General features: G+C 36.5%; 1 protein-coding gene across 4 annotated transcripts; it reads left to right on the top strand.

Annotated features, from left to right (window-relative positions):
- The first annotated feature begins 45,824 nt into the window (after positions 1–45,824).
- Positions 45,825–70,064, top strand: C9orf72 (C9orf72-SMCR8 complex subunit). Of its 4 annotated transcripts, none has more exons than XM_063080824.1 (12): positions 45,825–45,886; positions 47,861–48,060; positions 50,620–51,107; positions 54,784–54,843; positions 57,415–57,510; positions 58,253–58,317; positions 59,590–59,662; positions 61,643–61,759; positions 63,757–63,992; positions 66,850–66,907; positions 68,005–68,114; positions 68,227–70,064. In XM_063080824.1, exons 3-12 carry the CDS (start codon positions 50,664–50,666, stop codon positions 68,411–68,413), a joined length of 1,446 nt encoding a protein of 481 aa, XP_062936894.1. In that variant the 5' UTR covers positions 45,825–45,886; positions 47,861–48,060; positions 50,620–50,663; the 3' UTR covers positions 68,414–70,064. The 4 variants fall into 4 exon arrangements, with proteins under 4 accessions (XP_062936894.1, XP_062936896.1, XP_062936897.1 ...); XM_063080826.1 differs by having other exon boundaries at positions 68,037–68,114; positions 68,227–68,316; XM_063080825.1 differs by lacking the exons at positions 45,825–45,886; positions 47,861–48,060 and adding an exon at positions 48,136–48,201.
- The last annotated feature ends 2,025 nt before the right edge of the window (positions 70,065–72,089 follow it).

The following is a 72,089-nucleotide window of genomic DNA, read 5'->3' as shown; positions in this document are numbered from 1 at the left end:
AGCCAGCAATACCCTGACATCAAAACCAGGCAAGAACACAACAACAAAAAAAAAAACTACAGGCCAATATCCCTGATGAATATAGATGCAAAAATCCTCAATAGAATACTAGCAAACTGAATCCAATGGCACATCAAAAAGAGTACACACCATGATCAAGTGGGATTTATCCTAGGAAAGCAAGGATGGTTCAACATATGCAAATCAATAAACATAATATATCACATCAACATAGTGAAAGAAAAAACCATATGATCATCTTGATAGACACAGGAAAAGCATTTGATAAAATTCAACATCCCTTCATGATAAAAACACTCAGCAAATTAGGTATAGAAGGAAAGAATCTAAATACAGTAAAGGCATTATATGACAAACCCACAGCTAACATCATACTCAATGGGGGAAAGCTTTCAGCCAGAACAAGACAACAATGCCCACTCTTACCACTTTTATTCAACCTAGTGCATTAGAAGTCCTAGCTAGAGCAATTAGGCAAGAGAAAGAAATAAAGGGTATGCAAATTGGAAAGGAGCAAGTCAAATTGTCCCTATTTTCAGATGACGTGATTTTATATAGACAGAAACTTAAAGATTCTACAAAAAGTCTCCTAGACATGATACACAGATTCAGTAAAGTTTCAGGATACAAAATCAACATACAAAAATCAATACCATTTCTACTTATGAACAGCAAACTAGCAGAAAAAGAAATGAAGAAAGCAATCCCATTTATAATAGCAATGGCAACAACAAAAATACCTAGGAATAAATGTAACCAAGGAGATGAAAAATCTCTTCAAGGAAAACTATAAAACACTGATTAAAGAAATTAAAGAAGACACAAAAAAATACAGAGGCATCCCATGTTCATGGATTGGAACAATCAATATTGTCAAAATGACCATACTACCCAATGTGACCTACAGATTCAATGCAATCTCTAAACTACCAATGATATCCTTCAAAGAAATAGAAAAAACAATGCAAAAATTTATATGGAACAACAAAAGACCCTGAATAGCAAAGCAATCCTGAGCAAAAAGAATAAGATGGGAGGCATCACACTCCCTGACTTCATAATATAATACAAAGCTATAGTTTATCAAAACAGCATGGTAATGGAACAAAACAGGCACATAGACCAATGGAACCAGAGAATTCAGAAATAAATCCATGTGCCTACAGCCAACTGATTTTCAACAAAGGAGCCAATAACATATATTGGGAAAATGACAGTCTCTTCAATAAATGGTGTTGGGAAAACTGGATATCCATATGCAGAAGAATGAAACTAGACCTCTATGTCTTGCCATATATAAAATTCAACTTAAAATGGATTAAAGGCTTAAATGTAAGACCCAAATTCATAAAACTTCTAGAAGAAAACACAGGGAAAACACTTCAGGACATAGGACTGAGCAAAGATTTTATGAATAAGACTTCTAAAACACAGGCAACAAAAACAAAAATAAACAAATGGGATCATATCAAACTAGAAACCTTCTGCAAAGCAAATGAAACAATCAACAGAGTTTAAAAAAAAAAAACAGCAGATTGGAAGAAAATATTTGTAAACTGTTCATCTGATAAAGAATTAATATCCAGAGTATACAAAGAATTCAAACAACTTAATAGTAAAAAATCAAATATTCCATAAAAAATGGGCAAAGGAGCTGAATAGACATTTTTCAAAAGAACACATACAAATGGCAACAGGTATATGAAAAAATGCTCAACATCGCTAGTTATCAGAGAAATACAAATCAAAACCACAATGTGATATCATCTCATCCCAGTTAGGATGGCTATTATCACAAAGACAGCAAATAACAAATGCTGATGAGGGTGTAGAGAAAAGTGAACTCTTTTATATTGTTGCTGAGAATGTAAATTAGTACAGCCATTATGAAAGACAGTATTGAGTTTCCTCAAAAAACTACTGATAGAACTACCATATGATCCAGCAATCCCACTACTGCGTAAATATCCAAAGGGAAGGAAATCAACAAGTGAAAGGGACACCTGCACCCCCATGTTTGTCATGGCTCTATTCACAACAGCCAAGAGTTGGAACCAACCTAAATGTCCATCAATGGATGATTGGATAAAGAAAATGTGGTATATGTACACAATGGAATGCCACTCAGCCATTAAAAAGAGTGAAATTCTGTGATTTGGAGCAACATGGATGAGCTTGGAGAAAATCATGTTAAGTGAAATAAGCCAGATACAGAAACAGAAATACCACATATTCTCCCTCATATGTGGAAGCTAAAAAGTTGATCTCATAGAAGTAGGGTAGAATAGTGGTTACTAGAGACTGGTAAGGGGAGAAGGGGAATGGAGAGAGATGGTCAATGTATACAAAATTGTAGCAAGACAGGAAGAATAAGATCCAGTGTGATTTAGCAATATAGGGAGACTACAGTCAACAACTAATTACTGTATAACTTCAAGTAACTAGTTGAGAGGATGTTGAATATACAAAGAGGTGACAAATGTTTGAGGTGATAAATATGCTAAATATCCTAACATGAACACTGCACCCAGTATAAATGTACCTATATACCACATTGTACTCCATAAATATATACAATTATCATGGGCCAATTAAAAAAAAAGAATTTCAGAGACAGAAGTAGATTAGAGGGTATCAGAAACTGGGGGCAAAGAGTAATGAGAAGCTATTGCTTTATGGGTATAGAGTGTATGTTTTAGGATGTTGAAAATTTTGGAAATAGATAGAGGTAGTGGTTGCACAGCATTGTGAATGTAATTAATTCCAGCAATTGTCTGTTTAAAAATGCTTAAAATGGCAATATGTTTTACCACAATTTAAAAGATTTTTTAAAAAAAGAATGGTGTCATAAAGAGAAAGGATATGAAGGTCATAAAATGGTTACTTGAGCATGAGATTTGAGATAGCCTCTGGGTACTGCTCCTTCCGTTGACTCTGTTTAAATCAGTGTTAGGTAATAAATCGTGTACTTGCAGTTCCATGTTATCCCATTTAGTCTACTCATCATTTCTACCTGGAAGGAAATCTCAGGTTAGGGTTGCCAGACAAGAGACAAGATGCCCAGTTAAACTCAAATTTCAGGTAAACAACAATTTTTTTAATAAAATAAGTCCTATGCAATATTTGTGATATGCTTGAAGTTATACAATCCTAAGAAATATATGTTGTTTATCTGAAATTCAAATGTAAGTGGGTGCCCTGTATTTGTATTTGCTAAATCTGGCAACCCTACTCCACATCAGAAACCAAGAAAGATGGTCTTTGGCTTTTTTGGTGCCCTGGGGTTCAGAGCAATCAGAGAAGTCCCACCATTTGGATGGCTCTCCAGGCTGTCTTCATCACACCAAAGGGCCGGATCCTCCCAGGAAAGAGTGCTACACTAAAGTTTATGGGTCATCCTGTATTCACATTTGCCCATCTATCTCCAAGCCTGCAAGAAGCTGCTATTCATCCATTCTTCCCTTCCCTGAGTTTTCTCTTATTTCGACTTATTCTAATTCTAAAAGCAATCTGCTCAGAGGTCTCCTGAGAAGGCAACAGCATGGTTGTCTTATTCATTTATAAACGTCCTGCTAGCGTGCATTTTCATTATTACAATCGTGTTACAGAAGAATTTTTCTTGCAAATGCTGGCCAATTTTTCCCTGAATTCTAGGTGGTTTCCAATCAGCAAATCAACAAATAAAGCCATACAGAGAGTTTTGTTTTGTTTTTTTGGGTTTTTGTTTCTTGGTTGACTGTTTTTGCCATTAGTTACTAATGTAACCACAGGAAGGCAAAAACAAAAAAACAAACAAACAAACAAAAACACCAGAATGAAAATTCCAGGATTGAGAACTCTGTAAAAAGGGTAACAGTTCCCAACAGCCAGTCTGAGAGGTGGTTAACATTTGTGTTTCAACAAGAGGCAGAGCACAGTTATGGGCAATTGGAGCAGTAGTTCTTCAGCTGCCTGCACTGAAGCAAGGTAGTCAGCCTTTTGGAGATCTTTCATTCTTTTAATAAATATCAAGGCTTGTTGGAATTGAGGCTTATGATGAATCCAGATGTTACACCTGGAATATACTATTAGAATCTCAATAGCATCAGCTCGAGGGTAACTTGACACAGAGTCTTGGTGTTAGTCTAAATCAGAGTTTCTAAACCTTAATGTTATTGACATTTTGGGCCAGATAACTCCATTGTAGGGACTGCTCTATGCATTGTGGGATGTTTAGCAGCAGCCCTGACCTCTATTTACTAGATGCCAGTGGCACCCTCCCAGTTGTGACAACCAAAGGTGTCTCCAGACATTGCTGAATATCCTCTGGAGGGCAAAAATTACCCCGAGTTGAAAGCCATTGGTGTAGAACAGAAGAGTGGCATTTAATCCTGGTGGAACATTGGAAGAACCTGGGAGTCTTTTAAAAATACCAATTCCCTGGCCCCACCCCCAAAGATTCTGATTAATGGCTCTGGGATGGAGCTCAGGCACTGGTATTTTGTAAAACCTCCTTGGGTGTTTTTCATTTGCAGCTAGAGTTGAGAACCATTGGGCTAGATCTAAAAAGAAAAAAGTCCTGTTTTCAAAAGGATCACTCTTGGAAACTGGGGCAGAGCTGAGTGCACGAGTGTGGATCAAATGGCTGCAGATGTTGAACAGAAAAGGCGGCAAGGGAAACTTGTGGACCTTCCGCTTGCCGTCTCTTAAGGGAGGACCGCTGCTGGTGGCCAGTCGTGGCGGCTGACCGCCACTTTGCCCTTGGCAGGAGAGGCTGCCTCCATTTACAAGCAACAGCTTTGAAGTATGGAGCAGGAAAAGAACTGTTTCTTAGCTGCAAAAGTGAGTCTCTAAACAGGGAACACGGCGCCGGGGCTGCGGTTGATGCAGCCAAGATCCCAGAGGCTGGGGCCGCACTGAAGGCAGCCAGCTGCCCTATTCAGAATTCGAGGTTTCAGGCCGGCATAAAAGAAGATTCCTGGGAGCGATCGAGCCGTGCCAGGGGACCAACTGAGCAGCCCGAGGTGGCGATGGCCGAGAACGGGGATGGCGACAAAGCAGAGGAAGAGAGGGAGCTGCCCGACCCGGCACAGCCCTGTGAGTGACCTCCGGCCCGGCCCTGCTGGGGGGTGGACGCCCGCCCGGCTTCCACCTGCCCCACCGGGCCACTCACCGTCCCTGGGGCTGCCTCCATTTTCTCAGGTGGTGGCAGCACTGGCCCAGCTCAGCCAAGCCTGTCCTCCTCGCCTGGCTCGGCTCCTCACTGAGCCTTCCCACTAGCTTGCCCCGGCGCGGGGCTTCCTGGGGCCTGCAGGCTGGGCTGGCCTCCCCTCTCACTCCCTCCAGGATTCTCTGGCAGGGCTGGTGGCATGGGGCATCCCCGGCCAGAGTCAGGAGGGCAAGGAAGTACAGGCTGGGCTGACTGTCACTCCACCACACCCTGGGCTCCGGCCCCCAGTAAACTTCCTGTTACTGGGAGGCAGATACCATCTATGCGGCCACCAGCTCGGAAAAACGCCTAACCGATTTCTGGTTAGGAATAGTGTGGTTGGAGAGTTCCCAAGTTTGCTTGAACCTGCCCGAGAGCTGACTGCGGGCGGGCAGCGGACTCGGTCTGCGCCGGGGGGATACAAAGGTGAACCGTGTGCTGTGGGCTACACCCCCAAGGAGCTCACGCTCTGGTGTGGGAGATAAGACAAGTACACAAATAACTGCGATACCAGGAGGAAGGTGATAAATCCCGAGAAAGATCTACACAGTGCTACAAAGGCACCCAGAGCAACCAGTCATCTGCGCCTAGCAGAAACCTGGTAGACTTCCTGGGCGAGGTGGTGCCGAGCAGGGTCTTGAAGGCCCAGCTGATAGACAAGGGTGGCAGAAGACACCTCCCAGCCCAGCCCAGTGCGCACAGAGCGGGGAGTCATCCAGCTAGGGAGGCGGAGACTCGGCAGAAACCACACACCCTGTGGGGTCGCCACTGCACGATCCAAGAGCCCGGGCCAGAGCACACAGAACAGGGAGAAGTCCTGCACGGGAAGTGAAAGCTCAGCAGAGATCACACACCCTGCGGTACTGCCCCATGATCCAGCAGCCCAGCAGAGTCCAAGCTGACCAGAGAGGTGGCTCCCCGGAGAGGCCCAAGACCCGATGCAACCATACACATGAGACACTAGAGGCCAACTGAGCAGTCACGGAGGTAGCCATACCAAATTGGCAACCACAGCAACATCTTAGTTAGTCAATAGTCTCAAACAGGTGGACTGTGAAACCCCCTGCCACAATGAATAAATATCAAAAAAAAGATACCAGAAATACAAAAAATCAAGAAAGTACACCACCAAAAGTTAATAAATCTCAAACTCTACATCCTATAGAACAAGAAGCCCTTGAAATGACTGACAAGGAATTTTGAGTGATAGTTCTAAGGAAACTGAATGAGATACAAGAAAACTCAGCTAGACATCATGATGAAATGAGGAAAAGTATACAGGATCTGAAAGAGGAAATGTACAAGGAAATCAATGTCCTGAAAAAAAATGTAGCAGAACTTGCTGAACTGAAGAATTTATTCAGCGAAATAAAAAACACAACAAAGAGTTTAACCAGCAGCCTTGCAGAAGTTGAAGAGAGAACCTCTGAACTTGAAGATTGGCTGTTTGAAATAACACAAGCAGACAAAAAGAAATGAAAAAGAATCAAAGACATTCAAGAAAATCTGAGAGAGATATCAGACAACCTTAAGCGCTCAAATATCCGAGTCATGGGTATTCCAGAAGGGGAGGAAAACGGAGATTACATTGAAAACATATTCAACAAAATAGTGGCAGAAAACTTCCCAGGTATAGGAAAAATCACAGATCTTCAGATCCAGAAAGCTCAATGATTTCCAAACGTATTCAACCCAAAAAGACCTTCTCCAAGACATGTCATAGTCAAATTGGCAAAACTCAGAGACAAAGAGAGAATCTTAAAAGCTGCAAGAGAGAAGCATCAAATCACCTATAAGGGAGCCCCAATCAGGCTAACATCAGACTTTTCATCACAAACCCTAAAAGCTAGAAAGGAATGGGATGATATATTCAAAATACTAAAAGACAAAGATTGCCAGCCAAGAATAATCTACCCTGCAAGGCTATCCTTCCGAAATGAAGGGCAAGTAGTATATTTCTCAGACAAACAAAAACTGCGGGAGTTCACTACCACACGACCACCCTTACAAGAAATCCTCAAGGGAGTACTGGGTTTGGTTCCTGAAAAATAGCTACCACTGCCATAAAAACCCAAGAAAAATAAAAACCCACTAGTATAATAAAAATGGCATTCATGAAGAGAAAACAAACAAACAAAAATGCTATCTACAACCTAAGGAACCAACAAACACAGAAACCAAAGAGTAAATCATAAAGCAAGGAACAAAAGACACCTAAGACAACCAAACAACCAATAAAACGCTAGGAATAAATCAACACCTTTCAATAACAACTCTTAATGTAAAAGGCTTAAATTCCCCAATCAAAAGACACAGACTGGCTGACTGGATCAAAAAGGAGGACCCAACTATATGATGCCTACAAGAGACCCACCTCACCCATAAAGATTCACATAGACTAAGAGTGAAAGGATGGAAAAAGAATTACCATGCAAACAGAAAAGAAAAACGAGCTGGAGTAACTATTCTTATATCTGACAAAATAGACTTTAAACTAAAAACCATAAAAAGAGACAATGAGGGTCACTACTTAGTGATAAAATGACTGATCCATCAAGAAGACATAACAATCATAAATATGTATGCACCCAATGTCGGAGCAGCCAGATTTATAAAACAAACTCTATTAGACCTAAAGAAGGAAATAGACACTAATACCATAATAGCAGGGGACCTGAAAACCCCACTGTCAATATTAGACAGATCATCTAGGCAAAGAATCAGTAGAGAAACACAAGATCTAAACAAGACTCTAGACCAATTGGAATTGGCAGATATCTACAGAACATTCCATCCAACAACCTCAGAATATTCATTCTTCTCATCAGCACATGGATCATTCTCCAGGATAGATCACATATTAGGTCACAAATCAAGTCTCAATAAATTCAAAACAATGGAATTATCCCATGTATTTTCTCAGACCACAATGGATTAAAACTAGAAATTAATAACAAACGAAACTCTGGAAACTATACAAACACATGGAAATTAAACAGCATTCTACTCAATGACATATGGGTCCAAGAAGAAATCAAGCAGGAAATCAAAAAATTTATTGAAACTAATGAAAACAATGATACATCATACCAAAACCTGTGGGATACTGCAAAAGCAGTATTAAGGGGGAAATTTATTGCATTAAATGCTCAACTCAGAAGAATGGAAAGATGGCAAGCGAACAACCTAACACTTCACCTTAAAGAACTAGAAAAACAAGAACAATCCAAACCTAAAGTTAGCAGACGGAAAGAAATCATTAAGATCAGAGCAGAAGTCAATAAAATTGAAACCCAAAAAACAATACAAAAGATCAATAAATCAAAAACTTGGTTTTTTTTAAAAGATAAATAAAATTGACAAACCATTAGCATGGCTAACAAAAAAAAGAAGAGAGAAGATTCAAATAACAAAAATTAGAAATGTAAAAGGTGATATTCCAACTGATTCATCTGTAATATAAGGAATCATTCGAGACTACTATAAACAACGACATGCCAACAAATTTGAAAATCTGGAGGTAATGGATAAATTTCTGGACACACACAAGCTCCCAAAACTGAACCATGAAGACGTAGACAATTTGAACAGACCAATAACAATAAAGGAGATTGAAGCTGTTATCAGAAGGCTCCCAACAAAGAAAAGCCCAGGACCAGATGGATTCACAGCAGAATTTTACCAAACATTCAAAGAGGAATTGATACCAATTCTTTACAAACTATTCCAAAAGATTGAAACGGACACAAATCTCCCAAACTCATTCTATGAAGCAAACATCATCCTGATACCAAAACCAGGTAAAGATATAACCAAAAAAGAAAACTACAGGCCGATATCCTTGATGAATATAGATGCAAAAATCCTCACTAAAATACTAGCAAACAGAATACAGCAACACATACGTAAAATTATTCACCACGATCAAGAGGGATTCATCCCAGGGATGCAAGGTTGGTTCAACATACGCAAATCAATAAATGTGATACACCATATTAATAAACTCAAACACAAGGACCATATGATCATCTCTATAGATGCTGAAAAAGCATTTGATAAAGTTCAGCACTCATTCTTGACAAAGACCCTCTATAAGTTAGGTATAGAGGGAAAGTATCTCAACATAATTAAAGCCGTATATGGCAAACCCACTGCCAATATCATCCTGAATGGGGAAAAGCTGAAAGCTTTTCCTTTAAGAACAGGAACTAGACAAGGATGCCCACTCTCACCACTCCTATTCAACATAGTGTTGGAAGTACTAGCCAGAGCAATCAGAGAAGAGAAGGAAATAAAGGGCATCCAGATTGGAAAAGATGAAGTCAAACTGTCCCTGTTTGCAGATGACATGATCCTATATATCGAACAGCCTGAAACCTCTACAAAAAAACTGTTGGAATTGATAAATGATTTCAGCACAGTAGCAGGATACAAAATCAACACACAAAAATCAGTAGTATTTCTTTTCTCCAATAGTGAACATGCAGAACGAGAAATCAAGAAAGCCTGCCCATTTACAATAGCCACCAAAAAAATAAAATGCTTAGGAATTCAGTTAACCAAGGAGGTGAAAAATCTGTGTAATGAGAACTACAAACCACTGCTGAGAGAAATTAGAGAGGATACAAGAAGATGGAAAGATATCTCATGCTCTTGGATTGGAAGTATCAACATAGTGAAAATGTCCATACTACCCAAAGTGATATACAAGTTCAATGCAATCCCCATCAAAATTCCAAAGACATTTTTCTCAGAAATGGAAAGAACTATCCAGACATTTATATGGAATAATAAAAGACCACGCGTAGCCAAAGCAATGCTGAGCAAAAAAAATAAAGCTGGAGGCATAACACTACCTGACTTTAAGCTATACTACAAAGCTATAATAACCAAAACAGTATGGTACTGGCATAAAAACAGACACACTGATCAATGGAATAGAATAGAGAATCCAGAAATCAACCCACACACTTACTGCCATCTGATCTTTGACAAAGGCACCAAGCCTATACACTGGGGAAAGGACTGCCTCTTCAGCAAATGGTGCTGGAATAACTGGATATCCATATGCAGGAGAATGAAACTAGACCCATACCTCTCACCATATACTAAAATCAACTCAAAATGGATTAAGGATTTAAATATATACCCTGAAACAATAAAACTTCTTAAAGAAAACATAGGAGAAACACTTCAGGAAAAAGGACTGGACACAGACTTCATGAATATGACCCCAAAAGCATGGGAAACCATAGGAAAAATAAACAAATGGGATTATATCAAACTAAAAAGCTTCTGCACAGCAAAAGAAACAATTAACAGAGTGGGAGAAAATATTTACAAAATGTACATCTGACAAAGGATTAATATCCAGAATATATAAGGAACTCAAACTACTTTACAAGAAAAAAACAAGCAACCTAATTAAAAAATGGGCAAAAGAGCTAAGTAGGCATTTCTCTAAGGAAGATATACAAATGGCCAACAGACATATGAAAAAAATGCTCAACATCACTCAGCATCCGGGAAATGCAAATCAAAACCACACTGAGATACCATGTAACCCCAGTTAGGATGGCTAAAATCCAAAAGACTATCAACGATAAATGCTGGCGAGGTTGCGGAGAAAAAGGAACTCTCGGTGGGACTGCAAAATGGTGCAGCCTCTATGGAAAATGGTATGGAGGTTCCTCAAACAATTGCAGATAGATCTACCATACGACCCAGCTATCCCACTGTTGGGAATATACCCAGAAGAATGGAAATCATCAAGTCGAAGGTATACCTGTTCCCCAGTGTTCATCGCAGCACTCTTTACAATAGCCAAGAGTTGGAACCAGCCCAAATGTCCATCATCAGATGAGTGGATACGGAAAATGTGGTACATCTACACAATGGAATACTACTCAGCTATAAAAACGAATGAAATACTGCCATTTGCAACAACATGGATGGACCTTGAGAGAATTATATTAAGTGAAACGAGTCTGGCACAGAAAGAGAAATACCACATGTTCTCACTTATTGGTGGGAGATAAAAATTAATATATAAATTCATACACACACACACACACAAAAAAAAAAAAAAAAAAAACGGGTTGTGGGGGGAAGAAGATATAACAACCACAATTACTTGAAGTTGATACAACAAGCAAACAGAGGGGACATTGGTGGCGGGGAGGGGGGGAGGGAGGAGGGAGGGAGGTTTTGGTGAGGGGCAACTATAATCAGCCACAATGTATATCGACAAAATAAAATTTAAAAATAAATAAATAAATAAATAGAAAATAAAATTTAAATTTAAATTTAAATTTAAAAAAATAAAAATAAAAAATAATTTCCAGATACACCAAAAAAAAAAAAAAAAAAAGAAAAAGAAAAGGCTGCAAGACTGGGGAAAGCCTGGCCCTAGCAAATCCCATCCACTTACTCCATTTTACTTGTTTTTAACTGCAATTTTTTTTAACAATCTTAGAATTTTAGGCTATAGTTGTATCAATAAGGTTGCAGGACAGGAAAACGAACAGAAAAAGAATTGAGAAATTGTAGATCCCTAATTTTTTTTTAACTTTTTTTGTTAAAAAAAAAAAAGAAGTTTTCATTTACTGTTTCCTTTTTCGTTTTTTAAAGGCCTTCTAATAAGTTTACCTCATGAGATTGCCAGTTATTGCTTGGGAACATTCGTAGTCAAATATCTGAAGATAGTTACCATGTGCACCTTTCCTAAATCCTACACAGAGTGGACAGTAAAGCATTAAAGTACAGCCTGCTGCTCAGCCAGGGGCCAGGGGGCGGGGATTGTTCTAAGGCAGGCAAGCAGCCTTTGCTTCTGCTGGACTCAGCTAACAGAGGCAACTTAGAGGTATTCTAGAGTACAGGTTTATATTGCTTATCAAAAATGGTCTTCCTAGAAGCATTCCGCAAGGCATAAAATATCCCTCTTATGTGCAGAGAAGACCTGTGGCCAGAGGATGAAAATTTAGTGCAGACACCAACACAGGTCATAAACGAATTCTCTGACCTACCTACCCTGCAAATAGAGCATTAGTCACTTATTCCCTTATTATCCCTCTTGTGGCACCAAGAGGGTCTTTAAAAATAGTGATACTTACTAATGGCTGAGCTGCCATCACAATCTATCTTACAATATTTAAACAATATCGTGTTTTTATGTCACTAAGTCCTGTTTAAATAAATGCTAGCTAAAAACGTATGAGTTTATAATGAGTAATTGGTAATATGCTCACTGTTCTTGGAGCAGCAAGGTTAGTGAGTACCTTGCTTGATGTATTAGTCCATTTTGTGTTGTTATAACAGAATACCTGAGACTGGGTAATTTATAAAGGAAAGAGGTTTTCTGGCTTAGGATTCTGGGACAGCTGAATCTGGCGTGGACGTCAGGCGGCTTCTGCTCATGGCGGAAAGCGGCAGGCAGCTGGCGGTAGGAGCAGATCACATGGCAAGAGGAAGAAAGAGAGGGAGAGGGGAGGTGCCAGGGTCTATTAAACAACCAGCTCTCAGGGGAACTAATAGAGCGAAAACTCACTCACTGCCCCAATCCCCCACAAAGAGCATTAATCCATTCATGACGATCTGCCCCCATGACCCAAACTGGCTGCCAACATTGCCAAGTTGGGGATCAGATTTCCACATAAGTTTTGTGGGGTCAACACATCCAAACTCTATCATTTGATCATCGTATCTAAGATTCTCAGATGGACCATATGCTTCTTGCACATGGGTAATGCTTTGCTTTCTCTTCTGCAATAAAAACCCTTAACATCCACTTTAGTTCTCCCACTGGGGAATAACTCTAGAATAAAAACTTTGATCTCAAGGATTTTCTTGGGACTCCCCTGTTTCTCAGCACAGTGAAAATAAATGCAACACAAAAAGCAAGTGAATCTGATGAGGTGTGAGCCACCTGGCACTGAGCGAAATCAGCCCAAAGCACAGGGAGGAGTGTTGGGGAAAGCCTGAGCAGCAGAGAGGATACCACAGCAGCTGCAGCAGACCACCTCAAATGCCCAATGTGCAGCTGCAGGCGAGGGAATATGGCCATGAGAGAGCAATCAGAGAAGAGAAAGAATAAGTGTGTTATGAAAGTTGGGGGGAAAGAAAAATCTAATCATAAGAATTTGGGGACTGGCCAATTAGCTCAGTTGGTAGATCACAGCTTTGCAACACCAAGGCCAAAAATTAAAAATAAAATAAAGAATTGGGAACCAACAGGGCAAGTAATACATGTAATGCCCAGGTAATACAATACCCAAGTAAAACAATAAAAAACTATCACTAAAGTGAGTGATACTCACTGATATGAGGGAATGGGTTTCTTAAATACTTCTCACCCTTTCTGGTGCTGACACTTCTGGTACTAAGGTTATTAAATGCGGACCATTTCTTATATAACTCAACTCTGAAGAAAACAAACATTCTTTTAGCACAATAAGCTGGAGATTAACTCTTCACAACCTGGAAAATCTGAAGATTTGTTAGATATGTCAGTACTGCCCTGAAACCCAGGCAAGAGGCAACACTTATGTTTAGAAGGCCTGGTATTAAGAGACTCACACAAATAAATGTATGAAAGAATACAAAGATGCATCTGTCCCTCGGGATCTGATGCTCAGTACTGGCACCTCATGATCCACAACTGTCAACATCTGCTTTTACACGTCACACCATTCAGGCCCCAGAGAAATGCTTCTTGCCCTATGACTCTAAAACAAAAGGCAAGTGCATCTGAATTCTGTGAAGATTTATGGGCTGTGCCACCACTGAAGTCAGAGACAGACACTGCTTTAGGTGGTGGGGAGTGTTTAAATGGCAGAAGTGCTTAGGTAAGAGAAAAGACAAATTAATTAACTTGTCAGATCCTTCCTCTCAGATAATGTGAAAGCAATAGATTCTTGCATAATCAAGTATAGTTTCCCAGAAATATCGTGCATCTATTTTCTTGCTTGTCTTCATGTTCCAATTCATAGTTCTGGAGATACTTCTGAATTAAATTCGTTTTTTTTAATTAAATGTGGTTGTTTAAGAATATTTTGCAATGTGAAACATTTCATAGTAGCCTTAAATTTGAATATATTTAGGCTCAGATGTAATATGATTGAAGTATAAGCAATTAGATAGACATAAAACATAAGTGCAAATAACTTTTATTATCATGAAATATTTAATAAGATTTTAAAAATTAGAAGTCAACTTTATTTAAATAATTTTATTTAAAATTTTTATACTTATTCACCATAATTTGTATGTTTTCATTATGTTGGATAAGTTTGATAATATTATCAAATATTTAATAAATGTAAGATTAGAAGAAAACTTTTTGAAAAGATATATGAAAAATAATTTCCTTTATAAATCTTTTATACTTATTTTAACTCAAATTTTTTCGGAAAATGTATCTGTTTTGTACACTTTAAATATAATTCTCTTTGATTGTTCAATCCTTTAGTATAGTTTTCTATTGCTGCCATAACATATTACCACAGTTTAGTAGCTTAAACAACGCGAATTTATTATCTTACCATTCTGCAGGTCAGATGTCCAAATAGGTCTCACTGGGCTAAAATCAAGGACTGCATACATTGCTGGAGGCTCTAGGGCAGAATCCATTCCCAGCCATTTCCATCTTCTAGAGGCTGCCCATATTCCTTGGCTCATGGTGTCCTTCCTCTATCTCCAAAGCCCGCAGCTACAGGTCGAGTCCTCATGTCACATCTTTCTGCCCTTCATCCGTCCTCTCATCTCTTTCTGACTGCAGCTGGGAAATATTGTCTACTTTCAAGGACTCATATGATCAGACTGTGCCCACTAGGATAACACAAAATAGTTTCCCCATCTTAAGGTTCTTAACCTTAATTACCTTTGCAAAGTCCCTTTTGCCATACAAAAGGGTCCGAGGTTTAGAGATAGAAATCTTTGAGGGAGTGGGGAGGAATTAATCTGCCTATCACTGAGAATGAGTACAAGTCAAGATTATAATAGCAACAGAACATACAAAGGCGAAGCTCAAAAAGAAAGAAAAGTGAATAGAAAAAACAAACAAAATCTTTAAAGAGGCGGTCTGCCTAAATCTATCAAAACTGGAGAAAATGGGAGTGAATAAATATCTGTTAGGTATGACACACCTAAAAATCTGTGAATAGAACACTACAAATTTTTTATAGAATTTTAATTACTTATCAAAACAATTTTAAAAAGCAAGAGGATTATTCTCATCAAATTCACAACATGAAAAGGTCAGACAAAATTCCAACAACCTTGCATTCTTAACTAAGTGAGGACTAATTATTAAGGCAAACAGTGAGACTATATGAGTGTCTCCATTTGCACTCTTGCTAGGGATCTAAAAATGTTAGGGTTAGGTAAGCTGCACCCCAGGGCTAGACCACAGAAATGGCCACTTTTTCCTCCCCTCTCCACCCACAAGTCATAGGCCCACACCTCTCCAGCATCAGAACTGTACTCAAAAAAGACAAAATTTAAAGGAGGAAGTAAATATTTGAATAGGATGAAAAAGCTGGGGGGTGGGGAGAAAAAGGGAAAGGATACAAGAGAGTGGGTTTCATGGATAACTCTCCTCTTGGAAGGGTAGCCACAAGGTATGTGGGCTCCAAGAGTTAGAGATGAAGAAAGATGGTACTTTCTGGACTCTATGTTGGTTAAGAAATATCGTCCTCCAGAAGTTCCTCTGAAACATTCTCACTGATTCCATGTAGGCACTTGACCAGTGAATGGTAATACCATTGTGTATTAGACCATACCACCCTCTGTTCCAAAATAAAGGGTGCAATGATAGATTTATACTTTAATTTCCTACTTTACCAAACACAGGGGAAGTGGAAAGCTTAGCAAAAAGAAACTGAGACTTTACTAATCATCCTTGTCCACAGAATGTTTACTAAAATCTCTTGTCAAGAAGGGAATGACAAAGCTAGGTAACATGTTGTGTAGGATGTTTCTATTTGAACATACTTTAAAATATGTGTTTATGAATTCAGTTAATTATTTATTTGTAGTGAAAAACGAGACATTCTCAAGCAAATCACTTTTTATTACAAATTCCAGAGAAGAACCATAAAAGGACATTTATTATAACAAAAATAACCACATCTGGATGGGACTCTAATCACCAGCTATTTACTAAATAAATACCCAGAGAAAGATAGTTCATCGTTAATTCAGCCATAATTAAATAAAGTAGCTAAAGTGCCTGTTCAAATATTTTGGTCATTTCCTTCTGGGTTGTTTTCCTTTTATTGAGATGTAAAACTCCTTATATATTTTGGATACAAAGCCTTTAGCAGATTGGCATTTTCAAATATTTTCTCCCAGTCTGTGGTTTATCTTTTCACTTTCTCAATAGTATCTTTCAAAGAGCAGAAAATTTGTAATTCTTATAAAGTCCAATTTACAATGTTTTTCTTTTACTGTTTTGTGAGATTTTTGTCATCCTAAGAAATCTTCACTTAGCTAAAGATAAAAAAGATTAGTTGCTATAATTTTTCCTAGAAATATTATAGTTTTAGGTTTTGAATTTAGGTCTTTGATCCATTTCAGACTGCAAATAAGCACGTAAAAAGATGTTCATCATCATTAGTCATTAGGGAAATACATATTAAAACCATAAGGAAATACCACTTCATATATGTTAGAAAGGATGAAGAGCAACTGGAAAAAAGTGGCACAACCACTTTGCAAAACACTTTCAAAGTCCTGTCCTTTCAAAGCTGTCCTGACATGGAATTTCGAGCCAGAAGAATCTTAGAAAAAAGATATTGCACCCCTCCCCCATTCTCTCCACCCCGTGGGAACTGTCAAATGAGGAAAAATGTGGCTCCTGGAGGAACTTGCCTGTATCTTCTTACAATTTTCTCACAGTAATTATTATCCTGATGATATAATATTGCTCCTTATTATCAGCTGTCTTTCTTGCTTTCCTCTTTATTTTTCTCTATTGCTTTTTCTTATTATACACTTATTACATATATTCTCACTATAAAGATTTAAACAACACAAAGATTATAGAACAAATCATGAAAGTACCCCTTCATTTTTACCCTAACTTCCATCTCCTTGCAAGACTAATTCACCATTGTACGTGTATTTCTAACTCTTTTTCAATGTTTTTACCTATATGCATGAATGTATGTACATACATATGTAGACAGATGCATATATATATATATATAATATGTGTAATTTTTTAATATAAATGGAATTGCCCTGTGGATATTATTTGGTGACTTTTCAACCAAATTACATATCTTGGAGATATATATATATAAAAAATATATATGTAACATATTATATTTGTAATATATATTACACATTTTATAATGTATATATGAGGAGTCTTCAAAAGGTTCATGGAAAGATTTGTATTATCTTGTAATTCAATTTTTTCATGAACTTTTTAAAGTACCATCGTGTGTGTGTGTGTTTGTGTGTGTAAAATGAGGCCTAAGGAAAAACTTGTCTGCAACCTCTAGTATACCTTTCTCTCTAAACTTATATGTATAATTCATTCTTTATAAAAGTTGCAGAATATTCTAAAATATGAAGGGGCTATACTTACTCATTTCCCTATTGAAAGGCATTTAGGTTTTTTCTAATTTTTCATAATTAAAAGTTATGCTACAATTAACATACATGCATTCTTGTACATCTTTGTGCAACATGTATGCATATTTCTTTAATAGGGGTTTCCAGAAGTGGAACTGCAAAGAAGTCAGAGAGTATAAATATTTGTATTTTGAAAAATACAGTTATAATTTAATAACCTACCAAAAGGCTAGAACAGTTTACATTCACATCAACAGTATAAGAGCATGTCTGTTTTATTGTACCCTTACCTTCACTGGTTATAATCCATACTTTTAGTTAATGTCAATTTTATGGATGAAAAATAATATCACATTGTTTTATTTGCATTTTCCCAGTTACTCATGAGGTTGAACATTCATTCTTTTGTTTTATGGATTATTGGCTTTTCTTATTCTATGAATTGCCTGTTCATATTGTATGCTTTTCTGCTCTTCAGCTGTTATCTTTTTCTTATTGATTTATATGAGCTCTTTATATATACTGGATATTATTCATTTGTCTTTTAAATATGTGGCAAATACTTTCTCCCAGACCAATTCTTGTCTTTTCATCTTTGTTTATGGTATCTTTCATCCTAGGGATATTTTTATTTTGTGTTTATTTTTATGCTCTTCACTCTTTAATTATGTACATCCTAATTACACCTAAGTGACTTTAATAGCCTTAAAGCCAAGTTCTTCTACACATGTATTTCATTTGCACTCTCAGTAGCTCCCTGAGAAACACATTTAAAAAAAAAAAAACTCTAAAACTTTGTTTAGTCTTTTTTAGGGGATAATCATTTGGGAAGTTTCATATAATCATTTCAAAGGAATTCTTCAGCTTAATAACTTAAAGATCTTTGTTAGGTCAGAGCATTGATTGGTTAACATTCAGGATCAGTGGATTGAGTGGGCAGGCACCAGGTGGATGCAGAACTACAGGTATTGGAAGAGAGTGAAGTTGAATACATAGTTTCCAAAGATCAACAAGGCAGACAACTGTAGGCAAAGCAGGAGAAACACAAGCTTTGGGCCATCTGAGAGGAGATGAAAAAGTTTGGAAAGAGTTGAGCCCAGTACAGCAATGGCCATTCTTGGAGCAGGTGGTACTGACAAGACCAAACAAGCCGGTGGACTGGCAGCCAGCAGCCACCATCAGGGAAGCACGTACTTCAGGGATGGGTTTGAGACTACAGGTAGTCACCAGGGTGGGAAGAGTAGGAACTGGGTTCTAGACCAGTGCTCCTCAAAAGTTAATGTGCATACGAATCACATGGGAATCTTATAAAAATGCAAATTCTGATTCAAGGAGGCTGAGGTGGAGCTTAAGAGTCTACATTCCTAACAAGATCCCAGCTGATGCTGACGCTGCTGGTCCCTGAACCACACTTCGAGTAGCAGGTTGCTAGAAGGTTTGTGTCACTAGGCACAGAGAAGTACTGCTTAGATCCACAGCAAAACAGAGTAAGAATCTGAAGAGTAATGTGATCCCAATGTCAGAGTGCGAGGCTGCGGAGGTCCTTCCTGGCTATGCTCAGGATGGCTCCCGAAGATGGGGATAGAGCTGATGCTGGGCATGGGAGTCCAGGAAGCTTAGACTATGGAAGGGGTAGGACTGCAGAGGCTGGAAGATGGGCAGAGACAGAGCAGTGGCATCCCACTGCTTTTGAATTTGCACATTCTGTAGAATAATAACAGCAATAAACTGCTATACAATGTCTGTGTTCTCAGCATCTTGAAGCCTTTTCACATACTGCTACTTCTATTAATGGAGGCCTATTGCTGCTTCTATTAATAGGTGCCTTTTGCTGCTATTTCTACTTTTTCTTTCAGCTATCCACAATTTGGCTTTTCACACTTTCATCAGAAGGTAGCCAGAGGAAATAAATATGCTGGAATGAAAACTTGCTCATTTATCTACCTGTTGCCAAGACTGGACAGGGAGGAAATTGAATGTGTTTTAAGATTTTCAAACTTTTTTCCCCTGTGGCTCATTTAGGTAATCTAAAAGATCTAAGACCCACCTACAACTTGTGCTCCCACTTTTCTATAGAGAAAATACTTGGTGCTTTAAACATTAATAAATAAAACAATAAAAAAGAGAGACAAAAATAGTAAAGAGGTAGTACGTGATGCCAAATTTTGTATCCCATAATAACACATGAGTAGATCACTACTAGGTAGTTTTAAGTGACATATAGGGAAGATTAAAATCAACAGAAATTTGTATTATTTTCCTGTGAAAATGATCACTTCACAGCCCAACAGGAGGAAGCCACGGCCTACAGGGACTCATGGGTTACATGCTTTGAGGATCACTGGTCTGACATAGAGCCTTCAGAACTTTGTTCCAAGAAGCCTTGAGGTTCCTTGGAGGTTCCAGCCTCCAACCCTTGTTTTAATCAGAGCAGCTCTACTTTCATCTGTTTCCTATATTGGGCTGATGCACAACACTGGGCTTGAAGAAAAGTTTCCAGGGCTAAAACAGAGTTTGAAAATCTCTAAGTCAGAGTTAAATTTCTGTGCATTATGTCTAGATTTGACTTATTCACACTATTCCATCACCCATAAATATTAGATAATACAGAGTTAACTAAGTTCACAGAGATTACTTGACGAGGTAAAACTTGTGCTGCAAGTTACTTGGATCAAAAGCTGATTCACAAATGCTGAGAGCAATGTAATTGGGAAAATAAATAGACACTAATGAAGCATCTTGAAAGGGAAGCACCTCAGGTATTCTGAGAGGTTCGTCATTCAAGTGTAACATTCCTGGCTTTATTCATTGTTTTTAAACACAATTTCATTGTAGTGCAAATCAGTGTCCAGGATTACGAAGTGGTTCTATAGTAAGAATGAGATGCTGTAGATAATGGAGCTAAATGAGACACTGTAGGTAATGACATAGACTCTCAAGTCTTATTGTTGATTGGAAGAGGTCAATAGTGGGTGGCATAATGTACTAGAGCATTGAGAATTATTGAATGTTTTTCAGACTTACTTGTATAATCAACCATGTTATCAAACAAAGGATAGGTTCTAATAGTAAAATGGTTAAAGTGCAGAATGTGTCATTCATGTCTCCTCCTCCCTCCCAAGTTTGTTTGAGGTCAGGACCCCTTTCTTTCTCATGTGTCAGTCTAAGCTTCATAGTACCTAAGAGGATACTTTGCACATGATAGAAGCTCAATACATATTTATTAAATAAATGAATGAAATCAGTAGGTTTTCTAAGATTGAAGATATTTAACACATAATTTAATAATAAAACTATGGTTTATTATGGAATCCTGTGTAGAAATTGTTTTAATCTGTTATTTTCATCAGTATAAGCATGTATGTGTATTATGAGCATACATGATTTGTGGTATGAACCTGTTTTGCTTCCCTGTATGTAGACCATGCAGATCTTGAGAAACAAACTTCCACTCCAGAGCTAGTGCCTAACTCAGGCATTTCTAATCCTTGAGGTTTTTCTATAGCTAAGCAATGTTTTTTTCAATAACACTGATATGCAGTCATATTTATTGTCCACTCACAAAGCCATTCCTTAGTATGATTACAATATGCCTCCCTGAATATCATTAAAAATCAAAGTCTCATCTTTCTAGGATGGGCTAGCTGAATTTCTGCATGCAAGATAATGGAAAATATGATTCCACAAGCCACCTATGGACTTTTGATTCTGTGTTACAACCTTGCCAGTCCACTTTGAAAGTCAAAGTATGCTTCTTACAAAACCATGACATCTTTTGAGTAACTCATTTTGTTCTTAACACAAATTCCCAGGAGCTTAATAAATATTATTTTTGCAACTTGTTAAATGGCAAAATAATGAGTCCTTTGTGTATGCTTATTCTCTGCTTTCTGCTTTGCTATTAGAGAAGCTATATTCAGACTATTTTAAACAAAACTCAATTCAAGGGCAGGGAACTGTCCTAAAAACTGTTAAAATTCAAATATTTAGTAACAGCATGAGCAGCGTGTGCATTCTAGAAAGGGCTATTATTTTAAAAGATAAATTGCACCTTGTTGAGGAATTTCACATATCATCTGAATATACATTAATAACTGAAATGCTCCCAAGTTCACAAAAAGCTCTCATTGAAATTGTGACCTTGTATAGACAGGGGCCTATGGAGGGACAGTTTTAAAACCATCTCTTTTTTTATTTCCTCATGGGATCTACAGCAATGCAAGTACACTAAAGCTGATGAATTGTTGCACTGAAGCTTTTCCTGCCTCTCTTGCCTTTCATGTGTCCATATTTCAAGCTTCACTGAAATACAAGATTTTATGCTTTTCCTCATTGTCCTCCAATGGCTTCTCCTGGTTCCTCCTTTTTCTAGTGAATATTTGTTTCACTGGTGGGAAAGTCCACATCTTTGTATCCTATATTTTAATTTCATATTGTATTAAAGACTTTATTTCAAATTGCTATAAAGTCTTCAATTATTATTTTAGCCATTATTATTTTTAACAATTAGATCACTTGTTAATCTATCATTTGGGTGCATGAATTATTTAACCATTCCTCTCTTATTGGACATTGGGTTGTTTTTAAAATGTTGCTGTTTTGAATAATGGTTCAATAAACAATTTGTACATATAACTTTGTTTCTGTTGAGTTATTTCCTAGAGGTACATACCAGAAGTATAATTACTCAGAGGGGTAGTTACTGAGCACACAATCCTAATAGGAAAAAATAATTGTAAGTGGCTAATCTCCTACTCCAATAAAAAGTTTGTATTTATGCTTGGATTTAGAGACCATTTGATGGTTATATCTTCACTTAAATTTTACAGATCCTATTTTTAACCAGCTGAGTGACTGCTTATATTTCCTTTTTTTTTTTTTTTTTTTTTTTTTTTTTTTTGTCTTTTTTCGTGACCGGCAAGGGGATCGCAACCCTTGGCATGGCGTTGCCCGCACCACGCTCAGCCAGTAGCGCACCGGCCAGCCCTATATAGGATCCGAACCTGCGTGGCGGGAGCGTCGCTGCGCTCCCAGCACTGCACTCCCCCGAGTGCGCCACGCGGTCGGCCCTGTATTACCTAATTTTACTGAGCTTTAAGTTCCTTTTTATTTACAAGACTGGATCGTGTGTTTCAGTTCCTCACATTTAGATACCAACTACCGTACTAGAAAAGTGAATTCACATGAAGCCTATTATTATTATGTCCAAAAGGTCAATCTTTCTTCAAGTGTCCAAATGCATGCAGTGACCAGAGACCAATCTTGAATAATTGACAGAAGTATAACATATGCTGGAAGTGCTGGTGAAAGATAGAAATCATCTGGTGCTGGACAAGAATATTAATGGGGAAAAAGTTAAAGAAAGCATATTCAAGCAGCCAGTTACTTGGTGTCTATTCAAATAAGGAATCAGTGAGATAGATCTGTTACCAGTCGACATTTGTAAAAGAGATGATGGCCATGGAGGAGCTACCCTACTGCACCTTTCAGTAGCTGGAATCAAATGGCTCCAGCCAGAACCCTTCAGTAGGATACAACTAGGATCCAGGTTTTGGGTCCAAAAGTAAATAATAACTCACAGGAATAACTAAAAATGGGGGAGCATTAATGAGAACTAATATTTTGTAAGCCTGAGGAAAACTAATATTTCAGAAGCTTTACAGAAGGCTAATATTTACACCGAATTCAAGGGTGATGTGCTATAAGGCAAAACATTCTGGTCCTGCCTCTCTCCCTTCTTCCTGTTTTTTGTTTCTTTGTTCCTCAAGGTTCAATGTTATTCTTAAACTATGGAGCACCTGGAAAACAAAAATAGTTGAAGATATTCAAATTCTACTGAATATACTAGCAGTATTACATATCATGGAATATAACATAAAAGCAAGGATACTCCCCCCAGCCAAACTTTCATGAAGACTTATTATAGGAGGTGGAATGTATTGATAATGAGAAAGGATAGAACTTTGGAGGAGACTGTGGAAGATAATGTGTGATATCATCTGGAAAAGCTTTGCATAAGTTACTTTCACTGAGGCTTAAAATAAAATCTAGCTTGCTTCTGCACTGTCACTAAGCATCAAGAAAGTCAATAAAACCTTCAAAGATTCTATAAGCCAGAATAGACCTGTGTCTTTTCTATGCTATCCTGCAATCTTAAACTCTTGGCATTTACTACGTATAATGTTTCCACATTTCATACTAGTATTTTATCATACACAATATTACACTCAACATTTCAGGCATGGATGACTCATCTCCCAAAGATACTGCATAATTCATGAGTTCGGATTTAGGGATTTTAGTTTTACATAGTTTCATCAGATTTTACAGAGTTAGACTCCTTGATTTCTCTAACAATACAGTTTTCTCTTTTGTATATTAAGGAATCTTTCTCTAGCGAAGAAATTATGAGATAGACCAGAAGAGAACTTGATTCAAAATATCTGGAATATAGAATGGCCACAGTACTATTTGGAGACCTCATAGAGGATGGCCAATATAAACCTATTCTTAGAGGTAATGATGATATAAGTTACAATACAAAATCAAGTAGACTCCATTACCATATATTCTTTGGAGTGGCCAATTTTAGGAACAGAACACCCTTTGTAAATCCCTTTATAAAATCTACTGAAATAAACTTGTACTTGCTTAAGCTGTGTTTCTTCAGTGGTTTTATTTACTGCTACCTTGAGGGAAATGAGTCTGCTTAAAACAGTAACAGAGACTACACTGTACATTTCTGGGGCAGAGACAACACTATGCATTCATTCAATCACTTCCTCTTTTTCCTGGATACTCGGGAAGTTCTCATTTCCTTGCCCCCCTTCATCCAACTGAGGTGCTGTGACTACTTCTGGACAAGCAGTGTGGCCAGAAGGAATACACACCACTTGTAGGCCTTGTCTTTGAAAATCCCTTGGGCATGATCTTCTTTCTTCCCCTTTATGAGTGACTTGGAGACCATGTAATAGGAATAGAGGGGTTCCAAGCTGAAAGAGCCTGGAACTGACTCACTGTTTTGAGGAGAGCTCACCACAGGAACCGTCTGACCAGAAAAATCTGCACTGGCCCCTGTATGAGCAAGGAATAAAGCTCTATTATATTGAGTCTTTAAGGTGTGAGTGTTGTGGTTATAGCATCTAGTATTAATTACCCTGACTGGTATAACTTCTTTGTATCTACATGTGGAAAAGTAGTGTACTTAATAAATGATTATTGAATTGATTATGTGTTTCATATTCCAGTGATTGCTAATTTTACTTCACCTCACTTTAAAGGGTGACCAAGAGCTAAAGTAGTGCTGCCCAAACAAAGCCAGGCATCAGAATCACCCAAAACTTTTTGCAAATATAGCTTCAGAGACACCACCCACAGAGCTATTCATTCAGCAGCCAGGTTTGGGAACCACTGGACTAAAGATTTAGCAAAAAGAAAATAAAGACTACCCCTACCCTTTCAACACAAGGACAATGCCTTGAACATAGAATACATTCAATGCAGAATGGTAGATTTGTTAATGGGTGCAGGAACTAGCTTTAGGTAAAATAATGAGGGTGGCCATGTTTTTCATTGAAACAATTATTCCCTCTTGTGGCCAGGGCTCTGTGTTTCCTTCCTCCTATCAAAATCTACTCTGAGGCAAGGGAATTCCTTGTTTATTCTATGTACCAGAGAATAAAGTTAGTGCTTCTCAAACTATCTATGACAAAAGACCCATTGAAAGCCAGTACTTTTGTAAAGTGCAATTAAAATGAATTACTAGAAACTGAAATTTAAAAATCAAACGCATTCAAAATACAAATCCCCAATTTTTTTATGATTAGCTTTAAGAGACTTAAAAATTAATAAAATCAAGATGAACACAACATAGGAAAAAATAAGCATCATGGGCTGTCCCAGTAGTCTGTAGACTACTTACACTTTGCCAAACACTGGCAAAATTACTAAGAGGCAAAATCTTCCACCTGTGGACATTTTCATTTCCATAAAGAAAATATGAAAGAAAAGAAGAGATGCTTTTGTTTTAAATTGCCAGGCATCAACTTGCAAGTGCTTAGTGTGTACTGAGATGGGGATCTCCCAGGCCCTTCAGAAGTCAGCATATACATGTCCAGGCCTGTTTTCAGGACTAAAATGTTGGCCAGGTCATGGGCAACAAGTATAGTCCCAAAAGAAAAAAATAGCAGCAGCAGAAGTTGGACAGAATTTTCACACCTAGGTCACTGTATCTCCTAAGCCCCTCATTTGAAGTAACGTGGGTTCTCCCTTCTATCTTTTCTTTCACTGAATTGGCAGTGATATTAAGACCTTGTTGTCAAAATTCCACTAGCATGTAAAGGCAACAAAGATTTAAAATGTAGAAATTTTTAAATGTAAATTAACCCAAGTTAAGCAATTCTGTTCAGTAGCAGATATATTTGCTATCACATGAGGAGAAAGTTAACAAGGAACTCAGATTGATATTACCAATAAGAAATAAAAACGAGACTTTAAAATTAAATAAATGGGTTGTTTATTTTATTTGACCAATTGACAGATTCTTAAAGATTGTAAGAAGTCAAACATTACACTGTATGAAGATAACATTTGTAACTTAAATATGATAATTTATATGATGAGAAAATTATGGATGTTGATTTATTGTTTATTGGCACAGTTCTAGAAATATAGTTCCAACATTCCATTTTGGAGACTTTGGCTTTGAGGTAATTTGATGAGAGGGCTAGAAATAGTACACATCAGCATTTTGTTTACAATACTGTGGAAAAGGTAAGGTTTGTATGTCCTTCCTCCTTCCTCCCATTTTAGCATCCCTGACACAGGTTGGTAACCTCCTCATCTTGTCCTCTACTTCAGGTCCCTCATCTGTCCCTGTCCTCTCTAGGGTTTCCTTCCCTTCCCCACAGCCCTCCCTCCCTGCAATTTTATAACTGATTTGGTTCCAGCTTATACAACTGTGTCTTTGCTATTGTAATCAAATAGGAGAGCCTCTGCTTCACGGTTGGATCCTGTGACCAGGAGACTCTTGCGAGTCTTTGGCCACATCTCTATTAGAAAAGTAAAAAAAAAAAAGACAATGGAGGCAATTATTCCATTGATTTAAGCTATAAATTCTACTTTGCCTGAGTTGTCCGGATGATGAGTATTCTGTGAAAATGCTGCTCTCTAGTGCAATAGAACTGCAAATAAAGAACAGTCTCTTATAATTTCATCCAACATACCCACAAAGGTTCAAATCGAACAAAACAGAGGTAATATGGTTATTGAATTATAAGTGTGAGAAAGAGGAGGGAAATTTCAAGCATGAGGACACTGCAGTGGGAGTAGGTGTGCTGCATGTAAGAGGCCACAGATAAGATTAATATTACTAATCTGTCAATAAGCAATTGCTAAGAGCTTATTACACACTCAGGAACGAACTGTGAAGATAGAGGAAGCATAAAACATAGCTTCCGACTCCAAGTTGTTTGTAATTTGGTCCAGGTGAAAAGATATAACATAAGAAAGTGCACGTTTGAGAACTAGAGAATGTGGTACAGACTCTAAACTTGCACAGTTCAATACAGTGGTCACTGGCCACATTGAGCACTTGAAATGTAGCCAGTTCAAATTGAGATATGCTGTAAGTACAAAATATAAATGAGATTTCTAAGAGAAAAAAATGAAAATGTCTCATTACTAATTTTAAATTGATTACATGTAGAAATGATAATGCTTTGAATATATCGGATTAAATAAACTATGTTATCAAAATTTACCTTAACCTGTTTCTAAAAAATATAAATTTACATCTGTGACTTTTATATCTATTGGGTAACATATTTTTAAAATCTGTATTTCCAAGGAATGTGAGCTTAGCAGAGAATGAAGTAATCTAGGTCCTCCGGAAGAAATGAAACTTGAATAAGTCTTGCTGACTTGGAGAGGCAGAGAGAGAAAAAGGAAAGTCAAATATGGGGAGTAGGTAGACAAAATGAAAGTTGGGGGAAAAGGTAATAGAGGAACAGAGGAAGAAGATGCAGTTTGAGGGAGATTACAGAGAACAGCCTGATGAGGGTGAAAAAGGACAGAGGTAAAGGAGTGCAAGGAAACTGAGCCTTTAAAGCCAGGCAGAAGTTTTGGGGTTCTTCAGCTGCCAGAAAGGATGCCCTTGAAAAGGCTCGAGTAAGGGAGACTTTGGATGAAAGCTGAAGTTAAGGAAGAAAAGTCTAGAAGTGAGTTATTTAAAACCCTCATCATATTAGAATGTTCTTACATAATCCCTAAATTCAGATTCCCAGATAATACCACAAGAACTGTACAGCTCTGCCACTCAATTCAACGCTAAAAAATAAAAGCGGAGTCTCACACACATCCAGTCAACCTTGGCCTTTAGCCAAATTTTGGAGCTTTTTTGTCATTTCCAAATGCTATTGCCCCAAAGTTCTGTGATTTATAATGGGGAGGGGAATAAGAGAAAGGAAAATAAAGTAAGTAGGAGATATGGAAAAGCTTTCAGATGGTGCCATCTGAATTCATAGTTCCCTTTATTTGTCTATAAAAGAAGATGCCTTTATTTAAAGCTCTTTGAAATGATAAAGTGCTGGTTGATAAACATCAATTCCTTTTAAATCATATTGCTTGCCAGTTTGTCTTCCTCTGTCTCACTCTTTATATTGGTCCAGAAAGTGATTGTCACAAATATCTGGGTGAGCGAGATTATGAAATGGGGTCATAAAATAAGTGATTGTTTCTAAACTCATCTTTATCATATTGTAATGCTTCACAAAGCACCTTTCCCTCGGCTGCAATTCATTTTAATTGATCCCATCAGCACAATATCTGTATCCTGAGTAACTTCACAATACCCTCTATTTTAAGAGAAGCCAATCAGGTTATGGGTTTGCTAGTAATAAAAATTACCAAGGAGCAGTTTGTGGATGATAAGAGCAATGCAAATTCTAAAGAGAAGTAATAAGAGAAATAATGAGCATCCTCCTCTCTTCTTGGAAGTGGACAATTCCAAGCTCCCTGAAGCAACACTTAACCTATCGTATTCAACAGTAATGGACAAATATTAGAAATGTTGATGTCAGCTTTTAGAATAATGTTCATTTAAAAGTTAAGGTCTCCAAGGTATTCTTTTGCAAAGTTTCCTTCTACAGTATTCTTTTCCTACTAGGATAGAATCATAAACCCCAGAAAAATAATTTTTCTTTTGTGTTAATGATTTGTTTACTGGTTCATTCCAGAATATGAAAAAAGGGAAGTGTCATAAACAGTCTTTAATGCCCCATGATTTTTTTTTACTATGTCACTATTCGTAGCACTTCCCATTGCTGAAACTATTTGCAGAGCCTAGTAAAATAGCCTTGAGGAAGCTGCTAGGGAGACCTCAACACTGACTAGAGCAAGGGCCTCACACATCTCTCCTTCACCCCAGCCTCCTCAGGAAGGGATGTGCTAAACCTTTGTGATGCATAAGAGAGCAAGGAAAGTGACGGAATGACAGCCCCAATTACACAGGTAGCTCTTCTTCCCTTTTCCTCTCTCTAAAGAAGAATCAATTGGACTGGAAGGCGGGTTCTTTTTGGGGAGTGAGAAACTAATGATAGAATGAGAAGAGCCTAAAAAGGCTTCATTGAAGGAGACTTAATGGGTATGATTTACATGAGGTGACTTCAGGAAGCTCTTTTGGGGAGGAAGTACATGCTGAATGGGAGGTGGCTTCAAAAATATAGATTCTGAGGGGCTAAGAGGACTTGGTGAAGAGGAAGCAGGAGTTAAGTACTGTCAGATATGCAGTAGTAGCCTTCTGCCCTCCCATGCTTGGAACAGGCATCATTAATCAACCATAGCATTGCCTTCACAGCCCTTCTCAATAAGAGGATCCAGGAACCACTACCAATGAATCGCCATTTGCATTTGATGAACTGAACCCCATTTGCCATACCTGCCCTGACTTTAGGCTTAAAAATAAAGGAATCACCCATTTTCCTTGTAGCTTGATTTATCCAATGTCACTTGGAGAAAGAAAGAAAGCAAAGATTCAGAGGAGAGAAAAGATGAACAAGTTGATACACTAACACAAAGGTCATAATCATAGAAAGTTACCAATCTCTGAGTCCCTATTCTTACTATGTGCCAGGATTATAAATGTCATCTTTAATTCCCAGGGTCCCATGGTAACCCTTTGCAGTAGGCATTATCATCGTTTCCTTTTCTTTTCTTTTCTTTTTTTTTTGTTGAGGGGACTGGGACTCAGAGAAGTTAAGTGATTTTCCCAAAACCAGAGAACTCAGAAGTAGCAGAGCTGAGATCACAACTCTGATCTCTTAATTCCAAATCCCAAATTCATTCTTCCGAGCCATTTCCCAAAGTGAGAGATTATTTTAAAGGTATTCATTTATTTCACATTTATCTTTTATTTATGGTAAATGATAGTGGTTTTCTACTTATAGAAGTGATATCAAATCTTCCTTTAAAATAAATATTTCAAAAACTAAGATTGATTTAAAGAAAAAAATCAAGAAAGTAATAGCGTAGATATGTAAAAGGATATGGCAAATTGTGTTAAACATATCCATTTACTAGTAAACCAAAGTGAAACAACTCATGGTATTTACTGACAACTCCTTAAAGCTCATGCAAAAGAGAGAGTACTCAAACTTAGACACAAAAGGTGGAGAAATGGCTTACTCAGCCTGTTAGGCTTCCTCTCCTTCATGCTTGGGAAACTCACTCTGTGTTAATCAAGCACATTTAGGCCTTGGAGGGAGTTTCTATTCTCAGTAAAGTGAGATTGCAGTTGGGAACTGCATTTCATTCCCTCAAGGTCAGGATCTGTGCTTTTAATAGTGACTATTAGCTGACATATACAATTAAGTCATGCAAATGCAGTAAGAGAAAGCTAGAGAAGAAACCCAGACCTGATTTCCTTTCCCAGACATCTTGTACAAATAGTACTCAAAGGACTGACTCAAAAGATGAGATTCTTTTTTTTTTTAAATAAATTTTATTGTTTACAATATGGTGTTATGGGATACATATAGACTGTAAGAAGGCTACTGTAGTAAATAAATGAACATATCCATCCTTTCACAGTTACCCATTTTTGTGTTGTTTTGATTGGATTCTAAAGATAGTAGGAAGGAAAGGTAGACTATGCAACAAACATTTGAGGGCAAGAGGAGTTTTTGTAGAATTCCTGAAATGACACGATGCACAAATGTCCCCCATTACTCTAAAAAGTAACTTGTTTCTACTTCCAGTGACAGCTGATGGACATCAATAAAAATTTCCAAGTGATTTATTTTTTAATTTTTTTAGAGGAAACTCTACCAACATCAATTCACCTCTGGCCAACATCACTGCAGATATCATCAGCAAATAGTACTAATATGATTCCTGAACTCTATGATGCACTTTTCCCCCAACATTTCAACATTTCTGAAACTAGATTGTACCTTATACCTGGCTGCACTTTCAATGTGGTTTTTCTTTTTCCTTCTTTATTGCATTTCACACCTATTTCCCCTTGGGATTGAGTAAACATAATGCTCACATGTGTTAATAGGCATAGAGGTCAGTCATAATTTTAGAAGTATGTCACCAAATATAAGCCTTTTTACATATTATTGGCTTTGAAGTCATTTCTCTCTTTAACTATTAAATACTGAAACATTTTGTTGGGAAAAATGCATTTGAACAAGAGACCAAGCAGGTAGAAAGAAAGATTTTTTTAAATAATCAAGAGAATGCTACTGTGTCCCAAAGGCTAAAGTCACCTTACTATCAAGAGAGAAAGACTAGAGCAAGGAGAACCAGGTAATTCACAAATTGAAAATGTCAGTGCTCATTTATCTTTATTTTTAATAATTCCATTTGTGTGAATGAGTTAGATCACAAGGTCATAATGTTATTCTTCATGCTGACTTCTCATGTAAATTACAAATAAGTTTTTATAATGATGATTCATGGGGCAAGCTATTTATCTTCTCTACGGAAAGATACCTACGAAGAAATAATTATTCTACATCTAAGATGGGATATCATGAAAGGAATGATTTCCAGATGCTTTGATTAAAAAGGCTTAAAGAATATATGTAACATAAAATTCCAAAGCAGGCAAAACTCATCCTATTAGCAGTCAAGATAGTGGCTACTTTTGGTGGGAAGAGACAGGGTAGTGATTGAAAAGAGGTTCAAGGGTGAGGCTGGCAGTATTATTTTTCTTGATCTGTATAGTGATTACACAGGTATGTTTACTTTGTGATAACTCACTGTGCTGTGCACCTATGAATTGTGTACTTTTCTGTATATATGCTGCAATGTTCCATTCTTAAAGAAGTTTAAAAATAAATGCAACAGATGTAGGACTTCCTGTATTATTTGCTGACCAAAAAAGGGGGGGGGGCGAGGGGATTCATTATCCCTTTCAGTAAACTGTACTAGTGGCTTTAATACTATATTTGACTAGGAGGTAAATGTTAACCCTAGGAACATTAATCTTGATATTCGCCAGTGTTATTATCTGTCCTCTAGAATTATCAGAATAGAATATATCTCTATATAAATTACAATTTCTGGCTATTCTTAATGAATAACACTAAGCATGAAATTCAGAAATATTGAGCTTGTGTCATAATGATGTTTCTATTGATGTGAAATAGTTTCTATAAATTGTAGAGTTACTGTGCTCACACACACATAACTGGTCCTGGAATTGCACTGTTTGGAAGGCACCACAACTGGAAGTGGCTTCCTTCAGTAAGCAGGTTTCAAGAGGTTAGTTTAGGAGTACAGATGCTGAATCCTCTGTCTCAGGTTACCCAGGTTACTGATGAGGGCTAAAAGGTAAGACCTACCTTCCTCCCACCCACAGCACAGAACAGAGGAGAATTTAGTGAAGGGGTTAGGCTTTGGGCAGGGATGATAAGAAGGGGTTGAAGAAGAAGGAGATGTATGTCATTGGAAACCAGTCAAAATGCGGGCATTAAAAACAGCTGTTTGAAATTCTAGCACCCAGAACCATATGGGTAGACAGTAAGTTGATTCATGTGCTCGACTGGCCTGCTCCACTATTGACTTGGGCTATTATATGTTAAAGATGGGAACAAAGGCGTGCAGACCATGATCTCTTCCTGCTCCCTGAGTCAGCAAATTCATGCCAGTGGGTAAGGGCTGGTATTTCCTGAGAAGGCTTTGTATTTCTGTAGTGGGTCAAATAATGTCTGCTCTCGGGCCGGCCCGTGGCTCACTTGGGAGAATGTGGTGCTGGTAACACCAAGGCCATGGGTTCAGATCCCTTTATAGGGATGGCCGGTTAGCTCACTTGGGTGAGCGTGGTGCTGACAACACCAAGCCAAGGGTTAAGATCCCCTTACCAGTCATCTTTAAAAACAATAATAATAATAATGTCTGCTCTCCCCCACCCCCACCAAAACATCCACATCCAAATCCCTAGAAGCTGTGAATGTTACTTTATTTGGGAGAAGGAAGACTTTCTTTGCATATGTAATCAAGGTTGTTGAAATGAGATCATCCTGGATTATCCAGGTGGGCCCTAAATACAATGACAAGTATCCTTATAACAGACAGAAGAGGAGAAGGTGATGTGACATTGAAGTGGCAGAGACTGGAGTGATGTGGCCACAAACCAAAGAAGCCAAGGACTTCTAACAGCCAGCAAAAGCCGGAAGAGGCAAAGGAGAACACTTCCCTAGAGTCCCCAGTGGGAGCATAGCCTTGCCAACACCTAGATTTTGGACTTCTGGCCTCTAAAACTGTGAAAGAACAAATTCTGCTGTTTGAAGCCATCCAGTGTGTGGTAATTTGATACAGCAGCCCTAGAAACAGATACAACTCCTACATATACCCTAATGACACTGCTCAATAAGCAGGCAATTCCCTCCTGACTGAAAAATATTTATACTTTGGTAAATACTAGGTAGGCATTTATTTAGTCCTCTGGGTGGCATGTGGTAGTGTATCTTCCCAGAAGAACACAAAGAGACAGAGATTGTGCTAAGGAAAAGCTATTGTCCCAGCTCCCCTATACACAGACCCTTTTGACAGAGAGGGTATGAGTACGCTCTTGGACTTTCATAGCCTCTAAACTATGCCATCAGATCAACCATCATACCACGCTGATGGTTTCTAACACCCTAGAGTAGATGATAACTGGTTTCTGCCCTTTGAAAGGAGCCTAATTGTTACTGGAAGTTACCAAGTAATGTTCTTGAACTCAATTTCACTGAAACTATGACTAATTACCAGGAACCATGGTGCTTCCTTTTGCCTTTGCCGCATCTTCACCATTCGTTCTCATTTGTCTCAGGTAACACCTCCACTCTCTGCCTCATTTCTTTGCTCACTTGAGTCACTCTGGCCCTGATCATTCACAGAAACCACCGCATCTGCTGACACGTAGAGTCGTTCAGCCTCTCTCTTCTCTCCCTGCTTAACTGGGCCCATGTCTCTCCCACTCATTCCTCAACACTGGCTGTATCTCTTCAATCCCCCTTCCCAGTCCACAACACAGAATCTTTTCAAAAAATAGATATGAGTATAATTGTTATGGAAATATAAATCAAAACTACAATGAGATATCTACCTCATACCCATCAGAATGGCTACTATTAAAAATAAAAAATATTTTTTAAAAAACACAGAAAATAACAAGTGTTGGCAAGGATGTGGGGAAATTGGAACCCTTGTACACTGCTGGTGAGAATGTAGAACAGTCCAATAGCTGTGGAAAAGTATGCCAATTTCTCAAAAAATTGAAAATTGAATTACCATATGATCCAGCAATTCCACCTCTGGGTATATACCCAAAAGAACTTAAAGCACAGTCTCAAAGAGATATTTGCACACCCATGTTCACAGCAGTTAATCACAATGGCCAAAAGGTAGAAGCAATCTAAGTGTCCATGGATGAATGAATGAATAAACAAAATGTCACTTAAGAGGATCTTGACTGTAACGACCACAGAGAAAAGATAAATGTTTCAGAGAGGATATGCTATCTACTATAAGTGAATCATTATACACTATATATATGTATTAAAACAAAACACACTTAAAAATATTTTTTAAATGTGATCTATATATACAATAGAATATTATTTTGCCTTAAAAAGAAGGAAATTCTGACACATGCTACAATATAGATGAAACCTGAGGACATTATACTAAGTGAAACAAGTCAGTCATAAAAAGACAAACACTGTATGAGTCCATTTATGTGGGGTATCCAGAGACGTCAAATTCATAGAAACAAAAGTACACTGGTGGTAGCCAGGGGCAGGAAAGAGGAGGAAATGCAGTTATTTAATGGGTACAGAGTTTCAGTTTTGCAAGATGAAAAAGTTCTGAAGATTGGTTGCACAACAATGTGAATGTGCTTAACAATACTGGATTACACATTTAAAAATGATCAAGATGGTAAATTTTATGTTATATAGATTTTACCACAATTAAAAATAAAAATTAAAAAAGTATTTAAAATACACAGAAAAGTACAGAGAATAATATAACCACCTACTCAGATTTAAAGCTCCACTCCCACCTTCTCCATCTCTTTCCACTTCCTCTCCTAAAGTTGATGTGTATCTGGGTTATACGTTATTTTTCTGCCTTTACTGGATTCAAAACTCTGTTCTGCGCTTTCTACTAATGGCCTTTTAGCAAATCACTTCACTTTTCTGAGGTTCAGTTTCCTCATGGGTAAGGTGAGGTAAATAAAACCCACCTGACATGGGACTGGATGGATTAGAGATAGCCTGCATGAAGCAGCTAGCAAAGTGCCAGGCATATCATAGCCATAACTGAGGTTTAAGAGAACTTTTTAAATTATTTTTATGAAGATCAAATAGAGGCTAAAGATAAGATCAAAGGACTTGCTGATCTGGTTTTTGTGGATTTTATGTTTGTTGGTTAGTTTGTTTCTGTTTTTGCTAACTTGATCAGCAAACTAACCAAATCAATTTACTGACTTGGGTAATAATGTGGTCACAGCTATTTAAAATTAATCCATATTTATGGATTAGTACTAGATAACCTTCTGGGGGAAAACATGAATGCCCATTTTCACACCACAAACCAGGATAAACTCCAAATGGATCAAAGATTTAAAATGAAACATAAAAGGACTATAAGAAATATGGAGAATTTTTTATAACCTTGGAGTAGGGAAGGGCTTTCCAACCATAACTCATAATTCAGATGTCATAAAACAAAAAAAGATCTACCAATTCAACTACATAAAAATAATACTAAAATAAAAACTATGAAAAATAATATTAAAAGACAAAATACTGAGAAAATATATGCAACTCATTCCACAGAACAATATAATATACTATGTAGTAAGTTGCTAGAAATAAAAAGACCAACCACCCAATAGAAAAAGTGGACAAAATATAAAACAGGAGAAAAAAAAGAAATAAAAATTATCCTTAAGCATATAAAAAGCTTTCTATTCCAGTCACAATTAGAGCAATGCAAAAACAATACCACACTAAGTTACAATTTCTCACCTATCAAATTTACAAACATCCAAAAGTTTGATTAATTTGGTTGGCAAACCTGTGGGGAAATACAGACTCTTCATGCACTACTGGGGGAAGTGAAAATAATACAACCTTATTTATTTGGATTGAATTGTGTCCTCCAAATGTTCATGTATTAGAATCTTAATCCTCACTATGACAGTATTAATAGGGTGGGAAATCCTATAATTGAAAGGTGGGGCCTTGAAGAGGTTATTGGATTGTAAGGACTAATTGATCCATTCACAGAATAATGGGATTGGTTCTGATAGCTTTAAAAGGAGAGCAAGTGAAGAGGTTAGCTCTCTCTTGCTTCTGCCATTCTGTGTGCCACTCTGTGTTGCTGTGAAGAGTCACCACCCACCAACAAAGGTCTTCACCTGATGTGATCCCCGGACTTTGGAATTCCCAGCCTGTGAAACTGTAAGCAATAAATTCCATTTTCTTATAAATTACCCAGTTTCAGGTATTTCTGGTATAAGCAACAGAGAAGACTAATATACTTATGGAAGGAAATTTGGGGATATCTTTAAAACTATAAATGCATTTATCCTAGCAATCCTACTTTAAGGGATTTATCTTAGGGATATACCTGCACACTTAGGAAATAATGTATGGTGCTATTCTTTACAGAGTTGTCTGTAATAGCAACAACCTGGAAGCCATTCACACCTTCATCTCGAGGGGACAGGTTCTATGACTATGGTTCAGTTATAGAAATGGAGTACTCTGAAGCCCTTAAAAATGAGGAAGCCTTCTATGCACTAACATGGAAGGGAGACAGAGATGAATACAAAAAGTATACAACTGGCCATACAGTATGAAACTTTTTGTCTAGACAGAGGGTTATATGATTACATACTTATATTTTCTTGCATTTATATTAAGAGATAATAGATATACACAAAAGTTGAATAAAGTTGTCTCCTACAAAGAGCATGAGGAATAGAGTGGATGAGGACTAGGGTGGGAGCTAGACTTCTCAGTTTATTCATTTTAGTATCATTTTGATTACTTAACCTGTGAATGTATTATTTATTCATAAAATTAAAGATATATTTATTACCAACTATGTAGAAAACCCCGTATTCAGTGCCATAGTAATACTTTCAAACCAGCGACAATGAGTATTTATGAGCATCTAAGTGCTAGATGTAGTGTTCTGCATTGCTTGGTAGGGGTGGAGGAGAAAGGGAGCTCATGGCTTATGCTATATTGTAGTAGAGGGCCCATCTTTCACTTTGTATCTCCCTTTCTCAGGGCCTAGCATAAATATGATCTTAGGGGAGACAGAACACACATGAATAAAGGATAACTATCAATAGACAGAATAGTAGCTAAATAAATACGAAAGAAAAATACTCTAGATTAGAAGAGGAAAAAGTCCCAATGGCTGAACTAGTTCAGAAAGGCTTCAGAGAAAGGAAATTTTTCAATGGGTCTTGGATATTATATAAATTAAACCTTTTCCACAAAAAGTTCTACAATTAGAACTTCCTTAACTGTATTGCTTTTCTAAAGTGGAGGCCAGGGAAGCAAGAAGGACATGCCTCATCATTTCCTCCCAATTATCAAAAAGTGAATAACTTTGCAAAATTAGATTTTCCTGGTAGTCTTTAGCCCTTCCTTAAAACAAAAGTAGTACATGGAAATAAAAGTTACATTAAAACTCACAATTTAAAAAGCCTGATTTTTAAAAGTTTATCCCTTTCCAATTTAAAATTTTATATCATCTTATAAAGCTTTTCCCTTTGACACCTTTTATATTTTCTCTACATGGGTTGGTCAGAATTAGAAGAGGAATTGTAAGTTTCTGTTCCTGTGCCACACTTACAACAGGGTTTCACTTTGGAAATGGTCTTTAGGTCACAGAAACCAAGCAGGGATGAAAAGAAGGAACACACCCTTAAAGGAGTCATTACATCATGACTCTCAGGATTGGAACACCTAACACTTTACTGGCACAGCTAGCCCACACTTGAACACCTCCTGTGACAGGAATTCACTACCACTGTCACCTTGATGCAGCTCTGTCAGAAGTTCTTATGTTGAGATGGAAAATCTCATTATCTTCAACACACTTGCTCTGCTGCCAGCACTGAACCCTGCAGACAAGATACATTCATCTCACAGGAGTTAAACTAGTTACTTTAGGAGAATCACCCAACCTTACATTAGTAGGTGGTGGCAGGGGAGGGGAGCGAATAATGGCTTTTTTGTTGCTGTTGGAATCTAAACAAACTTTATTCAATTTTGTATTTAAAATGATTAATTGGGTAACAATGTTTGGATTAATTGCAAAATATAATATTGCAGCATATTATATTAAATGTACTATTTAATCATCTTGTTGACCAAATACACTTGAAAAATAACATTTTCAGGAGTGCATCTTAAACATGTAAAATGGTAAATAGTCTTCTAAGCCCACACTCTGAAACATTTCAGTAGCTTCCACTTTTATAGGACCAAGGTGCTCAAAGAAATAAAATGTATTAGTGATAAACAAGAGACAAGCCTACTGCTCTTCCACCAGAGTTATGGCCTCATCAAAATAAGGTGTTTAAATGCTTTTCCTGAAGAGTAAGAATTATTTTGAATAAAATGCTGTCCCCTAAGTTAATAATATCCTAAGAAAGTTTTATAGCTCTGTAAGGAAAGAATTAGCCTACTCATTTGGGAATTAAGTGATGTTTGGAATGCAGAAAGTGACAAGGAGGCTGAAAATGGATTGGCTTTGGGGCTTGTTCTGCTTTATAAATAATAATGAACCTTTTCCAACATGAAGTAATGTGAAATTTAAAAAAAAAAAATCTGTCCCTAGAGTACAAAATTACCTCATAACCCAATTTGCATTTCTCCACTCCGAGCATATTTTCTGGGATTTCTACTTAAGAGAGTGAAAGCTGCTGTATGACAATTAATTTTAACAAGCACTTGGCAAACCAAGCTGGACAGTGTACAAGCTGCCCTAGACCAACTATGAATTTGAACTGCACTTTTTATGGTGGTTTTTCTTACAATGACATTATTTAAGAATTTAAAATTATCTGTACTGCAACTCTTTGTTCTTTTCTTCGTTTGGATTTATTTTTAGTTCTACTTGAATCCACAGACAATTTTTTTAAAACTCAAGAAATGTGGTAGATAATTGGATCTCGGTGTAGCAAAACTAGAACAGTTAGGTATTTGCTATTCATCAAATGGACCACTTGTTCCCCCTTCTGCCCCCACCCCATGTTCAGAAAAGAAATTTGCACATCTCCTGACTTATAATGTATCGTTCTGTTCACTATGGAAAAATGCTTTAGGATTATATCCTGTCTCATTTCCCATGTCTTAAAGCACTATTTGGTAAAAGTAAGTGATAGTCTGGAGATGTGATTGGCAAGGCTTGAGCACTATTTCTCTTTTATATTCCTGCACATGGAAAACAGGCAAGCAAACAATGAGTCACTTCCAAGAAAGAAAATGAATTTTGAGAATATTACTATGACTTTAAAGTAATAACTTACCTTCCATCTATCCATCCAGTTTGTCGTTCTATACTAAATTATTTATGCATATCTCTTTGCTAAATTTATGCAAGATTTAGCAAAATCTTAATAGACATTCTATAACATCCCAGGCAAGTTATTTAAGATTACTCTATCTCTACATATTTTGAGATGAAACACAATGACATGGCAATCCATCCCTTATATTTTTGAAAGCAAACTTACTACCTGTGATTCAGTTGCTTGCTCTCACAAAGAGTACTAATTAATCCTTCATAACAACTTGTCAAATTCCACTACTTCTATAAAGGCAATACTTTATAATCTGCTGTAATCAAATTTTAAACTAACGATTAATGCCACGGGTACAATTGCAAGTTAAAAACAGGTGTCTGAATTTCTTATCCTTTTTGCCTGGCAGTGTATGAAATGTCTGCCCTATCTAGAAACCTTGATAATTAAGAAGACTGTGGTATTTGTCTCTTAAAAATGCAATAAAGTTCAAATTAAGCCTTTCTGTATTAACACACTTGATCATGCGCCATATTTATAGATTAGTAAAATTGTGCAAAGTCAAATCTATACACTGATAAATCTAAAATCTCTTTAGATTTTATTAATTTATTCTTATTTCTGATGGGAGCTTTCTTAAATCACATTCAACATTTATTGAGGATCTAACATAGGCAATCACTATGCCTAGTGGCAAAGGGTAGAAAAAAAGTGAAACAGACAAGGTACCTGCCCTCAGGAAGCTTTCAATCTAGTGAGGAAATAGACTTCTACATACCTTATGTTGATAAAGAGCTCTCACCTGGTGGCTAGAATACAAAGGTGCTACTTACAGATCTGCCCCAAACTAAAGGTATGACCCTGAGGAAATCTCTTTTCCTGGCCCTTAATATCTTCATTTGTAAACCAGAGGTTGGAAATAGATTTGTTAACAAACACTGTGACTGCCTGGTTAGCTCGGTTGGTTAGAGCACAGCTTTATAATACCAAGGTCGCAGGTTTGGATCCCTGTACTGGCCAGCTGCCAGAAAAAAAAAAAAAAAAACACCATGAATTGAGCATCTGCTATGTGATAACAGTGGCTAACCTTACTGAGCAATTACCTTGGGGCACATATCAGGAAATTGAGGCTCAAAGACATTAATTCATTCAAAGTTACAAAATGGTTCAGCCAGAATTCAAGCCTAGGTCACTGCAAACGTTTCTAATAGCTTCTGATTACTAGGTCTACCAATACTGTATGACCATTATTTTCCCTAAAAATATAAAGTGTAGATACAAACACTTTGGTTTTTGTACTACTGGTGGAGGTTAAGGGTTCACACTGTAATGACTCATTGATTCCAACTGGAAAAATCGAAAAAGACTTCATGGAGGAGGCAGGATATGATGGCAATTAATAAGATTTCCTTTCATGGAACCGAGGGGTAAGGGCATTCTATGTGAGTAGTCTTAGAGTAGTGTTTACTCATGGACCTGCAAGATCAAAGGGAAAGGGCAGTAAGAGTGAAGACTTCAAAGTCAGCTGGAAGCATATTATGAGGAGACATGAGTTATGCTAAGAACCCTAGACATTAGAGAAAATGGGAAGCTATTCAAAGTTGACGAACATGAGAGCAAATTATGAAACCTAACTAAAGAATACAAGAGAAGTTCTAAGTAGAGATCTGTACCATGCTCATATATGGAAAGACAACAAATGGATCTATATATTCAATGCAACTCCAATAACCTTTGTGAGATTTTTATTGCAGTTGTATTGAATTTATAGATCCATTTGTAAATAAGTTCTTTAGTTATTTCATGTGCTATATGAAATAACTGTCTTTCAACTTTGTCAAATGCTATTTGAGACCCAGGACTGTATGTCTACAATTTCATCTACTGACTCCTTTGTTTTTAGCATACCTAAGATGATTAGCAAATGCCAGGTGGCTGATTGAAACTTTACTCCAACTATTCAGAATTATTATTCTTAGACAAGGCTCTTGTAACGCAGGCTCTTGGAAATAGCTTTTGCCTTTATTTAAGGATCAGGGTCACTCTGATTTAAAGCAAATGAGAAAATGTGGGGTAGCTTATATCTCTTTTGTCATCAGCTTGGACCCTTTCTTATATCCCCTCTTATTATTTCTTTAACAAAGAAATATAAAACCACAAAGTTTTTAAATGTTTTGACATCTGATAGGTTTTCACATATACCCTTTTTTAAATTTAAAATTATCTTGACAAACTTGACCCATTCTCTTCCATATGAATATAAGGACTGACATTTGCTAATCATCTATTATGTGCTAAAAAAAACAAAGGAGTCAGTAGCTGAAATCATAAGCATACAGCCCTGGATCTCAAATAGCATGTGACAAAGTTAAGAGGCAGTTATTAAGAAGATGGTGCTTGTGTTCCTACTTCTGGTTCTCTTTCTTGTATGTTTTATGACACTGCAATGAGCTAGGAACTTCCTCCCCTCTGGGAACTCTATATTCTAGGCCTTAAATTACTCACTACATTGCTGCTTGTAAGGCACACAGCACCAACATCAAAGGAACAGGAATTAATACCTGGTCAAGGATGTGATTCCTCTCATTGAGAATCTTATTAGCTTATTGTTTACAGAATCATGAGTCCCAGGAGGAGCTGAAAGGAAATATATACTGGATACTAATGACATTCTCTTGCAGGGGCATTGCCTACATTGTGTATTGCTAGAACTATGGTGTGTTGGCTCCAGACAGAGACCCACTAGAGATTTCTAAACCATTTACATCACACTGGCTCACAGAACAAATTTTATATATTCAGGAACCAAGATTCCACCTGGAAGTATCTCAGTTTGGTGTTGGTGTATTCATATCATCAACAAAAGGTAATGTATCATCAAATGCACATTGATAAGTCTGCAATGATTAAGGCAACCACATAAAATCTCATTACTTAAAAGAAATTAAACGTGCTGTGGTTTATATAGCAATAGTCCTCATCCATGTCCAACAACAGATCATTCCCATGCCAGTCACAGTTAAATCTAATTTGCTGTAATCTTGGTAAATGGGAGCTAATCAAAGAGCTCTCAGCTCCAACTCCAAAGCAGCGCATACATTTCTGAAATACATTAATAGAGAGAATGGAGAAAAGGCTTCCTGATAATTGGCATTGGTGATGTAGCAGGAATTTCCTCTGGGCTCTGATATAGTATTTATTGGAATTATAAATATGTACGTAGTTTAAAAGGCTTATAAGTCCTTTGTTATTGCTTTTATTATCCCTGCATAGTTACTAAAATTGAGATTAGAGCCACCACTTCTTGAATGTACCATTCTAAATTCTTAGCTTGTTTGATCACACATGAGCCTCACAGCAACCCTGTGAGAAATTATTCTGCATGCCATTTTGCAGCTGAGAAAACTAAGGCACAGAGAAGTACTGCCCAAAGTTTCGTAACTAATCAAAGGCAGACACAATACTTATACCAGCTCTGATTGCAGAGCTCAAGCTCTTAACCATATGCTTTACTGTTCCCCTAGTTGCAGAGCCTTTTTGCATGATTGTGCATTAATTCTGTGTAATAGTTCAAAAATTTCTACATAAGGTCTTAACGGTGTCATTCTGCTTGAAGACTAGGGCTCTTGCTTGAGGATGTATTTCTACAACAAAATCTATTATCTTCACTTAGATGCTACAGTTATTTGGGGTGGTTTATTTCGGCAGGGTAAGAGTTCGGAGGGGATAAGGGTTAAAGCCTTCCCAAGCTATCCTTTGATGCTGCTAATATGGATTACTTTATTATATACTTAATGTCATTTTCTCTTTGGTTCCCTGAAAGGATGTGTGCTAGAATATTTGTCCTCCTATTCTACACTCTCAGGCAATACAAGTATTGTGGATCACCATACTATGTAATAATTACTCCTGATTTTTTTTTTTTTTTTTTTTTTTTTTTTTTGCTCCAGTCCGATGAGAGACATACAAGCTACTGTACTGCTATACAATGACTAAGTAATTGTTTGATTAGATGTGGGGAAAAAATTCACATTCACTGGCCACAAAGCACCATGCACACAGAGCCATTTTCCTTATATATCTTATTTCTTGTGGTCATGCAGAATTTAAGTCTTGGCGTTTATTTCTTTGTTAGGAAACATAGTTGTTCCAGGATTGATATTGCACAAAACCAGAAACCTGCTGGTGACAAGGGAAATTATTTTGAAGTAGGAAAAACTGTTTGTGAAGTTGTAATCCTCTCCTAGGCACTTAATCTGAGTCCCAGTCTTATTCTGAACTGGGAGTATTAGTATTAACCACCATAGGTGTTACCTGAGAAGGACTGTCATCAACTTGGTACCAGCCTGGGGATTCAGTGGGCTCCAGAACTGCAAAAAACTGTCCCTAATTAACTGGGTAGGTGGCCTTGGGTAAATAATTTAATCTCTCTGAAACCTAGTAATCTCCTCTGTAAAACAGAGATGACAATATCTATATCCTAAAGATGTCAGAATGAATTAAGTGTAAATTCTTTTTTTATTGTATATATTTGAAGTATACAACATAATGTCTTGATATTCATATATAGTGATTACTACAGTCAAGCAAATTAACATATCCATCATTTCATTTACCTTTTGTGTGTGTGATAAGAGCACCTAAAATCTATTCTTAGCAAACTGCCAGTATATAATACAATATTGTTAACTATAGTCCTCACGTCGTACATTAGATCTCTAGACTTACTCATTCAACAAAACCGCAATTTTATACCCTTTGATTTACAGCTTCCCATTTCTTCCAGCCCCCAAACACGTTCTACCGTTTCTACGTATTCAATTTTCTTTTAAATTACACATATAAACGAATTGTAATGTTTATGTAGACTATGAAGCATAGTACCAAACACAGTGTAGGAACTTGATAAACAGTAACCACCTGGTGTTACAAGGATAAGCAGTGGGTAAGGGGTCTATTCTGGAGAGCGTTTAGACTTATGGGTCATTTTGCGTATTTATTTCTCCCGTTCTCTGTGAATGATGAAAACGTGCTCTATGATTTTTAATGATGAAAAATGTTAAATACTACTCATTTGTAGTGAATAATGAAAACCAAAAGGCTCGAGGTTTTAAAAAAAATCATAAAGCACACCAAACATAATGGTAAAGTACATTTTTCAAAGGTTAAAAAAACTCATCCACATTGTGCAACTAGCAAAAACGTCGCACGAAAGTCATGTTTGAGAAAAAGCTTACATATAAAGTGTGAAAGTTAAGCTTCAGAAAATGCTTACGTATAAAGACAAAATTGTGGTGACTACCTATTGTAGGGAGAAAACTTAAATTACCTCACAGGGATTGGGGTGGAGTTGTTAAGAATACTTAAGAGTGTCACAAGGTTAACAACAACAACAAAATCCATTCATTCATCAAATATTTGTTGAGCGCCCAGAACAACCATTCACAACCACCAACTCCGCTTTGTTTTCTCCGTACCCAGCAGCCTTTTCATTATGGATCGCACCACCCATCCAGGTCAACACCTCACGCCATTTCCATTTCCACAGACCGCAGCAACAGCCTACAGCCAAAGGCATGAGCCAGACTGCCCCGCCCCCTATCACGCGCCTCGTACGTCAACGTCATCGCAAATTGAAGACGCCAAGACGTAGCCTACGGCCTCTCACTAGGAAACAGAGGTGCGTCAAACAGCTACACGTTCCGCCCACGAGAAAGATGGCACCCGGCGCGTCAGCCATTCCTGCTGCCCGGTTTCTTCTCCCTGGGGGCTGGATTTAGACAAAGCAGGAAGAGTGTGATTTTGATTTTCCCGCCCTTTCTCTCCTACTTGCTCTCACACAGTTCGCTGAGGCTGAACAAGAAAGACCCGATGAAGATTAACCAGAAAAAGAAAACAAGGCGGCACACATTCGCGGATAGAGGCCGGTTCGGGAGGTCTTGGGACGCGCGCTAGAGGCGTGATCGGGGGCGTGGTCATGGGCGTGGCAGGGGCGGGGTTGTGGTTGCGGTCCCTGCGCCCACGGCGGTGGAGGGGAAGGTGGTGGTGAGTGGGTGAGTGAAGAACGAGCCGGCCGGCGGGCTTGTGGGTGGCTGTTTGGGGGCAGGTTGCCGGGACGGTTCGAGGGTGGTTCGAGGGTGACAGCGGGGGCTCTCCCCGAGGCTCAACTCGTCCTTCCTTTTATTCTCGCCTTCCTGACTGAAACGGGGCATAGGGCTTTCTAGCCTAGCGACTAGTGGAGCTGTCTGCATCCGGGCCCCGCGCTTCCCAGCAGCGGCGGCGCAAACACGAGAGATGGGGATCGGGCCTCTTCTCCGCTTTCCCGCCCCACAGTTCCTGAGCCGGCCCTTTCCCAGCGACCCAGCGGGGACCCCCACCGGGAGCGCTACAGCTATGGGCTCGAGAGAAAGCCCCGAGCACCAAAAGGCCTGGCCCAGTAGAAGGCCAGAGGGCGCGCGGCCCCTCGGGACCAAGTCAGGGTTCGCTAGGAACCCGAGACGTCTCTGCCCGCGAGGAGATAATACGGGGTAGGATGGGAGTGTGGACATACTACGCGCCTATGGAATTTCAATAGAAGTTTGTAAACAGTGCTAGTGTCTTGGAAATGTGAGCAGCAGTGCTAGACAGAATGTACTCCCATTCTGTGGGACATGACCAGCTTGCTTCATAGCTCCGAGATTACACAGACTCACTTAAAGGAAGTGACTCGGGCATCACTTGACTGATGGTAATCGGTTGCAGAAAGAAGTGCACTGATTACATGTCTGTGTCCACATGGGATCTGCCTGGCCATGATGAACTCCATTAGGCAAAATTAAGGACAAGGAGATAGATAGGTCATGCACTTGCCCAGGAGGGATGGCCGTTTCAGACGCAAGAGAGATTGTTAGGCTCTAGTGAATAGCAGTTGTGGCAGGTGGCTAAATTCCTATTCAAACTTCCCATCCATCAGTGGTGGTGCACAGCAAGGGTATGCAATCTGTCTGGCATTACTTTTACTTTGTACAAAAGGTTCAAAAGACTGGAAAATACTGTTAGATGTGACCTTTCTCAGATTTTGGAAAACGTTTAACATAATCTGGGAACTTCACAGAAGCAAGACTATAATATATGGGATATTAATAATATGGAGTCAGAATACTTAAAATACGATGGTGTTTAAATACTTAAATATTTAAAATACTTTAAATACTTAAAATATGATGGTGTTATGGGACGCAGGCACTGTTACTAGCGCCTCTGCCAAACCCTACCACACTAGGAAAACCCTGAATCGGTTGAAAACTGCTTAATGATGACTATGCTCTTTATACCTATGAAACAAAAATGAGAGAAATTGCAGACCACGTTGCAAATTGTGCACTAAGCCAGCATTTATCTGCTCCAGGAAACAATTATATACAACTTATGAAGCTGATAAAATAGTCTCTTTATTTGGCTCTCTTGGCAGTACAAAATTTGCTTTCAGAGAAAGAAGTAAAAAAAGCAATGAAGACTCCTATCTTTCTTGGGCTCTATGTTAATTAAATAGTTCCTTGGAGTGATAGGTTAGCCTGCCTGTTACCTGAGAAACTTGGATCTGTGAGAGATGGCCAGATAGGAAGAGCATGAACTTCATCTCTGAGTCTTGCTTAATACTGAAAACTTTGAAAGTGTTGCAGTCTGATTTTAAAAGCAGTTCACTGTCCTTAAACTGGTCTTGGAAAAACTCTTGTTTTGGAAGGTGGGCTGGTTTAGGACCCTGCCTCTCTTAGGACTGGGAGAAAGTAAATAGAAAGCATGGTTACAAGAAGCGAGAGCGCCTTATGATAATAGAATTCTGATTTACTATGGCAACTTTCTAAATACCAATAAGAGAAGAGATGGCCGATTTTTAGCAAATGTTTAAAGAAAAAGTAAAACCTCAAACCTGCCGCTCTAACAGTTTTATCAGATGCTTATTAACATAATCATATTTCTGCATATGTTGGATTATTTTCAGAAAGTATATTGGGTAAACCCTCATGAACCCTATGCTTTGTTTACAGGAGTGGCAAGGCACCGTCTCACCCAATTTGGATCCTGTCTTCCCTCAAAAGACTGTGGCTACTGTTTGATAACCCTCTGGAGTAGCCAATACTACATGCACATAAGATATGTTGATAAAAGACTATTGGTTTTGAACTGACTTTTTTTCAGCCACGTTTGTATATATGGATTTTCCTCGCCAAAGACGACGCCTTCAAGTGTTAGTAAAATTATTTTAACAACTCTTCTAATAATACTTCCTGTGACATTTTATTTCTCAGGTTACTTCTTTTGGCAGGATTTAAAGCCAAGTAATTCAACATGATCCTTATCCTTCGTTTTTTTTCCAATTATACTAAGGGTGAGACAATGTATTTAGTGACCTGTGATAATATAATTTTCATAATCGGGTAAAAAGTTTTCTCATAATTCAATCACATTTTGATCTAGGGTTCAATTCTGTTTTAGAAAAGACTTTTATTTTCAATATATTGGTGAAATATTTGAGTTGTAATATTGCCTTTATAATTATTCACCTTTTTATCCAAAAAGAAAGAATGAAAGAAAAATTTGTTTACAGTATAATTTTATGGTTGTGTGCTTACTTAATTCATCTCCTTGTCCTCCAGATTGCTGTTATTAATGATAACAGCAATAGCATCATTACCGTTTCAATTCAAATTACATACCTGTATCCCATCATTGAAAAATAACTTTTTAAATTGTATCTGAGACAGTGGATATGTAAACAAGCTGTACAGCTTATATCCAGTGGTCTGGATATATCTTATATCCAGTGGATATGTAAACAAGCTGTACAGCTTATATCTTGTGGTCTCTCAAGATCATTAAATTGGCATAACATTAAAAAGTAAATGTTACCTTAATGAGTTTCTGAAATTAAACATACATATGTAAAAACTGTCTTTGTGTTAAGCCATTTCTGCATGTACTCATATTTAAGTGTTTTGCCGAGCTCTGCATGCCGATTCATAAAATTGCAATAAAAGTACTCATGTAATGATCTAAAAATAGAAGTCACTGCTTTTCATCAGATTCGGAATCCTCTTGAGAAGATATAGATACAATTCTTTAAGTAAAATGGTTTACTTTGACATAAATTTATAGATCAAATGTTAACTCTCACAGCAATCATCCAGGCAGACAGGACTATTAGCTGCTCTCTATTATGGTAAATAGATTCCACAGTTTTAGACTTGCTTATATGAAACTGTCATACTTTTTTTCACTTTCAGTCTTTGAATACAAGTCTTCAATTATAGTACTTGGTAGAATGTTTAGTTTTATGCTAGTATCACATAGAATGTACTCTTGTAGAGTAATATACAGTATTGAGTGGATAAAGATATACAAATTAAGCAAGGGAACCAAGAACCCTGGATTCTGGTTTGGCTGCATGCTGGTTCATTCTTCTCTCTGTGCCTGTTTCTCAGTAGATTGAAAGGTTTGACTAGGGCTCATCCAGCCCTTTTGTTCTGTACATGTTCTGAATAACTGAAGCTTTTTTATCTTAGCCATTTAATATAGAACTCTCTTCACAGTGATAAAATGCTATATACACTGTACTGCTTTCTTGACTGGCAAATGTACTTATCTTTGCCTTGATGTTTCAGTGTCATTTTAAACATCATTCTTGGGATTTAGTGCCCTGATACTAGAGAGTTCATTGAGGATAACAGGGCGGTTTGCTCATTTTTAGTTATGGCTCCCTACTTGTGTTTTTTCCTTTATGTCTTGTCTTTCTTTTTCTTTCTTTCTATCTTTCTTCCTTCCTTTCTTTCTTTTCTTTTCTTTCCTTTCCTTTCTTTCTTTCTTTTTTTTTTTTTTTTTTTTTTTTTTTGTCCTTTTAACAGCTTTAAGATATTTCTGCTGTCAGGTGTTGTATTACTTTTCTAGGATTACAATAACAAAGCACCAAAAACTGGGTTGCTTAAAACATCAGCAATTTATTCTCTCACAGTTCTGGAAGCTAGAAGTCCTAAGTCAAGGTGTTAGCAGGGGCATGATCCTCTGAAGGGTCTAGAGAAGGCTTCCTCTTCCTAGTTTCTGGTGGTTACTAGCAATCCTTGGCATTCATTGGCTCATAGTTGCATCGTTCCAATTTCTGCCTTTCATTTCATATGGCTGTCTTTCCTTTGTATCTCCAAATTTTTCTCTCCTTGTAAATATACCAGTCACTGGATTAGGACTCACCCTAATCCAGTATGACCACATCTTAACTTGATTATACCTATTTCCAAATAAGGTCACATTCATATACTCTAGTGGTTAGGATTTGAACATATCTTTTGCGGGGACACAATTCAATCTATTGCAAGGGTCATGGTCTGTATCTGAGCCTTTACCTTTCTATTTTTCTCCTCTTTAGTTGCTGTGGTTTAAAGACCAAATATCTAATCCTACTAAAGTTGCACATGGACTGGATATTTGAGAACAATGAGGGTCTGTTCTATGAAATTTGGTATATAACATTTCATGTGAATGTAAAGAGGCCCTTTTTTTTAGTTCATTTTTATTTTTGTTTTCTAAATGTATGCCCTGAATATAAGTGGCAAGTTACTATGTCTCATTAAATTATCATCATATTTAATGTGTACCTACAGTGCTAGTTGGATGTCCCCATCCTGGTAAAAGACATGCTTCTAAGTCCTTTTTGACTTAAGAGGGGAAACCACATATGTCTAAATCATTTGGGGTTTTGATGAATGTCTTTAAAATGGCTGAACCTAATCATTTGGTTTTGTATGTCACTGTTTAGACCTCTCTGGAGCATTTGGATAATGTGAGAGTTGGGATGCAGTAATGTCGACTCTCTGCCCACCACCATCTCCAGCTGTTGCCAAGACAGAGATTGCTTTAAGTGGTGAATCACCTTTATTAGCAGCTACCTTTGCTTATTGGGACAATATTCTTGGTCCTAGAGTAAGACACATTTGGGCTCCAAAGACACAACAGGTACTTCTCAGTGATGGAGAAATAACTTTTCTTGCCAACCACACCCTAAATGGAGAAATCCTTCGAAATGCAGAGAGTGGGGCCATAGATGTAAAGTTTTTTGTCTTGTCTGAAAAGGGAGTGATTATTGTTTCATTAATCTTTGATGGAAACTGGAATGGGGATCGGAGCACATATGGACTGTCAATTATACTTCCACAGTCGGAACTTAGTTTCTACCTCCCACTTCACAGAGTGTGTGTTGATAGATTAACACATATTATCCGGAAAGGAAGGATATGGATGCATAAGGTGAGTGGTTTTTGAGCTTATTAATCATGCTAACCTAGCCATTGAAAGTTTATTTTCTGATACAGTTATTTCTAATTTTTAGAAACTACATGCAATTAATGTCAAACAATATCTGTTTTTTATTTTGCATCTGTCCTATTAGATACAGATAGATCTGGTCTGATATCTGTGATCTCCATAATAACCATGGATGGTAGCTGCACATAACAGATAAAATCTGAAGCTTAGTGAAATTAGGAAACTTTTAGAGTCTGGATATGTCTTGAGAGCCTTTGACGCTAATACCTTTTTATTTTTTTTCATTGCATGACCCTGTCTTTCAGTTACTGCTATGTGTAGGTATAAGCAATTCAAAAGAGTTGTTTCATAAGCTGTCAGCCATTTAGCCTTTGGTCACTTTAACTTCTTTGCCAAGTTCCTAAATTTGTAAAATGAGGAGGCTGGGCCAAATGGCTTCCAGGAGGTATTCCTTTTAATTTTGCGGATTAAGCTAGAGGAAATTATTGTTGTCCCTTACATCCTATAGTTTAGTATATAGTGATATTTACATTTCAGAATACTTTTGGCATATATAAAGAACAAATTCAATTCTTTCTGCTTTTTAGTTTGATACTAACCTGGAAATCCATTAAAGCATTATTGATTTTAAAAGGCTCTTACCAGATAGTAACGAAAAATAGTATCTTTTTTTTTTTAAATTTTATTTTGTCGATATACATTGTAGCTGATTATTGCTCCCCATCACCAAAACCTCCCTCCCTTCTCCCTCCCCCCCTCCCCCCAACAATGTCCTTTCTGTTTGCTTGTCATATCAACTTCAAATAATTGTGGTTGTTATATCTTCTTCCCCCCCCCCGGTTTGTGTGTGTGTGTGTGTGTGTGTGTGTGTGTGTGTGTGTGAATTTATATATTAATTTTTAGCTCCCACCAATAAGTGAGAACATGTGGTATTTCTCTTTCTGTGCCTGACTTGTTTCACTTAATATAATTCTCTCAAGGTCCATCCATGTTGTTGCAAATGGCAGTATTTCATTCGTTTTTATAGCTGAGTAGTATTCCATTGTGTAGATGTACCACATTTTCCGTATCCACTCATCTGATGATGGGCATTTGGGCTGGTTCCAACTCTTGGCTATTGTAAAGAGTGCTGCGATAAACATTGGGAAACAGGTATACCTTCGACTTGATGATTTCCATTCCTCTGGGTATATTCCCAACAGTGGGATAGCTAGGTCGTATGGTAGATCTATCTGCAATTGTTTGAGGAACCTCCATACCATTTTCCATAGAGGCTGCACCATTTTGCAGTCCCACCAACAATGTATGAGAGTTCCTTTTTCTCCACAACCTCGCCAGTATTTATCGTTCATAGTCTGTTGGATTTTAGCCATCCTAACTGGGGTTAGATGGTATCTCAATGTGGTTTTGATTTGCATTTCCCGGATGCTGAGTGATGTTGAGCATTTTTTTCATATGTCTGTTGGCCATTTGTATATCTTCCTTAGAGAAATGCCTACTTAGCTCTTTTGCCCATTTTTTAATTGGGTTGCTTGTTTTCTTCTTGTAAAATTGTTTGAGTTCCTTATATATTCTGGATATTAATCCTTTGTCAGATGTATATTTTGCAAATATTTTCTCCCACTCTGTTGGTTGTCTTTTAACTCTTTTAATTGTTTCTTTTGCTGTGCAGAAGCTTTTTAGTTTGATGTAATCCCATTTGTTTATTTTTCCTTTGGTTGCCCGTGCTTTTGGGGTCGTATTCATGAAGTCTGTGCCCAGTCCTATTTCCTGAAGTGTTTCTCCTATGTTTTCTTTAAGAAGTTTTATTGTTTCAGGGTGTATACTTAAATCCTTAATCCATTTTGAGTTAATTTTAGTATACGGTGAGAAGTATGGATCTAGTTTCATTCTCCTGCATATGGATATCCAGTTATCCCAGCACCATTTGCTGAAGAGGCAGTCCCTTCCCCAGTGAATAGGCTTGGTGCCTTTGTCAAAGATCAGATGGCAGTAAGTGTGTGGGTTGATTTCTGGATTCTCTATTCTATTCCATTGGTCAGTGTGTCTGTTTTTATGCCAGTACCGTACTGTTTTGGTTATTATAGCTTTGTAGTATAGCTTAAAGTCAGGTAGTGTTATGCCTCCAGCTTTATTTTTTTTGCTCAGCATTGCTTTGGCTATGCATGGTCTTTTATTGTTCCATATAAATGTCTGAATAGTTTTTTCCATTTCTGAGAAAAATGTCTTTGGAATTTTGATGGGGATTGCATTGAATTTGTATATCACTTTGGGTAGTATGGACATTTTCACTATGTTGATTCTTCCAATCCAAGAGCATGGAATATCTTTCCATCTTCTTGTATCCTCTCTAATTTCTCTCAGCAGTGGTTTGTAGTTCTCATTACACAGATTTTTCACATCCTTGGTTAACTCAATTCCTAAGTATTTTATTTTTTTCGTGGCTATTGTAAATGGGCAGGCTTTCTTGATTTCTCGTTCTGCATGTTCACTATTGGAGAAAAGAAATACTACTGATTTTTGTGTGTTGATTTTGTATCCTGCAACTGTGCTGAAATCATTTATCAATTCCAACAGTTTTTTTGTAGAGGTTTTAGGCTGTTCGATATATAGGATCATGTCATCTGCAAACAGGGACAGTTTGACTTCATCTTTTCCAATCTGGATGCCCTTTATTTCCTTCTCTTCTCTGATTGCTCTGGCTAGTACTTCCAACACTATGTTGAATAGGAGTGGTGAGAGTGGGCATCCTTGTCTAGTTCCTGTTCTTAAAGGAAAAGCTTTCAGCTTTTCCCCATTCAGGATGATATTGGCAGTGGGTTTGGCATCTATGGCTTTAATTATGTTGAGATACTTTCCCTCTATACCTAACTTATAGAGGGTCTTTGTCATGAATGAGTGCTGAACTTTATCAAATGCTTTTTCAGCATCTATAGAGATGATCATATGGTCCTTGTGTTTGAGTTTATTAATATGGTGTATCACATTTATTGATTTGCGTATGTTGAACCAACCTTGCATCCCTGGGATGAATCCCACTTGATCGTGATGAATAATTTTTCGTATGTGTTGCTGTCTAGTATCTTTTAAAAGAATAGTTTTCTACTATGCTTGAAGGCTTGCCTCCTTTTTTCTCACATGTTTATGAAAATTATTTAAAATCAGGAAGCTTTATATTCCCCAGATTCAACTTCTTATTTAACTTGACATTTGCGAGTCATTATTTTCCTTTGTGAAACTATGCAAATGTTACATTAACTATTTTCTGCTAAATTGTCTATTTTTTCACTGCAACATAAAAAGCACTTTGATGGGCCGAGCCCGTGGCGCACTCGGGAGAGTGCGGCGCTGGGAGCTCAGCGGCGCTCCTGCCGCGGGTTCGGATCCTATATAGGAATGGCCAGTGCACTCACTGGCTGAGTACCGGTCACGAAAAAGACAAAAAAAAAAGCACTTTGATTTTATTTCGTATTGTCTATGAGAGCATGTGTGTGTTGAGTCAATTTCCTGCCTCCCTCTTTTTGTCCCCTAAAGTGAAAAGTATTTTCCCATGAACTAAATTACAGAAAAATATGTCTGCATTTAACTGTGTTGTGAAAAATAAGCAAGTATCAAAATATTGTGGGGGGTTTTGTTTAATAAATTTTCTCTTGCTCAGGAAAGGCAAGAAAATGTCCAGAAGATTGTCTTAGAAGGCACAGAGAGAATGGAAGATCAGGTAAAGTGCAGATTGCATACTATCAAATACCATTATTCACACAGCAAATGTCTGTATAAGGCTGAAGGCCCGAGAACATATTCGTTTAACGGAGTGAGCCTGAAAATGAACAGTGCCTTTATGGAGATGTATGGAATAAACTAGATGAAAATTTCATACCTTAGACCTAAAGAATTAAATAAACAAAGGGTAATAGTAATTGCATCTACAAATTAATCTTTTGCTCCCTTTTTTTCTGTTTATACAGAATAAGTTTCAGATGGCTTGTGCAGAGTAAAAATTTTAAAAATTTTATACGAGATTTTCTTTAAGGTGTTGCTTCTCAGACATTTCCACAGAAGTAGTTACAACAGGAGGAAAGTGAGCATACCCCGAAAGTGCCTGGGGGTACAGGCATAGCTCTAAGCATAATATTGCTTTAAAGTCTTATACCGTATCTTTAATACCCATGCAATTTACATTTTATTACATGATATTTATTTGTTTTCATGTTAAAATTTTCCAATGATAGTCCTACCCTCTTACAGCTCAACCTTCCAGTAACATTAAATCTCTAGGAAAACATGCCATGTTTTTCCCATGGCTTTGAATGCCCTTAGGGAGTAGGCACCAGAATTTGAGAAGCATGGCTGCAAGAGTATGACTTCCCTTTGTTGGAATTAAATGCAAACCATTTCAGTGTAGGGCAGAGAAGTTCTCCTGAAGGGTAATCTCCAGTGGAGAAAGGGTTCTTTACTTTTACTCCCGTTGCCTCTGGCATGCCACCTTTCTTGCTCTTTCTGTAAAACTCCAGTCTGAACATGGCTGGGTTGCCTTTTCTACAGTTTTCCTTAATATGACTGAGACTGAATGATACTTTAAAAAATAATTTCTCTCAAACTTTGTGAAAATACAGGGACATAAACAAGGAACATACATAACCCTATAAAACAATCTCCTTTACAAAATTGTTACGTTTGTACTTTCACAGATAGCTTTCCAGGCCAGAAGAGGTAATTCTGGGGAAAGCTCTAAGATTTATAAGAAAAAGTTTTCCTTTACCCAGGGAAGCCATTCTTTACTTGTTGATCAGTACACAGGGTCCCCAGGAATGGGATGACTTTTACCAACCTCTAACCTGCTAGTAATAGAGTAATTAAGTAAACGAAATTTAACAAAAATGAATCATTATTTTTGTTAGATTGCATGTGTTAATTGGTAAATAAGCATTTTAACAATTACTTTAAAAAGCAAAACAATGAGTGGTTAGTTGTGAAGGTTAGTACAGGATGAATTTTTTAAAATAAAGCTTTCTATATTATGCAAATTGGCTTATGGCTTAGGATAAAACTTTTAGAGATAGCATCACATTTAAATTCTCAAACAGCTTACATGATAAGTGAAAGGACAAGTCGACACCAGTTGACAATCCACCGGAGAGGGCTCGTTTATTAGGTGGCACACACACACATATATAGGGCTTTTAGGGAACGCTGATTGGCTTAAAATATAATCCCTACTTAGAGAAGGGCAACCAGCGCCATGATGGGGTGTGGCCGAGAAGGACTTATGTGATCAGGGTGTGATCCCTTGAGGCATTTGGGTTCTTACAATAAGCAACTGAAAAACTGGCTCAAGTTACTCAAAAAACAGCTGTAGCAATGACAGGTTCTAATTTGAAGATGCATGTGAAGAGTTGGAATAAAATCATTTCATGAAATGTGAGTAAAGAAGAACCTATTATTAAATTGATTTTAAATAAGTTATTTTTTAAATATGTTTAACAAAATTGATATATATTTGTCAATTTCATCTATATCTCTAAACGTTTACATATTCAGGTTGGTTAAAAAACTTGGGGTTGGTGGTCGTAGTGAATAAGTGAGGGATCACCCATATCTGAGACACTTTACATTTGTGGTGTTCTATATGGATTTTTCAATTGATTCTAGAAACTGCAAATTTCTAATTGTACTTTTGAGTTATAATAAGTAGTAGTATTATTTTGAAAGAACTCTAAAGGAAACTTTTCTGTTTTATTGATTTCTTAAAATATATGTGATGATTTTGATTTGCATTTGGGTAGATTATTCCTATTATGAATGCGAGATTGCATATTGATTCAAGCTTTCTTATTGAGTTATTTGGTAAGGATTCCAAAGTGTGGCTTTCCTCATTTTTCAATATGAAAAGTATTGATGACCTTTGTGTTTTTTGTTGTTATGTTTTGCTTTTTTGGTGGCTGGCTGTATTGATGATCTTTAGTAAGAGTTTTTATATCTCAAATAAATTTCAAAGGAGATCCTTTTTAAATGTACAATGGTGATTTAATTAACTGCATGTAACAGTAAGTGATAAACCAGAGGTCCCATGCTCACCAAAGAAAATTATTCCTAGAAGAATGAAAATGAGCTTTAAATAACGTGTGAATCTTTTAGAAATATTTCAGAGTAGTAGAATTGTTTGGGACTGTGTTTAAACAAGTTACCAAGTATTTCCATCAAAGAATGTTTTTCTTTGCTTTAATATTTAATTTTTTATTGCCCAGTTTATTTCGTGATTTTCTTCATATCATTTTTTTTTATTGTGCAGGGTCAGAGTATTATTCCAATGCTTACTGGGGAAGTAATTCCGGTAATGGAACTGCTTTCATCTATGAAATCACACAGTGTTCCTGAAGAAATAGATGTAAGTTCTTATATTATTAAATGGGAGCAATTATACCCTTTATCAATTCCCTTGAGTTATGTCACTATTACGTATGTTAGTAATATTTAATATTACTAGCATGCATTTTACCATATGTACTATTCATATGAAGTATTAGCTACTTTAACAAACAAGCACACATAAAGTTCTGGATTCTGTGGCCAAACAGGCTTTTTTGATCAGTGATAGTTATGACAAAATTAATCTATTTAGATTATTTTACCACTTACATATTTCCTTGAAATGGGAGAATTTCAGAACTCAGAGAAGCAATTAGTATTTAATGCAGTACTTTTTGAAACAAAACAGTGTGCAAATTGGTAACCATTAATGGAAGTTTACTTATTTTTGCCAATTTAGTTCCTTTATTCATTTGTTGAGGACATTTTAAATCACACACTATGCATGTGTAGAGATATCTTTAGGAAACTCTTCTTGTTGCTTTCTGACCTTGTCATTAAGATTGGTCTCCTTATTCTGACAGCTCAGAGAGGAAGTTGTTCTTGTAGAAATTGTTGCTTGACCTGCCTGACCAGCTTTCACATTCATTCTTCTGAAAGTTTATGGTAGTGCACAGAGATTGTTTTATGGGAATTCTTGCTTCTCAGAAATAAGGGCAATGTGTTATGTTAAATCTAGACATCAGAAAACTTGTGTATTGTTATTGTTATTTCAACACTATATTATAGCCAGACTAATTTGGTTTTTTGGTGCATTTTAGATAGCTGATACAGTGCTCAATGATGATGATATTGGTGACAGTTGTCATGAAGGCTTTCTTCTCAAGTAAGAATTTTGTTTCTTTTCATAAAAGCTGTATGAAGCAGATACAAATCTAATACTCACCTATGACAAGATTTGGAGGGAATAAAGAATAGAATACCTACCTACTCAGATTATTCTAAGGACAACATAGCATATTTGAACTGTTGCTTAATTTTGTGTTATTACCCATTATATGTCTGTGATGTATCTGATAGTACTCCTTTTATTATTTAAAGAAGCTGAGTTTCCACTTTGCTCAAAAAATCTTGGTTCCTTGTTTGATTCTGGTTTCTTGTTTTACTTCTCATTAAATCTGAAACTAAGAACTCTTTCAAATTAAGTTGTATGGGCTTAAGTTATTTAGGCCTACAAAAGAAAATTATTCATATTCGTACTGATCGTTTCCATCTAACAATGTAGGCTAGCACTTAAGAGTATGGGCTGTAAAACCAAACTGCCTGTCTCACTGCTGTGTAACCCTGGACATACTACCTGAATTCTTTGTGCCTCCATTTCCTCATCTGTAAGATGGGAATAGTAATAGTTCTAGCTTTATAAGGCTGTTGTAAGCATTGAGTGAGATAAATTATATAAAGCACTTAGAACAGTGCCTGGCACATAAAGGTACTTAATAATAGCTAATAGCTAACATTTTCTGTTTATATTTCTTCTAGGGAAAATGATAACAGTATTAGCCAATATTTATTGCATGCCTGCATTTTAGTCTCTATGTTAAATGCTCTACATGTATTATTTCATATTCTATTTTAGTGTTTCTTCAAGATAGCAGGTCATCATGAAATTTTATTTTTAAAAATGAGAAGTGAAAAGATAAAGTATTTGCTTTTATGTCCACAGTCTTTTCCTTTAAACATACGATGGAATATCAGACGTGTGACTGTGTTTAACCTAAAAGCCTTTAGCTTGAATCAGAAGCACTTTAGTCCTGAATCTGCTCAGTGTTACCCATTCATATGTTATTTTTAATCCCATTTGATTTTAAGTAAATCACTTAACCTCTCTAATACACTAGTTTCTTTAACTATAAAATAATGTTATTTTACTAATTAACTGGGTTATTTTAAGGCTCAAATGAGAGAGTCTCTGTGAAAGGCCCCTGGAAAATGTAAAGTCCTATACAAATAAAAGATGGCATTATACTTATAACTTTGGTGTTTCTCATGTAAAGCTTTTCTGAGTTACTTTAAGCTCACTTACTTTTTTTTTTTTTTTTTTTAGTTTGTGAGACCATTTTATAGCCAATGTTTTTAATCTGTTTTCTTTAACTTACAGTGCCATCAGCTCACACTTGCAAACCTGTGGCTGTTCTGTTGTAGTAGGTAGCAGTGCAGAGAAAGTAAATAAGGTAATTTATTTTATAGTCCAGCAAATGATTTGACTTTCTAATACTGCTAACATATCATGGATTATCATTTAAATGCTAGGTTACAATTAAAATGATCTTCTAGTATAAGGAGGCAATATAATCTCACCAGATTGCTGTGACACCCTGTGGCAAAAATGAATTTGAGATAAACTGTTTGAATAGGGAGTCATTTATTAATTTCACTTTGATAACTCATGATCACCAGTCTTAGTTTTGTATAAATGGTTTTGAGTATATTTTTAAATTTTTATATTTTTATTTTTATATTTTTAAATATTTTTAAATTTGAGTATATTTAAAAATATACATGTCTTCTATTTCCTATTGTTATTTTAAATAAGTATGAAGATAGCCATGTACTTTTGGTACTAGTTCCAAAGACATGTTATTTGATCGTAATTTCATTGTCTTGGATTTCCTCTTAAATCTCTCCCTTTTAAGGACCTATTGCTATTAAGTGGTCAGTGGAGGTTATACTTTGTTCAGTAATGTTCATGACCATTTCCTTCAGTGCTACATGAGATAATAAAGAATTAATGAACAGTTATGTTTTCAAGCACTAGGCAATAAACTAAGGGATTTATACTTTTCTTCACTGACCATTAATTAGAAAGAGTCCAGGGATAAGTGCATATATCTATAAATTTAAGCAAACCTAATTTTTTAAAAGAAAGTTTTAGGGCTGGCCCCGTGGCTCACTTGGGAGAGTGCAGCGCTGGTAGCGCCAAGGCCACGGGTTTGGATCCTATATAGGGATGGCCGGTGTGCTCACTGGCTGAGCATGGTGCAGACAACACCGTGCCGAGGGTTGCGATTCCCTTACCAGTCAGAAAAAAGAAGAAAAAAGAAGAAAAGAAAGTTTTACACAGGAAATATATGTTGGGAATGATTATTTGCTTTACAAAGTTATTTGTAATTTGATTTTTTCTGTAGTAAGCTACCCTGTGTATTTACATGAGCCTTAATTTACCAAAATTATATTTGTCATACAACTGTTTATGACAGATTAGTACATATCTATTATTATGTTGCATCTAGGGACTAGTGTTATTATTTATTATTTCTGTTACCCCAAAAAGGTGGCTTCCATCTGTGACCTCCAAAGCCTTAGAATTCCACAGCTGAACTTCTCAGTCTGCTTTGTGGAGAGAGAAAGGCTCCATGGTTGGGGCTGTGGTTTTTAAATATTTTTTCTCACACTCCAGCCTCCTTAGATAGAAGAGCTTCCCTTTTACCTTCTAAATTTGAGAAAAAATTTGCCACTGCTCTAGGTTGAAAACCACTGCTTTAACATAGTACTTCTGGATATGGTCTAAATTCCAACATAGTTACATGACTTTATTTTTCTTAATAGAGCTGTAAGTTAAATCTTGTTAGAATCAGAGATTTCTAAACCCCAACCAATGACCTTATTTTAAATCAAATTTGATCTAATTAATTCCTTTTCTGTTGAAGGATTTGGACATTCCTTGATATGCATTATAATGGAACTTCACATGTAGAACTATTAAACAGGCTGTAATTCTGCTCAATTTTAATGCATTTAGTTTTCCTGTCCAAAATTATTAGCTTTTTTGAAAAACAGTTGCTGCTGGGGAGAGATACAAACAGTGATTGTATTAGGTCATTATTTCCCACTGAAATAAAGGTTCCATGGTCAAGTAAGTTTGAGAAAGTCTGCAAATTGTGTCACCTGGAAAGTCACAATATGTATTCAAATGTTAAAGGTTTTGGTACTAAATTTACCAAGCATTTCCTGAACTTATTTGACTTCAGAATCCCTTTTGTAAGCAACAACTGTTACATCCCATAGACCATTCCAGGTGACTAAGGAATACTTATTTCTCAGGATGTATTTTATTGACAATAACAATTGAAATTTCTATTTAAATTTCTTTCATAAGCAAACCAGTGGTCTTTTTACTTCATATTTTAATGCCAAAATCTTTTATTTTATAGATAGTGAGAACATTGTGCCTTTTTCTGACTCCAGCAGAGAGAAAATGCTCCAGATTATGTGAAGCAGAATCATCATTTAAATATGAATCAGGGCTCTTTGTACAAGGCCTGCTAAAGGTATAACTTCTGTTTCCATAAAGGTATACCTTCCTGCTAAAGGTATAGCTTCATAAGTGAAACCAACTTTTTAAAGTCATTTTTGAGACTCTTTATAAACATATTTTAAATATTAGCATTTAATACATCTTATATTTTTAGGCCCAGAGACTTCCTTTTATACAGTTCTGAGCATAGCATATGTCTTAGTGGATTAATAATATCAGTGAAACACCGTGGAGCATCCTTTGTTTTCCAGGTGATTCCCTGTAGCTACGTGTCTAGCCTCAGGATTGTTCTTTTTTAAATACATGCTTAAATGTTGTACACCTAAAATGGGAACATTTCTTTTTTACTGAACAGATTTGAATTTTTGTGTTACCATTTTCTGTTTATGTACCATATTTATCAGAAAAAAATTTAAACATCTTAAAAAGTATATAGGATTTGAGCATATATATTTCTGTATATACATTAGAAAATATGTATGTATGAGGGTACTTCAGAAAGTTCTTAGAGTCATATTATCTTTTAATCCTGTTTTTCCATAAGCTTTTTGAAGAACCTCTTCAAATATATATATTACAAAAAATGTTTTATATTTTTCTTTCATTTAATTGGGTATACTTCTCAAGGAGCAAAACAAATCAGTATAAATTAGTAATTATTTTCAGTAGTTAAGGGGAAGACAATTTTTCACTTTATTGAATCTGTTACTGGTGTTTCGATTATAATAAAAAATGTGAGGAAGTAGCTTTCCTGATGTCAATAAATAGCTTTTCTAATGGTTATGTGATTCTATCATAGTGAATGCTTTCTTAATGTTGTAGGCATAGCAAAATGAAAGAAAAAAATATTAAAAATTATTGCAAACAAAAATTATATTCAGCTTTTGCATTTTCAGTAATGTGCCTGCTATGGGCTCAGAATATAATAGTATGTAATTGTTAGAAATTGATAGACACTAGTTAAAGGAAACACATTTCTAAGTTGAATTTTACAAATCTGAAAATTAGAACTTCTTCCTGTTAAAGGCATAACAAAGTACTTAATATTTTTATTTCCTTAGCATCCTCTCATTTGATTACATAATTTTAGCCCTGACAGGGACCTTTACCAGATGCATAGAGGAAAACTTGAAACTATGATTTAATGAAAAAATATTTGAGTTCTCCATGCAAATATAAATTATATAGCCTTCCAGAAAATACTTTGACCATATACAAAGATGATTATCACAGCATTATAAGAGTGAAAAAGTGGAAATAGCTTTTGTCTTCTATTCATAGCACATAGTAGTACCTCCTACATAGTAGGTACTTGTTACATGGTAACTGGCTACCCAACTGACTATACCTGGAAATAAGTAAATTTTTTAATTATTATAAAAGTACATATTCATTGTTTTGAAAAGAGCATAGAATAATCAAGAAAGAAAAAGTCGCTTGTAATTTCACAATCCCGAGAACAACCACTGTTAATATTTTGCATATATCTTTCTAGTTTTTTTTTACCTACGTATTTTCTTTAAACCACCCCTCTCCCCAACACTCCTATGGGATCATGTACTCTACTTATTGTCACCTGCTTTTTTCACAATATATTGTAATCTTCTTTTAGTATCAGTACAAACTTCAGCAACTTCATTGTTAGCAGCTAAATAATAAACCCATTTTTATTTATTTAATAGCTTTTCTTTTTGGATGCTTAGGTTGTTTCTGATGTTTTCCTATTAAAACCAATGCTGGGCCAGCCAATGGCTCAGTTGGTTAGAGTGAGGTGTTAACACCAAGGTCACGGGTTTAGATCCTTGTACTGGCCAGCCACAAAAATAAGGTAAAAAATAAAACCAATGCTGTAGTGAACTCCTGTCACTAAAATTTTGCACACAATCCTGATTAATATCTTAGGATAAATTTCTAGAGATGGATTTGAGAAATCAAAGCCAGTTTTTTAATTAGAAAAATAATTGTATCATTTGGCATATAAGACAGTACATTTTTCTTTTATTTTGACAGGATTCAACTGGAAGCTTTGTGCTACCCTTCCGGCAAGTCATGTATGCTCCCTATCCCACCACACACATAGATGTGGATGTAAATACTGTCAAGCAGATGCCACCCTGTCATGAACATATTTATAATCAGCGTAGATACATGAGATCAGAGCTGACGGCATTCTGGAGAGCCACTTCAGAAGAAGACATGGCTCAGGATACAATCATATACACAGACGAAAGCTTCACTCCTGATTTGTATGTAATGCTCTGCCTTTTGATATTGTCCTCAAGCAATATGAAACTATCTTTTGAGTAAAAACAAAACAAAAAAGTGGCACTTAAAAGGCAAGAAATGTTACTAGCAGAATTATACTTAAACATTTAATCAAGCATTTTTTTCTTAAATTTTTTTTTTTCATATAATTGTATTTCTTCTAAAACAGGTTAGTTTAGCTCTTAACATAAGTATTTGAATACTTATTTAGCAAACATATATTGAACTCCTAGGCACTGTACTAGGTGCCGGGGTTAATAGTGGCCAACCAGACAGCTCCTGCCCTACATTGCTTATAGGCTAATGTGTAACAGTTATTGATCAGGCTTATTAACTAAACCAAAGAAGTAATTCTAAGTCTTCTTTTCCCCTTGATATATGAATATGTAATACAGCAAAACTGTTGAAATATGTTAATAGAGCATTTTTTTACTTTGTATTTTGTATTGTTTATTTCTTACCAGAAAGTCTGATCAGTAAATTGAAAAGAAAAATTAGTGATAATTAAATGTTGAGTGTGGACTCAATTAGAAAAAAAAGTGATGATATAAATCTATAATCATAAAACGCCAAGAAAACACTAAATGATGTTCTGAAATAAGAAAAAGACTTATAGAGCTGGCCCCGTGGGTCACTCGGGAGAGTGTGGTGCTGGTAGTGCCAAGGCTGCGGGTTCAGATCCTACTATATAGGGATGGCCAGTGCACTCACCGGCTGAGTGTGGTACGGACGACACTGAGCCAAGGGTTGCAATCCCCTTACCTGTCAAAAAAAAAGAAAAAGACTTATAGTATACAATTATGGTTCTCTTTAATCAGTTAAAAGTGCTTGGAGTAGTGCCTGGCGCATAGAATGTACTCAATACATGTTAATAATCCTAGTAATCCTGGTTTAAGTGTACAGTCAGCAGTAGGATTGGAGCAAGCAACCGTGTTCTGTGTGTCTGAGGAAAAACTTTGAGCTGAGGCAACAGATATATGGAGCATCAGTAGCCACACACTAGGTGTTGCCCAAAAGCACAGAATAGGATCGTCATGTCCAAGGGCTCCCCAGCCTCATGTCACTAGGTGGAGAAAGATGACTCCATTAGGACCCATCTTTTCCTAGTGTTCTTGTTGGTTCCTTAGAACGTTTTAGGGGTACTGGTTTAGAAAATGAATTGGTCCAATTGGAATTCACCATCGCTAAGTTTTTTCACATATTGATAATTTTGGTACATTTGTAGAAGTTCTCAAAATTAATCTGTGCCTTCAAGCATTTTCTTCTTTCTTAAAGTGCTTAATATTTTTTCGCTTTTTTGATTGCTTGGGAGCTTTTGGGGGGGAATTTAGTGAACTTTTGAATAAGTTTGCAGCTGTTGAGTAGTTTTGTTTTGTTTTGTTTTTTAGAGGAGGTATATGTGTATGCTTTTAACATTTCTTACTCATTTTTAGCCAGCTATTCTTGTTTTGCTGATCATGACAAAATAATGTCATGAATTTTAAAATTTTGTTTCCAGCTCTATTTTATGAACATAAAATTGTCCAAAAATAGTATTTTCTATCATTAGATTGTGTGTTGTTAACTTTTACATATTATAGACCAGTTTTACTTTTTACTGTATTTTAAACAATGTTCTTTACTTTTAAGTTGCTTTTAATTTTAACTTTAAAAAATAATTTTAGTCAGTGCCCATACATTAAAAATTAGTAACTGGAAATATTCTTGTGAACACTTTGCTTCATCCGGTTCGCTTATGATCAAGACATGCATTCAGTGAAACAGGAATAATCAGAACATTGGACTTAAATAGCTTTATTCTCTCTCCAAAGCCCAAGACAGGATGCTATTAGTGCCCTGCAATTAATTGTGAAATGCCGATTTTTCACCCCTTCTCAGTTTTCTTCTGTAGATTGGTACACCCATCTCCTAAGACTAGGAGACTTAAGGTACTTTCCTATTTACTTCTGCACACACCCATGCTCTTCCTCTGCCTGTCTTCCCAGAACCCTACTGTTTTCAGTCATTGTTTCAGTTAAAAATCTCTTACCTTATAAATGTTGTATTACCCCTCTGAGTTGAGCATAACCTAGGGAAAATGGAAGAGAAAAGATGGCGGGTGGGTCCCAGGAAGGGAATAATCTTTTTTGTTTGTTTGTTTGCTTTAGCACCTACTATATCCTAGGTGTTGTGTTAGATATACATTATCTCAAATGACCATTGTCTTGACTTCTCACTCTGGTCATTGCCAAGGTAGGTAACATGTTCTTGGGTATATGACTTGCAGGTGGTGGGCATGTTGATGCAAACCCAGCAGTTGTGATGTTGCAGATAATCATCTGGGCATGCTTTCTAATCCCACTCAAATGTTCTTAGCATTCGTCCTTGGTTTGTTTTGGTTTTTAGTGGTAGTTGTCATGTGTTTATTTTTGTTGCTGGTGTTTTGTTTTGTTGAGTCGCCAGTTATTGGTGATTATATTTATTAATTGCCTAAGGCTCTCAACATTTTTTTTGTAAGGTGAGGGTAATAAAATAGATTAATAGATACATACAAGGGTACTTCAAAAAGTTCATGGAAAGATTTGTATTACATTTTAGTTCGTTTTTTCCACAAAATTTTTGTAGTACCTTTGTACATACCCTTCTAGGGGACTGCTTATACTCTTTAGAGAAAATATTAGCCTAACGAACACCAGTAATATGCAAATAAATCCTTTAGTTAAAATTCATATATATCTCCTAATATACATATCTGTATCCTTATAAATATGTTTATATATAATATCCTGTTTATAAAAATTATTGGCTGGAGTCAGGGATTATTGAAAGTAACATTGGACATTTTTTTTTTCTTCATAGGAATATTTTTCAAGATGTCTTACACAGAGACACTCTAGTAAAAGACTTCCTGGATCAGGTAAATGTTGAACTTGAGATTGTCAGAGTGAATAATATGACATGTTTTCTTTTTTAATATATTCTGCAATGCCTGTACTATATAAAATCATAGAATTAAGTCCTTATCTTTTGAATTAAGTCCTTATCTTTTTGTAGTGTCTCTGATCTTTCTAAGTTATCTAAATGATTTTTCTTTTGAATTATTAATGGGGAGTGCCTCTATATTAACAATTAAAAATGCAGCACTTCCTAGTTCAAATAAATATTTTAATTTCAAGCACTAATCTGTAACCAAAAGGTTTTGGTTTTTTTTTTCCTGAGGGGGTGGTTTATTTGATTTAATTGAGCCAAAAATGTTTTTAAAACTTAGTATATTTCTATTTAAATGATAGAATCCTTATTGTCTCATTCTTTTAAAAAATATCTACTTAATTACACATTTGAAGAAAATGACAGATTATATGGGACTTATTTCTTAATATAACAGAGCTTTATCATAATATCATTCTGGGGATCAGGCCAGGAAACTGTGTCCTAGATGTATCTTTGAAATAATGAGGTCCTTATGTTAACTAAAAATTTTGGTCTGTGTGGTCTGTGACACATTCCAAAAGTTCAAGGATAATTCATAGTCATAGCATTTCATGCTTCTCAGAAATAAATCCCTCCTCCTCTCCACCCCTACATATACATATATCACCCCCTCTCCTATCCCCCAGCACACACACAATGTAGCTGTATGAATATCTCAAAACCATAGTCTCAGCTTCTGGGAGCTTTAATTTTATTTGAAGATGTGGGCAGAAAAAGTTAAGTAACACAACATGAAATAACCTGCATAATGATTTTTAATGATGAACTAAACGTATGTATTCTATGTATACATGCAAAATCTGAGTGCATTGTTAAAGATAAAATAGCAAACTTCAAGAAACTGTCAGATTGCTTCTGGACCCAGTGCTGTCATCACACTCCTGGCTGTCAGAGGGCATCAATAGATGTGGTTGAGGAAACACTCTGTATTGTCTGCCAGGCACTGTCAGCACTGTCATGGAAACATGCTGTATAAGTACAGTGGGAGCAAACTGTGTATTAAAGTGGCTCATTTCCCTGCAGGTCTTTCATTTGAAACCTGGTTTCTCTCTCAGGAGTACTTTCCTTGCACAGTTTCTACTCGTCCTTCACAGAAAAGCCTTGACATTAATAAAATATATAGAAGATGATACGTGAGTAAAACCCCTATATGGAAGAAAAACCTTTGTACATTGTTTTTTGTTTTGTTCCCTTTGGACATTTTCTATATTATAATTTTTGTATTTGTTTTTTCATTATTTGTAGGCAAAAGGGAAAAAAGCCCTTTAAATCTCTTCGAAACCTGAAGATAGACCTCGATTTAACAGCAGAGGGCGATCTTAACATAATAATGGCTCTAGCTGAGAAAATTAAACCAGGCCTACACTCTTTTATCTTTGGAAGACCATTCTACACTAGTGTACAAGAACGAGATGTTCTAATGACTTTTTAAATGTGTAACTTGTTAAGTATATTTCATCATAATCATGATTGCTGCTAAAGTAGCTCAGTGGTGTGGGAAACATCACTGCCCTCGGTCATGCCCCCACCGTCCTACTCAACAATTGCAGTTAAAGTTAGTTACACTACACTGTCACCAGAAGTCTGTTAAGGGGACATCAGGTACATCATTACATTGGATCTCTCTTTTCCTAGATGTACTCTCTTGGGATACAGGCTTATGTTTACAATTATAATAAATATTCTTGCTATCTTTTAAAGATACAATAATAGAATATAAATTGACCACAACTACTGTTCTTTGAAACTTATGATTCATAGTTTACATATATCAAAATGAAATCTGAGTTAGATTTTACAGATATAATACTAGTTGACTTTCCATCTTTTGGTGTTCCTTGGTGTATGAGATTACTGTAATACTTTTGTAATCAACTGAAAATTAGGGCATTTAAATCAATTCTGTTCCACAGAAAAGAAGTTAGCTTGAATATAGATTAAGCTTTAGAAAGAAAATATTGATCAAGCAGATGTTTAATTGAAATTAATTATTAGATCTACTTTGCAGACTTAACTCTCTAGAATTCAGTCTGTGTAGAAATGGCAAGTAGTTATGTATAGTTCCTGATTATGGTGAACCACAATCAGGGTGTTTTTCATTTGTTTTGTTGTTGCCATCAATATCCTATATAGTTGAGCTCTGCCCAAGAAAATATAGGAAATTGGATTTTATGTTTTAGTAGTTGCCAAGTTTTTAAATTAATTTTCATTATTTTTGAGCCAAATTGAAATGTGTGCCTCCTGTGCCTTTTTTTCCCTAGGAAAATATAATTACTTGGAAGAAGTTCAGATTTCACTGGTCAGTCGTTTCCATCTTGTTTTCCTCTTGCAGAGCCTTACCATGTACCTGATTTGGCAATCATTGTAACTGAGATTATAAAATGCATTAGAGAATGTACTAACTAATAAGATCTTTTTTCAGGAACAGAGAACAGTTTCTTGTCTTCTTCCTTCGTATATTTCTGCCCATATCTTTGAAGTTGCCATGTTGCCTGCATCATATAAAGAAAAAAGCAGGAGAAAAAAAATAGCAAGAGAAACTTTACTGAAGTGCTATTTTTCTAGGTGCTACTTTGGCAAAACTAAGTGGTCTCTTTTGTTTCCTTAATGTGTTTGGACCATTTTGCTGGCTATAAAATAACTGATGAACATAATTCTGTGCTAGAACAGTGTTGACATAGTAGCATACACAAATACAAATATTTTTATTTAAAATTGTGAAAGTTACATGAAAGGGAAAATATATTTATATGAAAAGGATAAAAGTGGTAGAACCCTTTTGCCCTCACCCACCAAATTTAGTGAAAAAGACACAGTCTATTCTGAAAGGTCATAATAGCTTTCACATCATGAATAAGAAAGATATAGACATCTTGATTTTTAGACAAACATTGAACTAGATGACTGACGTACTATAGCTCAGTCATGAAAAAATGTATAGATACCACCTTGTTTTGTCTTATACTCAGTGCTTTTTACACAGTAGATTCTTATTTAAGTGCTATTTTCCTTTGCTGGTTTATTGTACTGTTATATAGAATATAAGTTGTACAGTGAAATAAGTTATTAAAGCATGGGTAAACATTGTTATATATCTTTTCTTCTAGATGGAGAGTTTTGAATAAAATATCTTTGAAATTTTGTCTCAGTTATTTGTTCAGGAAAAGCACTACTATATTGGAAGACTGATCAGTTTCTGTTCAGCTTCGTAGTCTTATTGGATCTAAACTTTTTTTAATTAATTTTCTCTTTTCAAAGAAAATACATTTAAAGTTTCTTTATGATGCTGGAATCTTTAGTTTTTTTAAAAAAAGCTTTCTGCTTAACTCCCAGGATTGAGTTTTGATTTTTCAAATTATGTATTTGTATTTCAAATGTAAAGTAATACTTAGATAAATTCTTTTTAAAAAAATTCTGTTATAGTAATATTAATATAACCTAAACTGAAATTATACATTCCAGGTATCCAGCACAAGTGTCCAAGTAAAACATGAGGAATCTAAACCCTTTAATTTGGAAAGCAAGAAATAGGATTGACATTTTCACTCCAAGAAAAAAGTTTTATTCATAAATATAATAGTTGACTTGAGAGATTTCTTTAAAAGAAGAATGACTGAGCACATCACTAAGATTCTCAAAGAAACCAAAACTTCATATAAAGAAAGTAAAAATGACACAGTTATTTCTATAGTGTGTTTCTGTAATGTCACAGGTTCAAAAGGAAGATAGTGAATGTCACTCTTATATAACACTATTTTGGTTTTGATATGGAATTGCACAAATTGACATTTTTCCTGTGATCTGCATGGTATAGCTTAAAGGAACAAAAACAGTTAACTACCTTCAATTAACACACACTTACCCACTGGACTTTCTCAGTCTATCATCACAATAATACTGTGAGGCTGATATTATTTCCATTTTCCAAATGAGGAAGCTAAAGCTTACAGAAATAAAATATTCAGCCCATGGTCACACAGCTGGTCAAGTTGGATTTTGTCCCAGACAGTTACAGTAGTTGCCACGCAACATAGCATTTAGCACAGTTCCTCCATGTACCCAGTACTCAGTGTTGAAGGGAGGGGAAGGAAGCAAGTATTACGGGCCTACTGGAACTCTACAGTGCCCAAGCGTGAACTCCGCTGAGGCTCATTTTTTAAATATTTGAAATGAGATGATAATACTTACTTCACATGATTTTTAAAAGTTTTTAATGAGACTGTCTAAGGTCCTTAGCTTGATACCTGATCAGTGTTTCATATTGCTTTTTCATCCAATATGACAATCTTTGACTTGTAATTGGGGGGGAATAGAACATTTATATTTAATGTGATTATTAATATTTATATTTATATTTTACTTGATGTGATTATTTGTATTTAATAATGTGATTATATTTAATGTGATTATTACATTTCATGTGATTTATATTTAATGCGATTATTGGTATGGTAGGTTAAATCTTGCTATTTTCTATTTGTTTTATTCGGTTTTTTTTTTTCTTTTTCTGCTTTCTTTTCGATTGAGTATTTTTTATTATTCCACTTTATCTCCTTTGTTGTATATTGTGTACATCTTTAACTTATCAGTTTACCTTGAGGTAATACACTACTTGACATATAAGAACTTTACAATAGTATACTTCCATTTCTCTCTTCTTGCCTTTGGTCTATTGTGGTTTCACGTTTTACTTTTATATATATTATAAACTCCATACTTCATTGTTATTATTTTTGCTTAAACAGGCAGTTATCTTTTTTTTTTTTCACACCCCCTCCCCGGCAGTTATCTTTTAAAGAGATTTTATTTTTTTTATTTTTTTTATTTTTTTTATTTTTATTTTTTTATTTTTTAAATTTTATTTTGTCGATATACATTGTAGCTGATTATTGCTCCCCATCACCAAAACCTCCCTCCCTTCTCCCTCCCCCCTCCCCCCCAACAATGTCCTCTCTGTTTGCCTGTCGTACCAACCCAAATAATTGTGGTTGTTATATCTTCCTACCCCCCCCCGTTTGTGTGTGTGTGTGTGTGTGAATTTATATATTAATCTTTAGCTCCCTCCAATAAGTGAGAACATGTGGTATTTCTCTTTCTGTAAAGAGATT

This window comes from Cynocephalus volans, chromosome 16 (genome assembly GCF_027409185.1).
Source record: "Cynocephalus volans isolate mCynVol1 chromosome 16, mCynVol1.pri, whole genome shotgun sequence".
In the NCBI taxonomy this organism is placed as follows: Eukaryota; Metazoa; Chordata; class Mammalia; order Dermoptera; family Cynocephalidae; genus Cynocephalus; species Cynocephalus volans.
Note: the sequence above shows the minus strand (reverse complement) of the source record. Positions and strands in the feature narration are given on the sequence as shown.

Coding starts and splice junctions, on each gene's coding strand:
- C9orf72 (XM_063080824.1), top strand. CDS start 50,664: ATGTCGACTCTCTGCCCACCACCATCTCCAGCTGTTGCCAAGACAGAG. Junction 54,844..57,414: donor CAGAGAGAATGGAAGATCAG/GTAAAGTGCAGA, acceptor TTTATTGTGCAG/GGTCAGAGTATTATTCCAAT. Junction 63,993..66,849: donor GAAAGCTTCACTCCTGATTT/GTATGTAATGCT, acceptor TTTTCTTCATAG/GAATATTTTTCAAGATGTCT.